This window comes from Acomys minous (genome assembly GCF_964271855.1).
Source record: "Acomys minous genome assembly, chromosome: 15".
Classification (NCBI taxonomy): domain Eukaryota; kingdom Metazoa; phylum Chordata; class Mammalia; order Rodentia; family Muridae; genus Acomys; species Acomys minous.
In genome coordinates this window covers 61561337-61633425 of record NC_140497.1, presented here as the reverse complement: position 1 = coordinate 61633425, position 72089 = coordinate 61561337, and the positions used below count along the sequence as shown (strand labels likewise).

At 45.8% G+C, this 72089-nt stretch overlaps 1 long non-coding RNA gene across 1 annotated transcript; it reads right to left on the bottom strand.

The window, feature by feature from the left end:
- Nucleotides 1-31374: 31374 nt before the first annotated feature.
- Nucleotides 31375-44911, bottom strand: LOC311584919. The gene is made up of 3 exons (XR_014775036.1): nucleotides 44896-44911; nucleotides 32313-32444; nucleotides 31375-31797 (listed from the first exon to the last, which is right to left on the bottom strand). It is a non-coding gene; the product is annotated as an uncharacterized lncRNA (long non-coding RNA).
- Between the last annotated feature and the right edge of the window lie 27178 nt (nucleotides 44912-72089).

The following is a 72089-nucleotide window of genomic DNA, read 5'->3' as shown; positions in this document are numbered from 1 at the left end:
ATTGTAGGGTTGTCGTCATGTATTCATTCATTTTATTGAGTGACAACCCGGTTTAACATCTTTCACTTCATATTTAATTTTAACAGAATGACAATATAGAGTTATTTCCTCTAAGCATGGTGGCTCATGCCTGTAATCCCCAACACTTGAGAGGCCAAGGCAGAACCACTGCTGAGTTCAAAGCCACCGTAGGCTATATAGTGAAATCCTGTCTCAAAAACAAATTTCTTATAAAAAATATTCAAAAGCCTCTTCTATTTTCTCTCAGTAGTAGCCTTCTTCTTGGAGGCGCCTTTCCCAGAAATAATAGCTACCAAACAAATTTCACCCAAGATCAGTGTCTTAAAGTTACAATTCCAGCTGGACATGGTGGAGGTGGGGGTGGGGGACGAGTACCTTTGATCTCAGCACCTGGAGACAGAGGTATATGACTCTCTGTGAATTTAAGGCTGGCCTGTTCTACACAGCACGTCCCAGGCCAGCCAACGCTAGCTACATAGTGAGACTTATTCTCAAAAAGAAAAAAGAAAAAAAAAAAATACAATACCTACCTTGCTAACAGGTAGGCAATCTGAGCAGGCACTTGACTGCCCCGCAGCAGCAGAGGGGATTCAATGTGAGAGCTGGGGTGATTGGCCAACTTGCCCACTTGTATGTCTGGGACAGAGGGATTCAGTAGTTTAGGGGATCAAAGCAAAAGCCCCCCAGGCTTCCTTTCCAGTCTTTCCCAGTCCAAGGAGAATAGGAGCTTCAGGTACCTGGACTTTCACATGGCTACTCAGGGCACCTTACAGAGAAGACAGGGACAAATGGCTTTTTATGGCCTAGTCAGTAAAGTCATACAGCTTCGCTTCTGTCACTCTCTCCCTCTTCGAAGGAAATCTATAAACCCAGTCTGTTTGCAACAGGAGAATTAGGCTTTACAGTCATGCACGTGGTATGCATAAATTCAGGCAGGCAAATAAGCACATAAATAAAATAAAAAAGAAACCATGGAAACTCATAATGACAAGGACCCAGGTAATGAAATCTTCGAAACAAGAGCTCCCAGAATATCTTTGAGCAATTCAAAATCTGTGATTCAGGTTTTCTAGCTATAGAAATACAACACCCCCAAGGTGCTGGTTTTAGAACTTATGGCTTCAGAGTGGGGTTACAGATCAAGATAGGGAGAGATACAGAAGTCACAATAGCAACCTTGACTATTTGCAGCAATAAGCACCTGTGTGTCTCAAATAACTGCTCTCTTTGGAATCATTTACTGTGTACCAGGCACTGAATTAAGCACTTTCCATGTCTTAACTCATGTAATTTCTGGACACTCCCCCCCTTGAGATGTGTGTTATTATTTCTATTCCTCAAATGCCAGAAATGAATTAGAGAACTCCCCCTAATGATATGATAGAAAGAGGCCAAACTTAAGGCTAAAAACACAGTCCTTGCACTTAAGGATCATGGTCTTTGTGCTCTGTGGTACTGAAAGGCTAAGTCAAGTCTGGCCTCTTAACTCATGGCATTAAGAAGAAGAAACACATGGGGAAAGTTCATCTCAGGCCTCAGCAAAGAACTTTTCATTGCAAGAAGTACAAAAGGACCAACTTAGAAGCCAGCCCCACATGCCTTATTCTGCAGATGTGGCCTTCCATCCTGTCTCCTCCTCCTGACCTAGCTTTCCGAATGACTCTGATTTAAACAGTTTCTAGCCAATTAATGACAATACATTTTTTCTTTAGTTGTTAAGGTTTTGTTTACTTCCATGTTATCCTAAGATTACACCCAAAAAATGAAGATTTGGATCCCCTTTCATAGTGTAGTGTGTTTAAAAGCGAATTGAGCTAGAATTGAAAACACCAAGAACCTTTGTGCCTAAAGCCGTTGTCTAAAGGCTCGAAATAGTTTATAGACATTATCTGACATACTGTCACATCAAAGCTGGCAGTATCTCTCCTGTTTTGCCCATGAAGAAACTGAAATAATAAAACTCTGGTGTGACTGTGACACTGTGAAGAGCGCTGTTAACTCTGCCACAGGAGCTGCCTGGGGAGGTCAGGTGAGGGAGATTGGCCATGCCTAGACCAGTTTTCAAACCAACTTCCTCAAATACGTTTTAATGCCTTGAAGATGAAAGAGTAGCTCAATGTGCCTGACCCTCCTCAACTGGAGGAGGTCAGCCCTGTATAGATTTTTCTCTGCTTTCTAGATATGAAGTTTTTGAAAGCAGTGTTTTTTACAAAAAAACAGCAACTTCTTAAAAACTAAGAGAGAGAGAGAGAGAGAGAGAGAGAGAGAGAGAGAGAGAGAGAGAGAGAGAGAGAGAATATCTCAGGGGCCTGGAGATAATAAAGACATGCTGCCTTTACTTTCAATTTTCATTGAAATACTCTAATACAATAACATGAATGGCAAGCCCTGGGTTTTGTGAGGGCCAGCACGTGATAGACATTAGCTTGACAATTGGTCATTTTACTAAGGAGGAAAATTGAGAGTTGGGGAGATTATTAGGTAGCATGCCGGGGACCAGAAAGCCAGCAAGTGATAGAACCAGATGACCCCAAGTTGCCTAAACTCAACTCCTGGTGTTAGAGGTTTTTCTAAAGAAATTAATGAACTCAGTCTTGGAGACACTGGGAGGTAAAGACAGGGAGAGTTAGCAGCTAAGTTGTATCTTTACAGTAGCTACTCAACAGACAACAGCAGTGAGCTATAGAATAAGGAATTAGCTGCCCTTTGGCTCTTGAAAAGAAGACTAAATTCTTAGAACTCCCAGTGATAGGACTCACAATGGTCCCAAAGAATTACACTAAAGAGATGACTAGTGGTGTCCCCTGAATGGGTTGGCCAATGAAAGGACCCGGGATGGGAGCCAGTTGTGCGAGAAAGACCCCTTGACTAAAAGGAAGGGGTTTAGAGTCTGTGGCTAAGAATTCAATTACTCATGCTAAATCATGGGGCCCCAGTAACACCTCGAGACACAGAAGCTCCTTTGGGCTCCCACAGTTGGCCGGACTCGGTTGTGCTTATTTCTACACAGCCATGTGTTGGGGGAGGGATAGATTCTGACCCCACAGGGGAAGGACACCACCAGAGGATTTTGTTTCAATGTCCTCTAACCTCAGTTCTGCCTCCTTTCTTTCGGCTGATTCTGACTTATATCCTTTTTGGTATCATAAAACTACATTCCCAAGCATAGCATTTTATTGAGTTCTGTGGGCCATTTCAGTGAATTATTGAACTTAGGGTAATAGCAGAAGCTTCCAAATTGAGCACAGAAAAGCACATAGCCTGATGTCTGAAGTGAGGACAGATTCATGAAGGACTGTGCCCTTAGCCTGTGAAGTGTGGCATTAGAAGTCATTGCATAAAAGCTATGTAGAAAACCATATGTGCATCTCTACATGGTTATAGGATTCAAAGATGGCCATCACGTGGCTTTCATGGCCCGGTCTTAGTTTGAGCTGCAATAACTGAACACTATAAGTGAGACCCGCCACAGCAGTATATTGCTCGTAGCACTGATTGCTGGGGTCCTGTGAGAGATTCTGTGCTGGTAAGCGCCCTTTCCTCTTACAGAGGTCTTTCTGCGTGTCTTAATGTCGTGGGAACGAAAAATAAAGGCCCTGAGGCCTCTTCCCTCGGAGCGCGGATCCCACGACTGTGCGGCTGTGTGTTGTGTCCTCGCTTCCTAACCACTCCCAGAAGCTGCAGCTCTCGGCGTGGCACACTGGCCGTTAGATTTCAGCCCACGTGTCCGAGATCATTGCTTTCCCATCTGTGTTTCACTGTACCCGTTAGCCGTCAGGCCCAGGACTCGGTTCAGATAATGATGAACCTCCCCAGCGTCAGTGAGACTGTTAGCATGCGGGAGACAGACGCGCAGGTCGTGGACACTTTTCGTCCCCCTAGCCTGTAAACGTAGTTCCTCCACAGTCCCGCTTCAGTTCCTGTTTCCCATTTCCCGCCTTGACTTCCCTCAGTGATGGACCACCGCCATCAGGGTGTGTGAGCCAAATACACCCTTTCTTCCCCGCGTTACATTTGGTCATGGTCTTCACAGCAGCAACCGAGAGGGAACTAAGACAATTAGATTTTCACCTAATAAGGAATTTTACTGCTTAAATTCTAATGTGAATCCTGTTGTAAAATCAAAAAGGAAATCCAAAAACTGGGTCAGAAGCGCATGCCTGTGATCCCAGCACTCACGAGGTTGAGCCCAGAGAATCAGAAGTTTAAGGTCATCTTTGGCTACACAATGATTTTGAGGGATGCTCGGTTAAAATAACCCTTTTTTTCCCTTGGTATTTTATTATAGTAACATAAAAGTAACTAATACAGCACTGCTAATATAAATGACATCTCCAATTTTTTTTCATTTTTATGCACAGATTTACTGTATATATATGTAGATGTGTGGACACTTATGTACACAGTGTAGGTGGATAGTGCATATTATGTGTGGGCACTTGTGTACACGGTGTGGGTGTACACATGTGTGTGTATGGTAGATGGCTTCGATGTTGGTCTTTGCCTTCTAACTTGAGACAGGGTCCCTCTTGTCTGCAGTTCCGGAGGCCAGGTTAGCTGGTCTGCAAGCTGCTGTCTCTACCTCCCACCTCACCATGGGAGTCTGGAATTACAGATAGATGCTACTAGGTCAGGCCTCACCTGGGTCCTGGGGATTCACACTCAAGTCTCCACTCTTGCACAGTAACTGCCTTACCCACTGAGCCATCCCTCCAGCTACCACATGTAGATTTTCCTGTGTAGACACTTCTTTTAAATGAGGCCCTTGTGTTATTTATATTCACTTATTTAGGAATGGCATGAGAAAAAAAGACAAACGCATGTGGCAAAGAGCTGCATACCCTGGGTGGGGGGGAGGAGAAAAAAAGAATTCCTTGATTTAGGTAAAAGTGTGAAAGCACAAACGCTATATTTCCTTTAGCGTGGGCATGCAAGGCTGCTTTCCGCGATCCAGTCACAGTGTACAGCAGCGAATAGCTGACAAATGTTTAATACATGACCAAGTGTGTCCCCCCCACCCCACCCCCCTTCCACCCAAACACCTAATGTATTATTCCAGGAAGCCCTGAGAGACAAGCATCAATCAACGTTCAAGCCACCTCACCCTTCCTCAAGGTGAAAAATCTAAAACAACTGCATTATCTGTGTGACAATCGCTCGGTTTTATTTGGAGCCGCATTCCACTCTGACCATCAGAGAAGCAATGACACAGTTTTTACTGCTGCTCTTATTAAATATTATTACTGTGGTGCAAGCTTGACGGTCGAGAGAGGAGAAAAAAGGAGGCAGCTTCATTGCCCAGAGGAGATCCAGCAATCAGATGGTCTGTAGCCTGAAGAGGGCATCAATCTTCCCGATGTAATTCTGACCACACACTTTAGCGGGCACTCTACAGTCTCTGTATAAAACACTAACCGTATTAAGGCGATTGCAAACGCTAAACAGTGTGTATGTGAGAGGGAACAAAAAGTAAGGGTTGAGAAGAGGGTGAAGAATACTAACCGGAGGTTAAAAAATAAGAAACCGAGCAGAGGGATGCACCGAACTCCCTCAGTGTTTGCTGTTGGTGTTAGTTTGGTTTGGTTTGTTTTTTTGTTTTTTTGTTTTTCTTTTTTCTTTCTTTTTTTTTTTTTTTAATGACAGTCTAGTATCCAATTTGACCTCTTCCTGGTTTAAGGAATCCACGTCTCTTTAAACGTAATCTCAAACTCTGGCCACAGACTAATTCTCACTCCTATCTTTCCTCGGGTCCTGGCGGGCAGCACGGGCACCTAGCTGATGGAAGTCAGATTGACAGGGCTGTCACACATCTGAATTTTGAGCAGGTGAAGGGAAGACGGAAAAGCTGGTTCAAGTGTGCTTGTCGGCAGCAGCATGACCACGCCGGAGGCATGGCTGGCTTCCCCTGCTGCTTGACTCTCTCTCTGTTCAAGTCCACTTGGCAGACGTAGGCTCTCAGCCCCCCATGCTTTCTAAATGGCCCCTTCTTTCTCTTAGAGTCGTTTTTTTCTCTAGTACCTGCAACCGAAGCCAACATGACTGCTGTCTGTCTTCAGGAGACTTCTACCAGTGTGAGGCTGAGGGGTGAAACATATTTCCGCAAAAGAGCATCCGTCTTCAAGGTTCTTATTTTATGTCTGACAAAAAACATGAGAACAAATACAGAAAACTAGCACTCCTCTTCTGTGTTAATTACTGCCACAGGGCAGCTGAGGTATGCGTCTCTGTTTACCCTGTTCTCCAGGTGAGTAAGAGTCCAAAGAGCCACTAGGGAAACAGAAGGATTGGTGGTGTAGCAGAGTACGTTCATTAGTCCCAGGTCTACAAATGAGCAGAGGAGAGTCTCTGACCCTGAAGGGCAGCAGTGAGGAATCGGGCAGGGATGTAAAGGTCGGCCACTAGAAAATAGGCTGCCTGCCATGGCAGAAAGTGGAACTGGCTGAGGAAGCTCTACTGTCTGCTGCTCCAAAGGAAGCAATCCCAAACTCTCCCCAGGCCAAGGAATGAGGATGCCACAGGCCACCGAAAGCTGCAGGTGGAGGGTGGATTAAACAGAAGGGCTCTGGTCAGAGCACCCGGCAGCCTCCATTCCTTTGAGGAACCAGGGAAGATGGGTCCCCAAGCAGAGTGGTGGTGCAGAGAAAGGAGAGTCTGACCAGGCAAAGAGGAATAGCCGTTGACTGGTACCCAGAATTGCAGCCTCAGAACCAGCAATGCTAGCGGGAACTGTTGAGTACCTGCCTTGAGATGATCAAACTGCTCCGAAAGCATCTCTGCCTACACTGAGCATCTCTGTGTGTGCAGGTGTCTGGAGACTGATGTGGTTCTGTTCCTTTGCTCCTTTATTGTCACCTAATATGTTCCACTTGTCTTTGCTGAGCTAAGCAGAGGAATCTCTGGGAGAAGTGCTAGACTCAACTTGACTTTGGTATAAAGAAGTCTAAGATATGTTCCTGACCATCAGTGATTGCCCACTTTCTAAATCACACACACACACACACACACACACACACACACACACCTTGGCAATACTCACTGAAAACAAAGTGGTAACATGAAAGTTGCTCTAAGAAAGCCTTGCACTTGCTATAATCCCTAAGAGCCAAACAAAAATTCTAAATACCCCAAACCCTTCAATGGCCCATCTTCAAGGTGGTCCATCCTTAAGAACCACTAAGTAGGCTTGGATCTGCAAAAGGAGAAACTATTACATAAAGTCCTCAGCAGGACAGTGTAGATTCTACAGCACCCTGATTAGAAGCAGAGACCCTCCAATCAGACAGACTTCTTGATTATGGCAGCTAGTTGAGTGACCCTGGCAAATCACAAGCCTGGTGCTATCATGCCGGGGTGGCAATGCCCACTGTTGGAGCATTATGAACAACTGGTATGGAAAATGCTCAAAAATAAGAAAAATATGTAAATAAATAAAACCCAATAAAGCCACTACTAAGTGAGTCTGGGTTTCAATGAGACTCAGGAAACACTACACCTACACTGTTCCTCTAAGCCCTGGGGAACACAGTGAGACCTAGGATGGACATGGGTTTTATATATGCTGATTTTCTGTTTTTATTATGGAGCATTGGAAGCTACCACTGCCACCACCTCCAGGACCAGCTAGGTGAGTGACAGGTATTGGCAAGGCCTGCCAGAGGTTTGCTCAGGGAATAAGGACTCTCCAGACAGCTTCACGTGGAAAATCAAGAACATAGAATTTTGTAGATTTTCTCAGACATTCCAGTTTCTGCTTGGCTAGAGTGAGTACATAAGCTGTTTGTCTCAAATGAACGCTCCAGTAGATAAAACACCAAAAGGGGTTTAGGAAACATAACAACGCCTGCCATCTGACAACAGTACTGAGAGAGATTTGCAGGAAAGAGTGGCAACCTCCTCCATCACTGTGGTCCCAAGATTCTGAAGCAACTCCTGCCTGTCCTCAGATGTCTATGAAGCCACTATTTACCACATCACCAAGAGGCCTTCCAGACCAGGTCTCTCTGCTAACATCATGTTTAGGGTAATGATTTTATTTATTTAGCTGCTTTTCAGTTCTATGGAGAATTCCTCTTGACTGCCACCTTAATTGTGTCTACAACCTGGACCAAGTCCCCATGACAGCTCTCTCTCAATATTCCTACCTACAAAATGGAAAAACGACAGCAAGCTCCTTAGTGGGTTCACAAATAAATGGGGGTGGGAGGGTAATTCTTGGAGTCAGCCCTGAGCATTGTCAAGGAAGAAAGAGGCTTGAGATGAAACATTTGTATGCCACCTTCTGTGTGCTGATCCATATAAATCCCAGAAGAGTCCCACGATGGGCCAACGGGAGCAGGAAGTAAGAGAACAGGAAAAGCTTTGTTGAACTTCAAACCACTAAGTGAGCAAAGCCATGTGCATCCATGCACAGTCAAAGGAGTTAGAACTCGGCTACTCACTTACCGCAAATACAGTTCAATCCACATGGCTCTCACCAGATGGTCACTTAGAAAGAAAAGCTCCCCAATATAACAATAAAAACAGCATTTTCCCCTTCTCAGCTACAAGGAACAAATGAGTAAGCCGTGTTCTATGATCAAAGTAGGGGGCAATCAATGAGCAGACTACGTACATAGCTAAAGCGCACAGATCAGGATGGAATTTGACAAGAAGTTCTTATTGTTAGGTATCAAATGGGTTCTAGAGAAGAGAGGCTCTTGTTACTGTGTAGTGTCAAAACGAATCAGTAATTACACAGATGATCTGGAGATGGGTTTACTTTTTCTATGAAGGAAGAGCTATGAGAAGCACAGTTGGGGACAGTCGCATATTAGGCAGGGCAGAATGAGAAACCGGGCAACACAAGAAACTGTTGATGTTGTCACTTCCAGAAAGCAAAATAGTTCTACCATAAAGCGTGTATATGACACTAAGTCACCTTAGTTTCTTTGGTATTAACTTTCAGAATTTATTGAGGAAATTATAATTAAAAGTAAATATCCTCTAAATAATTTATGACAATCTTTTGATGCTCACATTTGTTGAATGCATAAAGAGGCAAAATTTCATTGCTAGGAGAATATACATCACAGCTAAGGTAGTTTTCCTATTTGTTATAATGGTGAAAAATGTTTTTAATTAAGTGATATTAATACAAGTGCAAACAGAATTCTTTGGTGCCGTTTTCCTTATAAAGAGGTGTTAAATATTAAATGAAGGAAAATGCAAGCTGCTTTAGTTTGTCCATCTTAAAGATGAAAGTTGTATGACCTTGTATCCAGGGAATGCAATGTGGATTCATTAGCTAATTAGATCTTTGCTGTCGCTAGTATTATGAAAAACAAAGTATGCTTGCCACCCTCGCCCAAACCAACCTTTGTGCTCTCTCTCTCTCTCTCTCTCTCTCTCTCTCTCTCTCTCTCTCTCTCTCTCTCCCTGTCTCCATCTCTGTGTGTCTCTCTCTCCCCTCCTTTTTTCTCTCTCTGTCTCTGTCTCTCTTTTTTTAAGCTCCAACTTCAATAAGATATAATTGACAAATCAAAAGTGTGTGTGTTGACAACATATAACATGAGGTTTGTGTATTTATCCAGAGTGAAATGATTAAATCAATCTAATTAACAAATCTCCCCACCTCACATTTTTATCGTGTTTGTGGTGAGGACATTTAGAATCTGTTCTGCTAGCAATTAGCAACCTATTGGCAATTTTCAAGTGCACAGTATATTACCGCTAACTGTAGTCAGTACTGTGCACAGTAGGTCTCCATAGCTTAGTCACTCTGCGTGATGGAATCTGTGCTCTAACCAGACCTCCCCTATTCCAACCAAACCTACCCAACCCACCAGGCCCCTAGTAACCGCCATTCTACCCTCGATTGCATATACGAGGAAGATATAAGGCTTGCCTGGCTGAAATTTGACTTAGTATCTTGCAGGTTAAGTATGTCTTCTCCTTTGTACGGCTGAACTGTATTACATCACGTGTAAGCAGTTGTTTTCTATCTCCATCCGTCCCCAATGTACACCAGGGTTGATTCCACATCTGAGGTTTTTACAAATAATGCTTCAAGGAGTGTGGAAGTGTGGGCATCTCTTTAACACACTGTTTAAGGATGCATCAAGAAAAGGAATTGATGGTTCACATGATGGCTATGTGTTTAGTTTTGGAGGATCCTGAGTACTACTCTTCATAACCACTGTAGCCTTTTACACGGCGACCCATAGAGTCCAAGGCCCTTGCTTCTCCAGGCCCTTGACAGCACATGTTATCTCTCGCCTTTTCTCACCTCAAGCTCATAAAAACAGCTACTAGCAAAGCAGACAGACAGACGGGATTGGAGGTGCACGCCTGTGAGGAACTGTGAGTTCAAAGCCAGGGTGGGCAGCCTAATGAAAGCCTGCCTTGAAATTCACAAACAATAGCTGGAGGGTGTAGGAGAGTGATTGCCTGGAACACACAAAGCCCTGGGTTCAATCCCCAGCAGAAGGAAGGAATAAGTAAGGACAGTAAGAAATGGGAGGGGACAGGGATGAGAGAGAGGGGCTGTCTTCTTTCTGAAACAAAAGAGTGTTGCATATCAGGGTGAACAAATAAATTAGCTGACTATAGAGGATACAGGCATCACAATTCACACAAGGACAGGTGGGCCCACACAAGGAAGTGTGGATCCACACAAGGAAGGGTGGTCTCACATGAGGAGGGGTTGAAGAGAGAGCCAGTCTTCTAGTCCCCAAAACACACACACACACACACACACACACACACACACACACACACACACACACACACACACTTCTGAGCTGCCTCCCACTGCCCCCACTGGCAAGCCCAGGAAGCCCAAAGGAACCCTTCATCTGAAAATCTAGTGACAACCCTAACCCTCCGCAAGCATACACCACTTAATCCAGGTCTCCACTTCCTGAACCCAGTCAGCCTGGTCCTGCCAGCAGCCAAGCAGCTCCTCAGCGGCTCCTTCAGTTCAGAGGCTGGCAAGTGCCTGTCTCTCCTTCCTCCACCCAGATGACACGTTCATTGCTGTCGTTCATTCCCTCATTGTTTCAGCAGTCACTCGTAATCTAGAGCTTACTGCATACCTGTTACGTGCTTCTGTTTTTGCAGCCTTGACCAGTCCAGCTAAAATTCAATATATAGGGAAGTCACTGTGCCACTTGGTGGTGGCCAACGGTGGCTTTTTTTCTAGAGCTAGAGTTCTGCTTCTTGCTTTACTGTCTTGAGCAAGTGTTTTATTTTCTCCATGCCTCAGTTTTCACCATTTCAGTAGAAGATCAGCAAACAGCAGCCACCCCGTTATGTTTTGCAGGGCAATAAATAAATTATTGTTGCTTAGAAAGGTGCTTGATAAAATATAAGAAACTCCATTAGTTTTTATTGTTGTCCCCTAAATATCTTAGTCAGTCTAAGATCGGGCACTCCATTGCTGAGCTGGTGGTGACATTTTCCATAGCATCTTCCATTTAAAACATGATACTTCCCAGGTATGGAAATGTGTGCCTCCCTCACAGAGCCGGTCACTGGGAGTGGGTCTGAGGAGAATTTGTCACTGACAAGGATGAAGTGAAGCAAGCCGAGTTGGTACGTCAGGGAGCTTAGGGCCAGTGGCAGCTACTATGACTAGATCCGAGCAACAGCAAAGTAGATAGCAGCCAGAAGGAAAACATCAGCCTAGAAACTTCTGTGGGGCCAGCAGCAAGCCTGCTGTGTGCTCCAGCTACCCTGAAGGCACAGGGTCTACTACGTCACAACAGAAGGTCATCACGCGTGGACATTGGTACCAGGGCTATGACAAGTGGTGGCTCCTGCCATAGAAACAGTAGTGGTAACATTGCAGAAATGGCAGTGGTGTGGTTGTGGCAGCGGAGGAGTCATGGGCAATCGTAGTAAATTATCACAACCTGAGCAGCTGAAAACAACTCCAGGTTACTACTATGTTTATACTTCTGAAACTCAGGGCTGAAGTGGGCTGTCAGAAGGCTGGAGGTGAGGGAAAGCTGCTTCATGGGCCATTTTAGCTTCAAAAGGGAGCTGCCCTCAGTCTGCCCTTCTGCCATCTTGCCTGCTTCTGTGAGTTTTCTACTTCCTTTCTTCCCACACAGGGGTCTCAGATTACACTGGACCAACCCAGAGAATCCAGGATAATCTCAAAATCCTCACTCTCATCTTTTGCTTCCAGGTTCAAAGATAAGGCTGTGGGCTCCTTTGTGGGCCATCCCTCTGCTCACCAAGATGCCGTGAAGAACTGAGCACTGTAACTGTGATTGGTCTCCCCACAGAGTCCCAATTCCTAACTGTTGTCACCTCCATTTCTGACCTTTCACCCTCCCTGGCCGTCCGACTTCTCTAAGAGTCAGCTTTCACGAGGCAAACAAGAATCTCGTTTGGGTAATGACTAAGCCTCTTGGGGTGCGCGGCGCTTAGCAAACTTGAGGAGAAAATGCCAGGTAGAAATGAATAATGATTTCCCCACCTCACAAGTCAATTAATAAACTGACACTGCATTGAGATCTCAGGATGAAAGGCATCCTCTGGGGCCGAGCGCACATTGCTGTTTCCTCTTTGTCTTCACTTCTAGCCATACATCAAATGCACACTTGAGCTCGTTTTTCCTTTTTCAGATAAACTATCTAATTTTCCGCCCCTGTGGTTTCCTTGAATGGCTCCTCTTCCTCCCGCCCCAGCATTCCAGGGGGAATAAGGGTGGCTCATTCTCTTCAGTGGGTTTTCAGTGAGTGGGTAGAGATGGCCTCTCTGACTGGTCTCTCTCTCTCTCTCTCTCTCTCTCTCTCTCTCTCTCTCTCTCTCTCTTTGTTCATAGGCTCCAGCTTCTGCCTCTCTCTCTAGCCTTTGGTATGTGGTGGGGAGTTTCCTCCCTCTTTGGTGCCTCATCAAGGGCTGCTCTAACCTGATGTTAGTTCTTTCTAGTTCTGCAGTCTCCGGAGGGAAGGAAGTCATTCTGGCCGTTCACCTGCTGAGTCAGGAGTTTGCCCTTACACCCACTGTCATATTTCACTCTGGTTATAGGGAACACTCGGCTGATTGTACTTCCTTGGGCTCCCACATGAAAACAGAAAAGAAACCACTGCATGCTGTTCACAATCCCTTATGCTGCCTGCAGGTGGGCAAGAAATATGCCCAGCCATGCCCTAAGAGGAAGGCACAGGGAACTTCACCTTTTGACGTTGGCCTCTCTTCAGAAACCAAGACCTGTCATGGGGCAGGCCTTTATTCATGTTAATAAAGCTTTTATTCTCAAAGTTGCATCTCACTTTTTTCCATGTGAAATGAATAGCTATGGTGTGCTAGGATACTGTTGGAGGAGAGATAGTTTCTAGTGTTCTGTACTGCAGTCAGATAACTATGGTTAAAAATAATTAATTGTATATTCAAAAACAGACACTAGAGCTGGAGATGCCACTCAGAGGTAGAGCCGCTGCCTAGCCTGCGCAACATTCTTAGTTCAGTCCCCAGCACCACAAAACAAAAATATTTAAATAGACACCAAAAAGAATTTCCAATACCCTCAGCACAAAAATCAATCAATAAATAAATAAGTATTTGATGTGCTGGACATTTCAATTGCCTTGACCTAATCATTATGCACTGTATACATGTACTGAAATGTCACTCCGTAGCTTATAAATACAAGTGATAATTATGTATCAACTAAAAACAAAGAAATAGTCTGGCATGTATTCCTTAGAGGAATAATTTTTTAGTTCTGTTTTCTTAACATAGGTAGATGTATCAGAAACTTCAGAGAATTCAGACAGAGGGGGCTGTGACAGAGAAAAATGTTGATGAAGGGTTCAAAAATATGACTAGGGGGAAAATGACTGACCTGGAGATCAGCCGTGGCAGGAGGCAATGACAGTACCCTGAGCACAGGAGGAGTGAAGGCTACGGGAACTCCCACCCCAAGCCCGTGACTGCCACACATTCACTACTGCTGTTGGGACTGAGTTCTGCCATGTCCTCACTTCCAGCCACCTGCTGTTGTGTATGTAACACATCATCTCAAATCTCAATACCTTGTATTGCTCTGTAGATATGAAGTGCCCCCCCCCCAAAGGGCTCATGTTGAAGGCTTGGCCATCAGCTGGTGCCATTATTGAGAGGAGGTTGGACCTTTGGTGCTCTGGTGTAAATCAACAGATTAATACTTTGATGGGTTCATTGTGCTGCATTATTGGGAGTCCAGGGTCTTCCAAGCCGGAGGAGGTAGGGCAGTGGGAGGACTGGAAAGATCCATCTTATCCTCTGCTGCTTCTGCACTCTGATTGCTGCCTGCTGTAAAGTGAGCTGCCTCATCGTCGTCGTCGTTGTCCTCCTCCTCCCCCTCCTCGCCTTCTTCCTCCTCCTCCTCCCCCTCCTCCCCTTCCTCCTCCTCTTCCACACGCTCTCAAGCAGTGCATCCAGCTGACCATGGGCTGTGCATTGTTTCTTTTAGGTACTTACCAAGGCTACAAAAACAACACAATTTTAAAAGCTGATGAACCTCAGTCTGGCCCTCATTTATATGTAAAACCTCTCCATTTGTATGGATCGAGGATCTAGGAGTGGCTTTTCTGGGCCTGTGCTACAGGGTCTCTCACAGGCTGCAATCCAGAGGGCTTCACTCATGTGAAGGCTCAAGTGGGGGAAAGATAGACGCTCAGGACCGGGCTCCCTGTAGACTGTAGGACCTTGGTTCTTGACTGACCTTTGGGCAGATTCTATTTCAGCTTCTTCTTACGAACGTGGCCTCTTGCTTTAACAAAGCAAGGTAAATCAAACGGTAACAGAGCCTTCAGGCAAGTAAAAAGTTCAAATCCTTTATAACCTAACTACAGAAGAAGCATTGCTGAATATGCTATTGGTCAGAAAGTCAAGGAAAGAGAATTGCAAAAGCCTATGAACACCAACGGAGGCACTGAGCACAAGAGCTGAGCAGGCACCAGAAGCCCAGGCTCCCACTTGCCATGTGGGGCGCCAGCTGCCCACTACTGCCCCCTGCTGCCACAGTACCAGCCACGTGAAGGGCTTCTACTTCGCTTCCTACCGCTCCTAGTCTCTTCCCACAATGCCCGTAGCTGACACTAGTGAAAGCACAACTACCAAAGAGGCTCTCGTGCATGCCCCACAGTTTCAGCAGCCTGCAGTTCAGAGACTAGGAACTAGTAATGGGAAAGGACTGTTGTTTCCATACGTGCCCATGTGTCCTGCCCTTTCCCCTCTCGTTCTAAGCAGCTCATGTCCCGTATTCCCTGCGCTACGGCTCAGGGCCCCTGCTACCCCTTCACTAGAATGTCCCTTTGGACTTCCTTCCTCTGGTTGTAGCTCCATATTCCCACTCTTCCTGATCCCACCTTTTCAGTTGTTTGTTTGTTTGTTTTCCCAAGCATACCCAGCCTATGTTACCTGCCCTTGCCTCCTTGAGGCTCTTATCTTTGCCCAGTAGCACCGAATGAGAGCACAAAGCCTTTAAATTGATTCAGTTCGGCAGTCTATTACACAGACACTGTAGTTCAAACATTATGCTGGACGCCAGGGATGCAAAGATGGAAAAGGAACAGCTCCTGCCCTTGAAAGAGGATGCAGTTATGCCAGAGACATAGACACGCATTACACCAAGGGATAAGTGCTCCAATATACGTACATTCTGACAGTTTGATTGACAAGCCGTACGATCTGTCTTTATTGGCTGCAGGCTATCTCTACTCCTGATTCTTACTAGAATGAAAATACAACCATGAACTCTCAGCTATATAATCCTTATCAAACATTTATAATAAATAATTTATGAAGGTGTTAAAAGACAAACCATCCGTTCATCGCTTTAGATACCCTACAAATGTATGCCTTGTATACATAAGTGCACCATTCTGTGTTGCTGTTGTTGTTGTTGTTGTTGTTGTTGTCATTATTGTTGTTGATAATATAATGAGCTAAAATGAAGTGGTCCATTTTCTTGTTTCAGCATCTCCCTTAATCTGCTTTTAGGGAGCAGCACTTGGCTGTCTTGTTCTACTTCGTAATCCTAAGTAATGTTTAAAAAAACCTGTTAAAAGATATTTAGTATGTACCCAGTGGAAGGATGAGGAGCACGCCCTCCCCTGTACCACGTGTGCACAGATGCTAAGAAGGCCACTGAGAAGCTCCTCTCAGATCTTGGATTTAGCAAGAATTTACTAAAAAACAACCCCAATGTTTAAATTTTACGGTAGAACCCAACTCTTCTTATGCTCTGTGTTTCTATGTTGGGCTTAGGAATCAGAAAATGACCACAAAATTCTTACCCTCTTCTTGCAAGTGTATGAGAGCAAGCGGTAGATGCTTCTTCTACTGTTCTCACTTTCTGTTGACTCCAAGTCCTCTTTTATTCTTCTCCAGGCATGCTGGCAAAAAAAAAATCCCATGGCCTCTGTAGAATAATGACATGCATATTACTTATAAATAATTATACAGGTATGTTTTGTGGTGTTTCAATTTAGAGAAGAAAATCATGGAAGGAGGCTATCTGATCGGAGCTTTAGAAAATGACATTTATCCAGTCTGAGAAGGACTTTTTGATAATACCAGCAAAGACTTGAAGGCATAAAAGCTCACCTTTGGACAGAGCATGTGACTTCAGCACTTACTTTTTTGTCAGTGCATGTCACTCCACATTAGAAGAATTCGTCACCTCTTAAAATACATCCTTGTCCTGATAAGCACTTAGGGCACAACTCTGATGACAGACACTTCCACCAAGAGAAAATTATTCTGGACCACACCTCTTTCCAGATATTCATGCTGCAAAGACTTCCCAATCTGCCTTAGGCTAGCCAACTACATCAGTGCTTTTCCATCACTGTCACCATAATGCCTGAGAGAAACTAAAGACAGCAAAGATTTGCATTGTCTTATGGCTTCAGGGACTGTCAGTTCCTGCTGGTGGGGAAGGCCTGGTGTCTTGGTGGGAACAGGGAGTGTGTAGCAGATGCTGTCACCTCACAGTACACCAGGAAACAGAGAGGGAACAAGTTCACCTCTTCCCCTTTCTTCCTACTCCAGCCCAAGGGATGGTACCACACACTTTCCTCCTCAATTAATCCTCTGGAATCATTGTCACAGCCACACCTAGCCCTGTACTTTGGTCTCCTAGGTGACTTTGAATAAGGTCAGTTAGCAGCAATGATGATCTCATCAAGTTGGACAGATTAAGCTAGAATGGTAATTCTTCTCATAGGCCTCTCGTAGAGTAAGAATGTTCAGAGTAACGTCAGCGAGCCCCAGCTCATTTCCCTGTCCTCTGTCCTGGCAAAGTCATTTCCTTGGCCTGGCTATGGCTGCCGTGATGGAGACAGGAGCACAAGACTTCACACATGGGAGTGGGTACCAGCTCCACTCTTTGGTATGCACAAGATTTCTAAGCAGTTTACCTTCTCCTCTTTAATACTCATTTCCCTTGCAATCTGAATGTCTAAGAACTGCTGTTTTTAGCTGATTTTATTATTTTAAAGTCATACCTACATCTTTGACAATCTGTGATATTCATTGATTTCTTTGCAATCTACAAGCCATATATTTTTTTAATATAGACTCTATATAACTCAAGATGCCTTTAAAAATGAGTAATTTACCATGCGACAGGAAATTAAGACCTGTAATAGTACTGAGATATGAATGGTTTTTAGGTACCTTTTATTACTTTGATTTCTTTTTTTTTTTTTTCATTTCTAGTAAATACTGCAATTATTCAGACAGCTCAAAATGTCATAGGAAAATATTAGTGAAAACAGTAGCAAATCTCTCTCTTAAGTGAGTCCACACCAAAGCACACGGAAACAAATTTTCTGGAATTAATATGTGAAAAGTGTAGGATTTTTGAGGATTTTGGGGGTGATTTCCAGCCTGGAAAGTCACCTGTTTAAGAAGAGAGAATTATTGACAAGAAGGAATTAATACAGAAGTAGCTTTTGTTGTCAATAAAGTCAGTGTCAAGACTTTTTATTTAAGTAATTTATTCAGATTACACCTCAATTGTTATTGTTATCCCCTCACTTGTGTCTTCCCATTCCCCCCTCCCTCCCTCTTTCATTGTGTTCCCCTCCCCTAGGTCTATGACAAAAGAAGACCTCATCCCCCACTATAAGATCACAGCCTATAAGGTCTCTCTTGCTAGCCTGTTTACTCTTCCTCTGGGTGTCACCAGGTCTCCCCACCAAGAGGAAGTGGTCAAATAGGGGGCACCAGAGTTAATGTCCAAGTCAGTCTCTGCTCTCCACACAATTGTGGAGAATGTGGTGTCCATTTGGTTAGATCTGTATAGGGGTTCTAGGTTTACTGCATGCATTGTCCTTTGTTGATACAGTAGTTTGAGCAGACTCTGCCTGGGTCCAGATATGGCAGCCTTGATGGTCTTCTTGTAGGTTTCTAGGACCCTCTGGATCCTTCTATTTCCCCATTCTTCCTTACCTCTCTCCCCTAGAGTTCCAATAGAAAGTCCCAGTATCTATCCCAATCTCCAGGTAGATGAAGACTTTCAGGGGACATCTCTGTTGGGCTAGTGGCCAATTATAAGTGAGTATATGCCATGTGTATCTTCCTGGATCTGTGTTAACTCACTCAGGATGATCATCTCTAGTTCCATCCATTTGCCTGCAAATTTCAGGAATTCCTTGTTTTTAATAGCTGAGTAGTATTCCATAGTGTAAATGTACCACAGTTTCTTTATCCATTCTTTGACAGAGGGACATCTATGTTGTTTCCAGGTTTTGGCTATTACGAATAAGGCTGCTATGAACATGGTTGAGCACATGTCCTTGTTGTGTGGTGGAGCATCTTTTGGATATATTCCAAGGGGTGGAATAGCTGAGTCTTGAGGTAGCCCTATTCCCAGTTTTCTGAGAAAGCATCAAATTGATTTCCAAAGTTGTTGTACAAAGTGTACAGGTGGTTGTACACCAGTAATGGAGAAATGTTCCCCTTTCTCCACATCCTCACCAGCGTGTGCTGTCACTTGAGTTTTTGAGGCTGAGAAGCTTCTGTAAGGCAGAAGACACTGTCAACAGAACAAAGCAAAAGTCTACAGACTGGGAAAATATCTTCACCAAGACTACATCTGACAAAGGGCTAATATCCAAAATATATAAAGAGCTCAAAAAATTAAACACCACCAACCCAAATACCCCAATTAAGAAATGAGGCTCAGAACTAAACAAAGAATTCTCAACAGAGGAATATCAAATGACTGAGAAACACCTAAAGAAACACTCAACTTCCTTAGTCATCAGAGAAGTGCAAATCAAAACGACTCTGAGATTCCATCTTATGCCCATCAGAATAGCTAAGATCAGAAACTCAATGTCAAGATTTTAAGTGTTTCTTTCCCCCTGGTGGGGCTACCTCAGTTCTGATGTGACTTGATATGCTTCAGGGTGGGGCTTTCCTTCTCTGAGAAGTAGGGATAGGGGAAACAGGGAGGGGGGGTGGGACTGGGAGGAGAGGAGAGAGGGTGCTATGACCAGGATGTAAAGTGAATAATTTAATTTAAAAATAAGATTTTAAGTGAGTACTGAGGGGGAAAATGGGTTTCACTCCGATGGTGGTTTTGCCCTTAGGCTTAAAGGAGATCTGGCCAGCACAAAGGCCAGAGGAAGTGTGATATTGAAATCACAAAGAATACGGACAAGAAAATTTGCCCCTTTCCCACTATGAGAGTTGGGAGCTGACTATACTAAGCTTTATTCTGAGTGTGACCAAGGCATTGGCTGGGCAAGGCACAGGAGTAGATAGAAGCTGTGGTGTAAACGCTCAGTGTTCTTCAAGCACAATCAAGAAGCAGTGACCCACAGTAGCCCTGGAATAAGAATTAAATAAACCTTGTAATGAGAGCTGTGGCCTTGCGTGCTCAAAAGCTACATAGACCATCCTTACAGATTCCACTGGGTACCAGCTAGCTGGCTTCCCACCTCCCACACATTGCTCCAACAACTATCACCACTGTGTTCTCGCACTACACTAAGCACCAACGTATGTCTCATATGGTCCCAAGATGGCCTTTCTTTATGGGTTTGTACATGTAGGTTAAGGCTTTCCAGACTATTTTTGGTGCCTGAGACTCAGCAACTTTACCTAAATGTGGCCCCTGGCTAGGAGTTCCTCAGGGGGTATCAGGCTGAGATTCTAAATACTTGCATGATCTTGATCATTAATGTGTGTGTGTGTGTGTGTGTGTGTGTGTGTGTGTGTGTGTGTAAATATGGTGGCCAAAAAACATCACTGGGTAACATTCTTTGGGCATCATTCACTTTTTTTTTTCCAAGACAGGGTATCTCAGTGGCCTGGAACACCCCAGGTAGGTTAAACCAGCTGGCCAGGAGGCACCAGGGATTTACCTGTCTCTGCTCCCCAACACTGAAGTTACAAACTTGGTATCACACTTGGCTTTTTTTAATGTGAATTCTTAGAATGGGATTGTGGAGTGTGTTTGTGGCAGGATATTTATTTGATCACAATGTGTTGTTTACTGGAAAAACCTGTTTCTAGTTGTGGTATAACTCAGCTCTAGCACACACATTTAATACAAGAGTGTTCTGCTTGTAAACAGGATTAAATAGAGTTAACCATAGGTCTAGAGGCAGAGCAACCAGTTGACAGGGAGGAAACACAGGGAAAAGACAGAGAGTAAGAGGAAGTCAGGAGGATGGATAGGGAGTCACACGCAGAGTAGAAGGGAGGAAAACTCAGGAAATTTCCTGAGACAGCGTGGGGAAGGAGGTTTCCTTTTCCTTTTGGAACTTCTGCTGAGGAGGAAGATGGAGAGAGAAGGGGGGTCCTGAGAGATGCCAAGAAACTGGCTCCATACACAGATGGATGTCCCTCCACTCTTCTGATGTCACTGTGGCAGTCTTCCCATCTCTCCAGTCCAACTGGAATCCTAATTTTGATTAAGGTAAGGAGTCCCTGAAGGCCTATCACCAGAATCTATTGGGTGGTCTCTCAACTGCTACAAAGCCTCCCACAAAATTATCTAAGATTAGCCAAGTAACACAGGAACCTAAGGAGTCCTCCAACAGCCTTTCTGGAGAGATTGATGGATGTGTATCGCACTCACTTCCCCATCGATCCAGAGGCAGAAGAAAACAGGAAAGCCATTAATACTGCTTTTGTAACTCAGTCAGCTCCAAAATTAGAAAGAAACTCCAGAGAATGGAGGGTTTTGAAAGTGAGAATCTCTCTACGCTAGTTGAGATCACTACCAAAGTATTTAACAACAGGGAGGATCAGGAGGGCAGATGGGCTAGAAAGACTGCCAAAGTCATAATAGCAGCCCTTAATGAGGACCCCAGCCAGATATCTTGGCCAACGAAGGCCAAGAGAGTTGGTCTATGTGCCCCAAAGGGCAAAGAAGGAAAGGAGTACTTTTCCAATAAGACCAATGTACCCACTGCAAAGAATTGGGACATTGGCGTAAAGACTGCTCCAAATGGGGAGGGAAGAAACCTAAACCTAGGGTTCTCCACCTTGAGAGGGACTAAAGTGTTGGGACTTGGTTTCCCTCCCCAAGCCCAGGGTAACTTTAAGACTGGAGGGAAAGCCAGTTGACCTCTTGGTTGGTACTGGGGTTCAATTACCTGACTTCCAAAAGTCCAATGGGCCACTGACCTCCCAAAAGACTTTAATACAAAGGGCCACAGATACTAAATCCCACCCATAAACTACTGCCAGGAAGGTGGACCTGGGGAAAGGCACTGAGACTCACTCATTCATAGTGAGTCCTGAATGAGTCCTTACCCCCTTTTGGGTCAAGTCCTATTACATAAGCTAAGGTCCTAAGAAAATGAGACTGCTGTAGACTTTTCTTGTGAGGGGAACAGCAATCCAAGATGGCATTTATGTGACCTTACCTCTAGGGTAATAGTACCTCCTTAATCCTGAGCCCAGAACCAAAATAAACAACAAAGAAAGTTCACTGTTAGTAGATTTACGGTCTAAATTCCACAAGTCTGGGCTAAAACTCAACCCGCCAGATTTAGCACATCAAGCCTGGTTGTACAAATAAGACAAGGGCTGAACCCATTTGGGTCAGATAGTGTCCAATGTCTCCAGAAACTCAAGGAGGCATCGAAATTCACATCAGCTGCCTCACAGATGCAGGAATCTTAACCTCCTTGGAATACCCACCTTCTGCCAGTGTGAAAGCCTGGAACCAACAACTTTAGATCAGTCCAGGACCTAAAGGAAGTAAATAAATGGGTTGAAGATATTCTCATAACTGTGCCTAACCTTTACACGGTGCATAGCCTATTACCCTCTAAGAAACAGGTCTACACTGCCTTGGACCTAAAATATGCTTTCTTCAGCATCCCATTGGCAAAACAAAGCCAGCTCCTGTGTGCCTCTGAATAGACTGACCTGGACACTGGACTTAATGGTCAATTGACTTGGACATACCTACCCCAGGGGTTTAAGAATTTCACAAGCATCTTTGATGAGGCCTTGCCCATGGACCTGGGTGAGTACTGACTGGTTCAGTTCCTCCCCTTGTCCCCCATGACACTTCTACAATATGTAGACAACTCACCATAGCAGTAGAAGATGAGACCACCCGACGAGAAGCCACAGAAGGGCTGCTATGAGTTCTTCAGACTTCAGGGTACTGTGAGTCCTCAAAGAAACCCCAGTTATGCACCAGAACAGCCACATATCTGGGCTTCTGTCTCAACTAAGGTAAGATATCTTTCTCTCCTGCAAGCAATCTATCCTAGGGATCCCCACACCCCTCACCAAGAGGCAGATCTACGAATCCTTGGGAAGTGTGGGACACTCCAGTTGTGGATCCCTGGATGCGTAGAGATGACCAAGCCCCTCTATGAGGCAACCAAGGGGCCTAAAGGCACGCCCCATTGGGCTGAGACAGAGGAAAAAGGCTTTTTAAGACATTAAACTGGCCCTTCTCTCAGCATTGCCACTGCCAGATGTTTCTAAGCCCTTTCATTTGTTCATGGATGGAAAGAAGAGGCTTTAAAAGGGGTTGTTCACTCAGAGACTTGGGCCTTGGCATCATCCAGCGGCGTACTTGTCAAAGAAGTTGGCCTCTGTGGCTGCTGGATGGCCTGCATGCCTAAAGCATCATAGCCACCACAGCTCTTCTAACAAAGGACTGATAAATTGACTTTGGGACAAAAATCTAATTATTACCGCCCCTCATACGGTGGAGAGCCTATTAAAAAGCCCACCTGATACTTGGCTGACCAATACCCAGTTAACCCATTACCAGACTCTTCTATCAAATCAGCCTAAAATAACCTCTGCCCAGTCTGCAGCTTTCCCGCTGCCTGAAAAGACAGGGAAGCCCCTCCATGACTGCTTATAGGTGATACCCCATTTCCAAAGGTTATGACCAGATTTAACAGACAACTCACTGGTCTCCCTGGACTTAAACATGCACACTGATGGCAGAAGTTTCAATGAAAATGGGAAAATGTGGCCATAGTTACCCCGGAGGGGCACTTTGGGCCAAGCACCTTCCCCCTGGAACTTCTGCTCAGAGGGCTGAGCTGACCACTCTGACCCTGGCCCTCTAACTGGGTAGGGAAAACAGAGTAAACATCAACATTGAGAGCCACTATGCTTTTGCCACTCTTCAGGTACATGGGGCAATTTATCAGGAAAGAGGGCTCCTGACTGCAGACTATTAATAACAAACAGGAAATCCTCAACCTATTAAAAGCTCCCTGGGATCACAAACAAGTCTCTGTGATGCATTTCCCTGGACACCAAAAAGGGGACTCTGGAGAGGTCATAGGAAATCAAGGAGCAGACCAAGCTGCCAAGGAGGCAGCCCAAAAGTCATCCAATATCATGATGGCTCGATGCCAGCTCCCACCCTGTCAGAGGTCCCCACCTACTCACCTGAGGATGATGACCTCTTCCAAAAACTACCTCATACTTCCATCAAGAAAGGATGGTAGGGGCTAGAGAGCTGGCTCAGAGGTTAAAGGTATTGGCTGCTCTTCCAAAGGTCCTGAGTTCAATTCCCAGCAACCACATGGTGGATCACAATCACCCATAGTGAGATCCAGTGCCCTCTTCTAGCATTCAGGCAAAACACTGTATACATTGTAAATAAATAAACAAACAAACAAATAAATAAATGATGGTTGCTCACAGCTGACAACTGCATAATGTTGCCCCAAGCCTTGGAGAGGACTTTGGTCAAACAACTACATCAAGCCCATCCCCACTCTGATCCCCATGCTCCTGAATCTCTGGATTGCTGGCAGTGCTAAAATTGGGACAGCCTCCCTCATGACAAGTGACCAACATTACTGGACTCTTGGGAATCAGATCAACAGGGACTTAGCTGAGTTGGAAAAATTCCTCAACTACCTGACTACCACCCTAAACTCACTGGAAGAAATGGTCTTACAAAACAGGAGGAGCCTCAACCTACTCTTTATGGGAAAAGGAGGCCTTTGTGTAGCCCTGGGAACAATGGGAGAACTGTGCCAATCATACTGAAATAGTTAAGGAGAGCCCAAGCTTGGTGAGACAGAGGCTGAAAGTGAGGGAATGGGCCAGATCGGTAAAACAAGCTTGGTTTGAGTCCCTCTTTGTCTGGTCACCTTGGGTCACAACTTTAGTAAGCTGACTGATAGGCCCTCTGATAGTTACTCTGTTGATAATTCTGTGTGCCCTTTGGTTATTAAATTTCACTCCCTACTTTGTGCAAGATAGGATAAATGCTGCTAAGCTCATGGTCCTGGGGACCCAAACGACTTCTTATCCACTGACCAAAATCTGTGACATCAGAAGTTTAATGAGTTACAAGAAAGAGGGGAGACGGTTGGGAGCCTCCTTAACTTCAGAGATCCCACCTTGTGGGTAGTCTCCCTTCTGTACTAAGCTAAAATTGCCAGAAACAGCTTCCGGCCCAAACATTCCAGATGACTCTGAGCCACAATATCCCACTACATGCCTCATTGGGTGACTCCCAGAAAGGCCAAGACCACAGCTGCCAAGGAAGCTATGATAAGCTGGCCTCTGTCCAGTCCAAACTATCACCAAGGAAACCACCTGAAATAATTGATATGTAGGAACCCAGGTGTGAAATGCCCAATGTGTGCATGAATCTGATTGGATGCCCCCTACCCCACCTAATCTGTGTTGTTGTTGTTGTTGTTGTTTTGTTGTTGGGGTTTTTTTTTTTCTTAAAAAGTTGTTCTGTTCTGCCCTTCGATGACACAGTTTGGATCTCAAGGCCAGCTGCCTCCCTCATACATCAGCATTTGAACTAAAGAAATATTTTGCCTGTTTGAACTTGGTTTTCATAGTGAAGTATTCCCAAGTTCTCAGACCCTAACATAATGACCAATGACTCTACAATAAACTTAGCAAGTGAAACAGTTTAAGAATAACCTGCCTCTCCCCTCACGAAACTTTATCTTCTCTTGTTACTTAATACAACCTTATTTTCTCACCTTGCTTTAAGAAAATGCTTTAACTTTCCCTGACTGAAATTCAGGGATCAAATAGCTCATCCACAGTTCCCTGCATGCTAGCTTGGGGCAGCAGCCATCAGAGTTCATTGATTTGTTGCTAGCAAACAGGAGGATTTAATGGTGTGATTTCCGTGTGTCACTAGTTGATCGGGTCTCACTGGGTCTCTCCAAACGGAGAAAGACTCCCTGCTTCTGTCTGCATCCGATGCCATACCCCACTGATCTTCCAGAGAGAGAAGATAGAGAGCAATTATGGTTCATGTTGCCACTGAGTCTGCATAAGCCTCGATTGCCATCCCTTTCTGATCAGCAAGATGTTACCTTGGCAACTACACTGCACAGCTTTTATCCATCCCTCCTTTGAAGCTCATCATTTGTGTAAAACTTATTTTGCCTCCTAATGAGGAAGAGGAGATGTTAGCCGCCTGACTGAACCCCTGGTACTAACAAACAACAGCGATGAAGCCGACCACCCAGGGATTGACTTCAACTCTCAGGCCTGTTTGACCCACACAAAAAGTCTAGTGTTGTTGATTTTTTTTTTTAATGTAAGACAACACTTATAAACCAGAAGATTTTCCGTAAGAATTCTGTTTTTAGGTCTCTTTTTAAAATGTTAAGATCAGAAATTATCAGACCAGCGTTCATGACAATCCAGTACAGCTTAGTGTTGCCACTGTCCTGTCAGCCGCTCCAATTGGTTAGTTTATCTGGTGGAACTTATTATTGATTTGGGGTGGTGAGCAAAGGGTTGGGATATGTGACCTTTAAAGATTATTTACAACTGAATGAAAGTTGTTTTTTAGGCTGTTTTAAGTTCTTAGGGCATTTCTTTTCAAACTTCAAAATTTCAAATCCACCAAATATTTTCTCAAGAGGCTTTCCAACATTTATTTCTAAACTTCAGCCAGCCATTCCTAAGGTGCTTTGGAAACTTAATCAAAACAGGCAAGATGATCTGGGATCCTAGCACTCTGGCAAGAGGCTGGCGGCAGAGGCAAAAGGATAGCCTGAGCTACATAGCAAGACTCTCTCTCTCTCTTGAGAACCCAGGGGGAAAGGAAAGGCCAAGTTTGAGGAGGGTTGTGGTGGCAGCTGACGGAAAGAGGGTAAGGAAGACAAGACTCCTTCCTTTCTGATCAAACCTGAATCTGTTGGAATTGCCTAGACAGGTTTTAGAAGCGCACACATCGCTGGGCTACACTTTTTAATTCAGTACTTCTGTGGATGCAGGTGGGGCCTGAGAATTTGTATGACTATCAGTCTACCCAGCCTACTGTAGGGTGATGCTCCTGGCCTAGAAATCACTCTATGGGAATCATCAAGTTCACCCTGTATCAGATATACCTGCCAATGGCAGTGGCCAAGCATGACAGAAGTATATTTTCTCTCACAAAAGAGCATAGCAAATGTTCTTTCGTTCATGAATCAAAGCTCCCAGCTTCTTTGAGCTTTGAAAGGAAGGGGCATGCAGCTGGAAGAGGAGAAAGGCAGCAAGAAAGAGAACTGGACTGAAGAGATGGTTCAGTGCTTAAGAGTACCGGCTGTTCCTCCAGAGGACCAAGGTTTGATTCCCGGCACACACAGGTCCCACCACAGTCTGTCACTCCAGCGCCAGGGCATCCAGTGCCTCTTCTTACCTCAGCATGTATTAGGCACCAATGTGGTACACAGTCATCCATGCAGACGAAGATTTTTAAGTGTTTGCCTCAAGATTGCTGACCAGTCACAGGACAACATCTAGATGCAAACGGTGCTGGGAAATGTAGTCCCTACTAGTAGCCAGTTCCCAATAGTAATTCTGTCAAATGGAAGGGAGAAAACACTTTTTTTTTTTTTGTGGACAGCAAGCCACCCCTGTTCAGAAGCCATGATGCCTCTCATTCTCACCCACCACTGAGTCTCCCCCACATTGATGGAAGGCCCTTCTTGCTCTGTGCTGTCCATCTAACCCTTAGCAGTCTTCTGGTTATAACTTCACCCCCACGGAAATTGTCCACAAAATATCTTTAGCCGTTTATCTTGGTGTGCAACTAAGTAACTTTCTCTAAAGAGTTGGCTGTTTTCCTGAGCATATTTTTGACGGCTGCTGTCATGTTAAAGAACAAGTCTGACTCTTTCCCTGATGGTCAGATGGAGAAAAAATGAACGGATCACATTTTGAAAGGTTTTGATTAAACGCTAACCTGGGTTAAGTAGCACATCACACTTGGCTTCCAAAACATAACAAACAAGTATACAAAGGAAATAAGCAAGGAGAGGTGCCCACAGTAATTAATCTCTTGATGTCATAATCTAGCTGCCCTCCTTGTGATGAATTAATATTTTCTAAAGTCATCTCTAGCTCTTGGGATCTAAAGTAAACTATTGAGGTGACTTGGGAGCTCTTAAATTAATTAAAGCTAACAATGTAAAAATAATATGAAGAGTGGTTCATTTAACATTGCAAGTAGCAGGGAGAAAAATTACCTAAATTTGCTTAGGCAAAAAGGAAATTAATTGGTTCACCTGAGCTGAAAAGTCTAAAGGAAGTGTTAGCTCCAGTTACACCTGATTTCTGCCTTCATCCAGTGGCACCAGGAGACCAGGGACATTTCTATATATTTTTTTATTGGTTGGTTGGTTTGGGTATCCCTTTTCTTTTTGTGTTCTTTTGTTTTGAGACAGAGTCTAACTCTTTAGCTGGCCTGGAACTCATTACATAGTGCAGCCTAGTCTCAAACTCATAGTGATCCTCCTGCGTGCAAGCAAAGGTCCTCCTGCGTGCAAGCACAGGCCCTCCTGCGTGCAAGCAAAGGTCCTCCTGCATGCAAGCACAGGTCCTCCTGCATGCAAGCACAGGCCCTCCTGCATGCAAGCACAGGCCTCCTGCATGCAAGCACAGGTCCTCCTGCATGCAAGCACAGGCCCTCCTGCATGCAAGCACAGGCCTCCTGCATGCAAGCAAAGGTCCTCCTGCGTGCAAGCACAGGCCCTCCTGCATGCAAGCACAGGCCTTCCTTCGTGCAAGCACAGGTCCTCCTGCATGCAAGCACAATCATTTGCAGTTTGACTTTACATTATGGCAGAACATCAATGTTTGTGAACTCAAAATGTTTTCTGCATCTGGTCAATAAGATCAAGAGCTCTTCCTTGATAAGAGCCCCACTGTGAGCTGGGAGATGATGACACATCCCTTTGATCCCAGCACTAGGGAGGCAGAGGCAGGCCAGTCTATGAGTGTGAGACCAGCCTGGTCTACAGAGCAAGTTCCAGGACACCAGGGTTACACAGAGAAACTCTGTCTCAAAAAAAAAAAACAAACCACCAACAACAGAGGAACCTCATGTGGCTCATTGGATCCAGTCATGTCTTGTTTCTCCTTCAGTTAATCATCATATTCAAGAAGAAGTCATTGTAGGTCTCAAATGACACAATACCAGCTGACTGTGAGCTTGGAAAAGTAGCCCTAAGAGAAAATGTGGGGTAGTTACTACTATGGTTTGGGTAAAGGTCCACGTGCTCAAGACTTGGTCACTGGGATGGCACTATTGGGAGATAGTGGAAACCCTAACAGGCGGGAGCTATTGGGACATCTTAGATCACTGGATGTGTGTCCCCAAAGGAGACAAGGCTCTTCCACTTTGCTTTCTGGATCACTAGGTGAGGAGTGTGTTCCATCACTTACTACTACCTCCCCGAGAGGCCCAAGGCCACACAGCCACTCAGCTCTGAGCTAGCACCTCCAGAACCATGCGCCAAGATGTTCTGTCTGTGTACGTAAATTCCTCCAGCTATCGATTATAGTGATGAAAGCTGACTAACACCATTACTGTTGGGGTTTACAGAGGATCGGTGGCCCTCTCTAGTTAGGAAGCAGTTGAGCCAAAGATGGAGGAGCCCAGGAGAGCAATAAAAATGCCAGCTTGGTTATATGACTTTAGGTGTGTTGACACAGCAAGTCAGTTCCTAAATTAGATGATCTTGCCCCATTGCAGACACACACTCATCTAGTCAGATTTATGGTAGAGGAGTAGAAAATGCTTTCTGAAGACCGGGAAGTCCTAAAGAGAAAATAAAATGGCTGAATTTCCTACCCTCAACCACTGTGCCCCCAATTTACCCACAGGTAATCAGGTTTCTTTTCTTGTGGAGATGAGGAAAGAACATTACAAGAAGTAGAAGAGCTCTCCATGATGATCAAATGAAGCCAAGCCCTATACAGAGACATAGTGGAGTAGGAACGACTCCTCCCAATAGTGAACAGCAGAGTAAAGAAACAGTACAAAAATAATACATGTGCACCTCCACAGGAAGTGAGACTCACTTTCACACGCATAGAAAATATATGCATCTGACTGATTAAATTCCTCAACGTGTATGGGACTGGAGAGATGACTCAGTGGTTAAGAGCAGTAGATGCTCCTCCAGGGAACCCAAGTTCAATTCTCAGCACCCAAATGCTGCCTCATACACATCTGTAATTCCAAGCCCAGGGGATTCAACACACTATGCTGGCCTCGGTGGGCACCAGGTACTCATGTGATATACTACAAGCAAAACACATACATAGAATAAAAATCGATAAATCAATTCCTAAATAGTTAGTTAAAAGAATATAAACCCCACCAACAGTTGTGACACTGCATAACCATTTTGTTGCTATACCTCAAGTGGGTACCTTTTCTCATTTAATTTTTTCCCCTAGAGCTGAAAGACAGCTAACTCTTAGTTTGTGTGGTTATAATTAAGTACCATAAACGTTGTAGGTTATAAGCAACAGAACTCATTTCTCATGGTCTGGAAGCTGAAAGCCCAAAATCAGATGCCAGCGTGGTAAGAATCTGGGGACGTCCCCTGCCTGTTTAAAGGCTGCAGGCTTCTTGTGTCCTCACATGAAGAAAAGTGGCTAGCTCTCTGGCCTTTTTATAAGGACACTAATTAATCCCGGGGGACCATTTTACCTCCTCAGAACCTTATCGATATATACTATTGCATTGGGGGAATTCAGGTTCCAACATATGAATTTGAGGAGCAAAGACAAGCATTCAGGTTAGCAATAAAAGTGGACTTTATTTATGTTAATGCCACACTATAAGTTGGAATTAGTAGCCCAAGCAATTTGGCTGAAAGTTTAGGAAAAAGTCCAGGCAAGGTAGAGATTCGCGTTTATCTGGACCTGATGCTAGACTACACATGTTCCTGTGAGGACTTCTGTCATCCCTGCTCAAAACCATATCTTTCTCTGATATATGCAATTGGGCCTCTGGCATCATTTTGTAGGATGAAGTAGGTAATGAGGACTTTTGGAATCAAAAGAAGCAAATCTTGCATGCAGAAAGACTAGCCACAAAAATACAGTAGCTCTGGTATCTAAGGTTACTGCTTTAGTCTTAACAGAACAATCCTGCTTCCCGCTGGCTGAGGATTCACAGCTGACTGGGGGGAGGTCAAGAATTAGGGAACAAAAACGCCATCACAAATGACAGACAACTTAATCATTTAATCTAAGAAACCCAGTCACTGCCCATTTCAAACACCCTGCAAAGATTCTGGCCCGCAGTTCCATAGCTTACAATAACAATACAGTAGTCAGTTTTGTGCTGTTACAACAAAGCAGCCAACATGATACATAGAAAAGGTTTTATTTAGCTCACAGTTTGAAAGACTCCATTTCTTTTTATTTCTTTGAATAGTTTTATTTTATCTTTTGATTAAGTTATTTATTTATTTATTTATTTATTTATTTATTTATTTATTCGCTTTACATCCCAATCGTAGCCCCCTCCCTCCTCTCCTCCTGGTCCCACCCTCCCTCCCTCTTCCCCATATCCGCCTTCCCCTACCCCTCAGAAAAGAGGAACCAGCCCCCCACCCCCACCATCTACCCATCCCAACACATCAAGTCACATCAGGACTGAGAGTATCCTCTACTACCTCGGATACCTGGCAAGACAGCCCTACCAGGGGGATGTGATTGAAAAGCATGCAAGAAAGTCCTTGGCAGAGACAGCCCCCATCCCCTTACTAGGGGAACCAGATGAAGGCCAAGCTGCACATCAGGTACATATATGTAAGGTCCTAGGTCCACTCCATTCATGGTCCTTGGTTGGTGTTTCGGTCTCTGCGAGCTCCCCTGGGCCCAGGTTAGTTAGCTCTGTTGGTCTTCTAGTGGAGCTCCTGTTTCCATCAGGTCCTTATGTCCTTCCTCCCACTCTTCCACAAGGCTCCCTGCGCTCCACCCAATGTTTGACTGTGAGTCTCAGCATCTGTTTTAGTCCATTACAAGATGGGACCTCTCAGAGGACAGCTACGCTCAGCTTCCAGCTTCTGGCTGCAAGCATAGCGGAGTGCTGTTAATAGTGTCAAGGGCTGCTCTCTCGCACGGTGTGTCCAGGCATTAGTTGGATATCTCCTTAATCTCTGCGAAAGACTCAATTTTTAAAGTATAAACCACAGGCTTGGAAAAGGCCACACCTCGCCAGCATCGTCTGATGATAAAGAGTGGTAATGAGAGAAACATCCACTCAGGAAGAAGGAAAACGGAAAGGAGAGAGGGCAGAGGGGAGGAGAGTGGAGAGGCAGAGGGGAGGGGAGGGGAGAGGCAGAGGGGGGGAGAAAGGAGAGAGGGCAGCTGCTTAAATAGAATCTTACAACAGCAAATCCCCCAAGGACCCTCAAGAACCCCCCAAGGACTCCCCCAAGGACCTAAGACCATCGCGTTAGGCCCTGCCTCTTAAATGTTCACAGACCCCCTCACCCAGTACCACCACCTTGGGAACTGATATATGGGCCTTTCTAAGACACTTATTCAAAGCCCAACAACAGAGAAGAGTGCAGTTTAATCACCTTGTGTCTCCAAGGTGCCTGGGGAATCGAATCAAATGAAGAAAGAGAACACGTTCGCAAGAGGTTATCTGTGGGGGGTGGGGGGAACATTTCCTGGTGGTTTGGCCAGACCCCCAAGATGGCATGGAACACCTGGAAAAGCAAGAAGAGGCAATAAATGACAACTCACACTTGATGTATCCAGCCTGCTTTATCAACATCATTTTAAGATGGCATGTGCTGGCAACCTCAAATCAAACTATTCTTGAATGTATTTTTGCAAATTATGGCCCAGCCAGGACAGTGAAGCTTTCATCTTGAAAATAGGCCCGATATTCCTTCCCAATGGTGTCTCTGTTGGAGCAGGCACGCCCTGCAGGCTTCTACCAAGCCACATTTGTCTGGTTCCTGGTTCCTGGTTCCTGGTTCCTGAAAGGAGCAATGCAAGTCTCAACAACCCACCACCCCACACCAAGGTCCATCTCCCACTCACCCCCGTTGTCTAGGCTCTTTAGCTGCCTGCAGTAATGCGTCTTTAGGAACGTCCCCTGAGCAGGCGATGGCAGGACGTAATAGGCACAACAACCGTTGTGAAAGGTTCTGAAGCGGCTCCATGCTTGCATTTCCTTTTCCACAGTTCCAGCTCCTTGCTCCTAATGACCTCCCTCCTTGGTGCCCCTCAAACCCTATCACAGCCTCACCCGCCTCAGCACCTCTCCACTCCCAGGATGCATTCCAAACAACCCTTCAACCACAGCCCAGGATGCAAAGCGTGTGTCAAATGGCTGGGCTCAGACTCCTAACAAGGCCTAAAAGCTGGCTCACTGACCAATGGTCCTGGCTCAGGTCTCCTACTAGCCACACTAGTGAACTAGAGCGGGTCACCACACACCACCAGCACCTTCCTTTTCCTGCCTGCCTGGATTCTGGAATGTGGTCCGCTCTCTTATAGCGTTTGGAGACCCTGCTAATAAAAGGGAGCTCCGTGGGGGGGGGGGGGACCCGGCCAAGGCCCCTCAGCTTCCATTCTCCCCTTGCACAGTGAAAGCTGAGGGCTGCACCCTGCAAAGCGCTCCCTTGGAATTGGAGTCTAGTCAGCCCTGGGTCTCCAGGCTGAAAACCAGGGGGAGTCCTCATTCAATTCCCTCTCTCCTCCTGTGCCTCTTAACTAACTTTGAAATCCCTCCGGCTGCTGCTGGGGCCCGCGTGCTGTTTCCAAGGGCTGGAGCACCACGAGCATTTATTTGATAACCATTACAGGGATTTCAGAAAATGAGAACCAGAGGAGGAGGCCAGGCCGGGAGTAATTAAGATGATTTGTTACACATGATTCAGACGTTGGGCACCTGAGCCCAGAATACAAACTCAAAGAAAGGCAATCCCGGAAGTGGGAGCATTCAAAAGGAGTTCAGGCTGTCTGAAAGTGCCCAGATAACGGCCAAATTCAAACACTTCTTCCTATTTTTATCTCCCCCCCCCCGCCCCCCGAGGTAAAACAGAGGGAGATGAGGACTTTTTTTTTTAACTTTTCCTTTCAGCAGTTAGCTTCCAGAATAAAAAATTCAAAAGTGCCTGCCATATTTACCAGTGCACAAGTTCTCATTCACCTGAAATCTCTAGAAAGACCAGTGCTATTTAAGCCCAAGGAAGCCAATTGCAAGAGTGCCCAAGCTCATTAGTGACTCTTGAAAACCCTGTCTGTGATGCAAGACAGCTCCCACTCGCACCCTACTGAGGGCAGAAGGTGAGGTAAGGTAGAGGCGGGTCAGGGCCAGGCCTGTGGGTCTGAGTGGAAATGCATAGCTGACCACATTTCTAAACACTACAGGATACTTTGCCATGAAATTTTCCTTCCCAACACTGCTGACAGCCCCTAACCAACCATAACTATTTTTTCAACACAATCAATGCCTCGAATCTCCTAATATTTTGCTACAATAGATTCATTTGTCTGTTTTCTCTGCAACCTAGCTCTGTGGTCTCCTGCAGAAGCCAGAACCCCCCCTCCCCCCCCCCCACACACACATACCCCAAAAGTCATCTAGCGTTCCTCAGTGGCTGGCTGTACCATTTTGGACCCTGATGATGCAAGGACAGAGCTAGAATTAGAATCTATTGTCCTGGCAAAATGGAAAGAGGCCCCTTTTCATCTCCTTGCTCGTCCGGTTTCATTTCCTCTCCTCAAGAGTCTGAGGGATACAGTGTCACAGAATGGATGCTAAGCTTGTCATTTGCAGCACATGCAGAAATCCATTAATCAGTTACAAAATGGCAGGGAGGGGGCAGCAGCCAAGAGCTGAGGAGCACTGAGTAACTAAAAAGGAGGGAACGAAGAGTTGTCTCCTGCTTCTATGAGTGAATAAGTAATCTCTCTCCCAAGTCTATGTGGCCAAAGGCTTTAGTATTGTGGAGACTAAATCGCCTAAGCAAGCACGCACAGAGTGCCTGGAGCTGGGATGGGATGGTTTGTGTTCTGCAAAGGGGCCAGCAGTAAGATTCTGCCTCTCTGATGTGCTCTAGTGATGCCCACCCTGCTGCTCCTATGACATTTTGCATTCCTTGACAAGGAAAATGCACAGAAACTAGGGACTCTGGCCTTGACCCACTGTTGTGCCTAGGAGACAGGTTTTGCTCTGAGGTGAAGAACAGGTATCCCCAAATTCACTCACTGAGAAAAGACCAACACACCATCCAGAGGTAGAAACCAAACTGGCTCTTCCATGGGTGAGGTGTAAGGTATCTCTCCAGCATTAGGGACTTGCTACCCAGACACACTCTATGAAGAAGTAAATCAGGCCAACACATGCAGCCGTCAGCTGAAGAAAACTAAATGTCCCATAGCACTTCTGGGAAGCATTACTCAGTTAGGAATCCATTCAATCAAAAGAAGAGGTATGGCTGGGTGCCGTGGTCCCAACTGCAATCCCAGCACTCAGGGAGGCAAAGATAGGTGGAGCTTTGTGAGTTGGAGGCCAGCCTGATCTACAAAGCAAGTCCAGGGTAGCCAAGGCTACAGAGAGAAATCCTGTCTCAGAAAACAGAAAAGAAGAAGAAGGAGGAGGAGGAGGAGGAGGAGAAGGAGAAGGAGAAGGAGAAGAAGAAGAAGAAGAAGAAGAAGAAGAAGAAGAAGAAGAAGAAGAAGAAGAAAATAAGGACAATGATGACGACAATATGAATCGCCTGCTGAACTAACAATCGGGCCAGAAGTCTCTGTACCTTGGTGGCTCTTACAGAAATCTACTAGAGATCTTTAAGGACAATACAAATCTTGAGGAATGTCCAAAGTCCACCTGCCCTTCTTACATGGAGATTTTTTCCTCACTGATGGTAAATAGAATCTAGATTTAGAATTAAGGGAGAAAAGTGTTTAATATGTGGCACGAGATGAGAGAGAGCCTCGGAAACTTGCTTTCCTACCACCAGCGGACATGAGTTCTCCGGCGCTGTGGCTAGCCACTGACAACTCCATCAAGAAAGGATGAATATACATACAGCCAAGCAGCCTGGCTTTCACCGCTCCTGAAGGGAAGGGCAATGTCCATAGCCCCTGCCTCAGATTAGCTAAGAGTCTACATTTGGGGTTCTTCCAAAGGTCGTTTGTCTAAATAGGAATTCATGCTCTGGTCTGCCCTAATCACGTAACTATTTAGTGTACATTTAGTCAACTATTAATTAATGTTGCTTCTTTAGAGAAGGAGGCCATGGACAGACCGGCCTTTAATGAGCATCCTAGGGCCTGGCCAGACTTTGAGGAAATGCACATCTTGAGATATTAGTTGAAGCTCAAAAACAATGGGTGCCTGTGCCCTCTAAGTAGCTCATATGTTGCAGATCTGACAAGTCTCATTGATTTAAATGGCTAGAACACTGCTTGGATTTTAATCTCCTTCACCTTTATACCAAGGAGGTCACTGTTTAAATGCTTTTACTTAATAATGTAAACACCTGTCACACGACAGGGGCAAAGCCATTAAGGAGAAGGATTATTTTAAAGCAAAGCTCCTGAATACAGCATCACTATTATTGGCTTGTCCTCAGTTGCCAGGGATTAAGCAGAGCTAGAAATCTTAGGACCAGGGGCGGCGGCCAAAGACATCTAGTGCTCTGGTCTCCACCAGAGAGATCTGCAGAGCCTCCTCTCAAGTGCACACAGAATGGCCATCTGCTCACAGGCTGTCATCTCAATGCCCCTAAATATCTGACCCACACCACGACTGTCGTAGTCAGAGCATGTGTTTACCGAAGTCCCCTATTAAGGTGGAAAGGCTATGGCCATGAGGCCTTAGTCCATCAGCCCATTTTCCTGGTTGCTACAAGACACACGACGCACTCTCTAACAATCCTTACCTTGTTCATACTCTCAACAACTCCACAGTGTAGCTCTGTTATTGACCTCTTGCTATGAAACACAGACTGTGTAAGGAAATACTCTCAAGGATACAGAGTATTTCAATGGGAAAACAATTCAAATCTATAAATGACTTCAGATACCCACTTTGGAGCAGTATGCCGTTGTTGCTATGTTGCTTCTTACTGTGTATCATAAGTACCCATTAGTAGGTCATAAACCTTGCCCCCTAGCAAGGTAAAAAGCCTGGCACAATGGTGAAGAGAGTAGATAAGGGGACAAAAAAAAACACTCTAGAGAACTTGCAGGCATGAAGAGATAGTCCAAATACTGGCTTGGGGCCATAGTCTTTGGGACAGAATATGGTCACTGGGAAGCCAGGGACTTAATCCCTGAAGGTCACACAAGAAGATGCGAATCAGAGATACGAAGCACATGTAGAACCTAGTTTGGTGCGTGTGCAGGTGGAAGTACAGCCAAGAGCTTTAAGGAAGATCCTCTCCTCCCATTCTGCTCCTTTATCAGCCATGGGAAAGAGGCCTCAGAAGCCCATCCTGCACTCACTGCCATGTATCTCCTGACTATATTATATACATTACAGCTGCTGGTCATCGCTATTGGTATTGGGGAAATGCAGGTGAGCTGGGGCTCTGCCAACAGCACTCAAAGCCCTGATATTATCTGGCCAACAACCAGCTAATAACAATATTGTCTCAGTGGAGGAAGACACTTCATGGAACACTGAGGACCTCAGCATTCACTGGTCCTTATCTAACCCACCGGTGTGGCTTATGAAGATGACTTTGTTTTCAGTAACTTCCTCTTCCATTTTAGTGAGCAGAGGCAATCTCATTGGCTTAGTCTCAGCACCTTGATTCAGTGCACCCTCAATTGTGTGGGAATGCATCACTGGTTATGTTTAGAGAAAACGCTCTTGGACTCTATGGGTGAGGTGGAAATTAGTGCACAATTATGGAGAATAACATGGAAGTTCTTCCAAAGCCTAAAAAACATAAAACCACCAGATGATTCAGCTCTCTCAGTACTGGGTACATATGCAAAAGAAATTAAACAAATAGATCAAGAGGCACCTGTGCATCCCTGTTTATTGTGGCACTATTCCCAATAACAAAGGCACAAAACAACCGTGGTGTCCATCAGTGGGTGAAGGGGTGAAGAAAACGTGATAGGTATTCACGATGGACTCTAATTCAGGCATTTTCAGCATTTCCCATCATTTTCAGCAACACAGGAGGATGTGGAAGGACATTATGTCAAGCAAAATAAGCCAGGCACAGAAATGGAAATATCAGCCATCCTCACTGAGATGGGGAAGCTTGAAGGTCAACTCCACAGAAGAGGAGAGCAGAGTAATGTTCACTAGAGGTCAGGGAGGGAAGGGAGGCTACACGCAGGTAGAGCAATGGGTACCAACCTACAGTTAGACAGCAGAAACAAGTCCCTGTGTTCTCCAACAGCATATAGTAGCTATAATTTGTTACATAGTTTATTTGAGAGAGAGAGAGAGAGAGAGAGAGAGAGAGAGAGAGAGAGAGAGAAAGAGATTCAAAGTTTCCCAACACAAAGAAATGGTGTTAGAAGAGACAGAAAAGCTAATGACTCTCATTTGATTGTTATGCATTGCATCTGTGCATGGAATCATCACACTGTATTCCACAAGTGTATGCAACTACATGACAATCTAGACATAATAGACTGGCACTGGTAGCAGGTATAGCTTAGTGCTAGGACGTGCTTGACATTTAACATGCTAGTCCAGAGGTGGTGGAGCACACTTTTAATCCCAGCACTCAGGAGGAACAGACAGGCTGATCTCTGAGTTCAAGACTATCCTGGTCTACAGAGCAAGTACCAGGGCAGCCAACACAGAGAAACTCCGTCTCAAGGAAGAAAACAAAACAAACAAACAAAAACAAAAAAAAAATTGACATGCTTAAAACCTTCCAGTTAAATCTCCAGGACTCAGAAATAAAAATTTAAAAGAAAAAAGGTCAAAATGAAGAAGGAAGCAACTTTGCATGATAAGTCAGGAGAGTTCCTTCTGACATTCAAATTGAGGAGTGGGGGGGATGAAAAGACACCTGCTGGGCAAAAGCCAGAAGAAAAGCATTCCAGGTAAGGTACATCAAACAGCAGGCACAGAGTCCCTAAGTTAGGACTTGGTATGGCCCAGAAACAGAAAGGAGAAATGCATAGAGCATCCTCACTGAGGGAGAAGTTGACAGAAGCAGGACCGGGTTACACAAGGACTTAGAGACTTCCATATGCAGCATGGATTTAAACTACTGTAAATGCTCTAATAAATAAAACATGGTCCTATGAGAATTTATGACAGTGACTTTGACCTAGACTAGAGGTCAGAAAAAGGCTCCCAGGGAAGGAATTATGAGATGTAATCAATATAAGATCACTGAAGGGTATGAGAACCAGTGTGTCCAAAGGCCCTGAGATAGGGAATCTCAACACTGGCAAGAACATTGTAAAGAGCTTTGAAACAGGCCGAATGATTCCTGAATATCCTGACACACTTTTTCCAGTTTTTTTGTACCCTTCGTTGTCTTTGACCTAATTTAGCACTCCTGCAAGCTGCAGAAAACCAAAAGTAATGTAAATTTTCTATGGTTCTTATCCATAGAAAATACAAGCTAATTTTGCCCAGGTGGTGCAATTAATTATTGCCCTGTGCAAGTATCTAGCTTTATATCTATTAACAAATACAGCTCATCATTTCTTAATTATCTCTATACAGATATCTGTATATTTGAAATAGTTAAGATTTCCCTCATTCTCTCATTAATTAGTAAGTAAAAATAATCATTTAATTAAGACATGTTTTCTATTTATGTGATAGTTATGGTCTTTTAATTTTTTTTTTCTTGGCTGGGCAGTAGTGATGCACGCCTTTAATCCCAACACTCAGGAGGCAGAGGCAGGCGGATCCCTGTAAATTCTAAGCCAGCCTGGTCTACAGAACAAGTTCCTGGTCAGCCAGGGCTATGCAGTGAAATCCTGTCTCAAAAAGGAAAAAAAAAAAAAAAAAAAAAAAAAAAAAAAAAAACTTTTTTTCTTTAACCACATATACTGTCAATGGGAACCCACCCAAGATGACCATTTAGACATGTCATATAGCCAATTGAAAGCCTTTATTCCATCCAACTAGGACTATGCTCAGGTATTCAAGTCCCACGTGTAACACTGAGTAGGATAAGGGGTTGATAAGGGCAAAATCCACATCCCGGTGCCTCACTCTGCAGCTGCCAGGGAAGGTCTGTGCAAGCAAGCAATTTAGCAGAAGCTAAGATAAGCTATCTGGGGCATCTTGACCTTGAGTTTCTAGAACAGAGTTGGATAGCCTTCCATGGAATTCTCATGGAAGATCAAATTCTAGTTAAACCTAAAATGGCCTTAGCAAGAATACAAAATGAAGGAACTTCCTTGCTGTCTTGCCCTGTCTAAATATGAGCAATTATAAAAAGCAGAATAACACCAGACAAATAATATTGCCTCCAAAATTTGTAATTCAGATAATAATAATAATAATAATAATAATAATAATAAATAATTTAGTTTGTATAAATGTCCCAAATATTACAATGGAAATATTCTTGCTGCAAAAAGTTGTCCTTAGTATTGAAAATTCAAGTTTATCTGAGTGAAAAGTGTTTTTATCAGTTAAATCTGACAATACCTTTTGCTCCCAGGCTGGACAAGAGAGAAGTGCCTTCCGTTTAATCTTTGGCTTCTTCCTAAAGGTTTCATTACTTTTTTACTCTTAATTAGTTGAAATTACCACACACCCAAACTTGAGAAGTTTCTGCCAACCCCACCCCAGAAATTGCTAAAGGGAGGTGCCTGCTGGACTGAGCAGCTGAAGCAGAGGCCAGGAAACACCACAGCCAGCAGGCCACTTGCTCTCTCCCAATCTAGCTGGTAAAAATACTGTCTTGTTCCCCGCCTGCCTATAAGAAGTGTCCTTCTGCCCTACCGTGTCAGGGGCTGTGTAGACCAAGGCTTGACGACAAACAAGAGTAACGAAGGAAGTGATGGCCCAGGAATACATGAAGTAGGACATATCTCATCAACATTCTCCTCCATCTCAGCCCCTTTCTTCTCCCCCTGGCCCTGAAAAGGCTCTGTGGCTTCCTGTTCTTTCCATCCCCCATTTTGGGAGGTCATGAACTCAATGGTGACATCTTTTGTCTGTAGGTCTTTGCCATAGTCAGCACAACTGCAGCCAGACACCCCCTCCAGGGTCTTCTCTCTCAGCAGGTCTACAGAGACACGTTCTACACACTAATTCTTGGTTGTCATCCACCTTCATTGGGTTGTGTTGGTGTTCGGAACAACGGGCCTTCAGCTGCTTATGTGTCGGAGACTTCATCACAATTGAAAATAAGCACACAAAGCTAAAGCTGGGGTGATGCAGATTTGCAAAATCGCCCTCCCCCCCCCAAAAAAAGTATCCTAGAGTCAGCTAACTTCTTTACCAAGAACCGCCTGCCAGAATATGATCTATAAATGAAAGATCTCAAAGGGAGCCAAGAAGAACATTAGTCAGTGATGCTGGGGACTGGCATGGAACACCCAATCTCGCAGGCAGCCTCTATAAGATAAACTCTATGGAAAGACATTTTAAACTTCAGGCTGAAGGCTCTTATTTATTCCTCTGTGATACCCCCCAGAAGAATGTCTCTCCGGTAAGGCAATGGTGACCTAGTGTGGCATGAGAGAGATGCCTGCAAAATGGAAGGCAGCCCCTCCCAGGGAATTCTGATCATCACCAGACTTTTCATCAGCTCTCCGAGCCCTGCTGGCTCTCAGAAGAGTGAATATCTCTTTGCAAATGTGGAGCAGGATGAATGGCCTGGCACCGCCTGCGGTAGAAGCAGCAGGCTGGCAGGCAGCTCCTCTCCAGATTGAATCAATGCTAGGGGGCCTAGTAGGGGAGAGCACTGTCCCCAGGAAGATCCGTCCCTCCTTAAGCACTGCCTGTGCACACCAACTTTAGCTCTCAACTTCTGTAATATTTCTCTGTTATAAATTGGCAGGCACAGCATGTGGTCAAGGAGCCATTACAAACCCTCTCAAACAGGATTTTTTTTTCCCCTTCCCAGAGACTTAATTTCTTAAAATGCTAGAGTGATTGTTCCTGTGGAAAGTAGGACAGTCTCTTTTTGAGCCTGCCAGACAAAAACAAAACTAAACAAACCAAAAAATGTGCAGCCTATGAAAGGCTAGCAGGCGCCTAGAGGCCCTCCTCCCCACACTGCAGTGCCCTGAGCTCTAATGAAAGCAGATCTGTGTCCTCCTGAAACCAGGCTGCAGCCAATCTGTGTTTTCCACTGTGAGCTGAAGCTGGTTGTTTAAGGGACGACCTAGATGTGTGCCAGGAATAGGATTTGAATCCACAGGAATGCAATCACTGCTGCCTTTGAGGGAGCTCAAAGCACTCTGTAACATGGCAAATGAAGTCTGTGTACCACCTCCCTTTGGGGAAAGGGAAAGGGTTGTCATGAGCACCCATAGAAGGGGACCCACCTAGTCATTGGTAAAGAAGACATCCCTAAAACCACAGGTGGGCTATTCTGGAGCTGTGCACAAGAGAGCAGAAATGGCACCTGAATTTTGACGAGGTCCCCAACCCCCAGAGTCTTTCAATGAGGTGGGTTGCCTTTAGGCAAAAGCTTCATACTGTTAGAGCTTGGCAGCTAGGTCCAGGGCACTCTGATCCACCTCAGAGGGGCAGCCACAGCAAAGAAAGGGAGAGAGAGAGGAGAGAGTTTGGCACGGTGAGGAATGAAAGATGGCTCCTTGCGGGTGGGGGGAATGCTCTGGAATCCACAGGGAGTCGTCTGGACAACCCAAGGAGAAGCTGTGCTAGGGACCGCAGAAACAGGAAAAACAGAAAGGAACAGAATTTGGACAACCAAGGTCCCAGCAGAGGTAAGGTAAGGCCCTGATGCTGAAGGGAATCTCTGGGAAGCAGTCAGGCGTGGGATCACCTGTAAGCTAACCTTACCAAGTAGTCAGACCAGACAGTCAACCGTCAATCTTGAATTCCCCAGCCTCTAGAACTTCAAGAAATAAGTTATTCTTGTTTAAGTCACCAAGTCCAAGAGTAGTTTTTCACAGCAGCTTAACTAACACCATCACACACCTACTGAGTAATGAATCGATGACTCGCTGCAGTCTGTACTCTTAATACACCCCTATAGCAATTCCATCAGCTTCTTATGCAGGGCAGTGGCAGCACCATTCTTCCGTCAGGTCCCTGTAGTGACCATGCGCTTTCACACCCATCTTTTAATTTAGGCTATTTGCAGATCCATAGCTAGACTTCCCCTTTCTATGCAGTCCAAGACCACAGCCCATACCTTAAGAGTGGGTCTTTTCATCTCAGGTAACTGAATCTACACCATCCTCACAGATGTGTCCCACCCCCCTCCCCAGTCTTGTCTCTTCAGTGATTTTTCTTTTCAAGACAGGGTTTCTCTGTGTAGCCTTGGCTGTCCTGGACTCGATTTGCAGACCAGGCTGGCCGGTTCTTCACTGATTCTTAACCCTGTTAAGGTGACAGTAGTAACCATCTCAGTCATCCACACTGAATCTTCCTTGACCATACAATGAAACTTTCAGTTTGAATATTTGTACAGAAAAGTCTCTTCATTTCTTCCCCAATTCTTTGCAAAGAGCCACGCATTCCCATTCACAGGCACTCCCCAGCCTCAGATTCAGGCTGGAGCTCAGGCCCTGCTGCGTTATTGTGACCACTGTTTCAATTGTTCTTGAAAAATTAAATCTCTTCAAGGGCCTTTAGGTTTTGTTTGAGGGTTTTCAGAAGTAGGAATTACGCCTTGGCCTTTTCTGTGTCCTGCTACAAAGTAGGTGCTTCTATGAATGCTAATTAGCAGGCGTTAAATGGCCAACCTTACTCTCGACTATCACTGTTAGCCAGGAGCCCCTCCTGTCAACAGGCCACCTGAAACCTCACAGCCTCAACAGGGAGCAAAGCTTCTCATTATTCCCTGTTTTTTTTTTTTTTTTTTTTTTTTTGGTTTTTTTGTTTGTTTGTTTTGTTTTGTTTTTTGAAGGATCCACTTGATCCTTAGGTCCTAAGAGTCATCACAGACACACCTGCACTTCAGCCATCAGGGAGGGACAAGAAAGAAAGCCCCGTGGCACAGGGAGCCCTTCATGCACCTGGCACATTCAAAGGTGAAACCACATGTCTCTCCTCCTGACCATCTGTGCTCTCTCATCCCCACGGTTACAATGAGCAGATGGGGACCAGTCAAGAGTGTTGGCCCAAGCCCTGGCCTGCACACTGTGCTTTTATACAAAGTAGCAATTCAAGCTCCCAACCAGACTCCTAGGGAAGCCATCCAGGCTCTGAGTGATCACAAAGGGCCAGACCCAAGGAAGACAAAGAAGAATGCTTCCTGCCACACACCTTTGCCAGCTACTGCCATATGGATGCAGATGATGGCAGGGTGCCGGGCAGCTGCTGCTCGCTGAGTCATACAGCAGACCCAGGGGAATGTGGCTGGGCAGAGCCCACCCACCTGGAAATCTCCAGACCTTCAAATCCACTTCTGCTGTTACACACACACACACACACACACACACACACACACACACACACACACGAGAGAGAGAGAGAGAGAGAGAGAGAGAGAGAGAGAGAGAGATACATTCCCTAGAAACACTGTCGTGTGCACACAGAAATAAATGTAAGTGTATGTTGATGACAATGTTTAAGGTTTTTAAATATCACATCAGCTTAAGTACTTAAGTAGTAAGTAAAAGGAGCCTAATCCTATGATAAAATAACATCCAAGCATAAAAAGAACAGCCAAGTAGCAGGCAGTACTGTGGCGCACAGACCACTAGCTGTAATCTAAGTGTACAACAGACAGTGTTAGCTCATGGACTCCACCAGCACCCAGTCAGGTCACCAGTATTAGACCCATTCTATCGATGAAGAGACTGAACAGTTGCGTCAGCTTCCCTGGATCTCTCAGCTAAAACACAATGGAGTCAAGATTCAGAACAGGGTCGTGTGGCACCAAACTCAACAGCATTCACACACACACCACACAGTCCCAAAATGTGAGCAGGACCCAAAGTCAGGCACGTGGCCTGTACTTGCAAAACACGTGATTTTAATTAATATGCCAATATAGAAAACTAAGTACACAGTGTATCATTAAATGACCAAAAACATCAACAACCTACACATTGCCTTTTCTCTCTCTCTCTCTCTAAGGATCTGGACAGAAATAAATGCGTAGCTGGGCATCTGCTGTCGCCAGGCTGACATGGCTACCATTGGGAAAGGATCCAGAATGTGAGCTGGAGGGCTCGGGGAGACAGGCACAGTTCATCTCAGATTGCTCGGCACTGTTTGACTTTTATAAGCATGGGTCCCTTTAGTGATTCTGAAAGGAAATGAATAAGAGAAAATAACTAGCCTGTTTAGAAACAAAGTGTGTGGGCAGGGCTCCAAGCTCAGGCGTCTGCCCGCTCCCCACCCCCCCCCCAACCCTAGTACCTTTCACCCCCAGTTTCTTTCACAGAAAAGAAAGAAAGCCACAGAGGGCACAGCCTAGGTCAAAAGGAAGCAGCGCCTCCAAGTGGAAGCACTACTCCATAGCCACTCACTGCATCTCCCGTGCGCTTTGGCTCCACCCACAAGGAAGGTGATTGGCAGATAGGTCACAGAGCTTTCATAGCCAGAGCTCTGGGCTGGGGTCGAGGCCACCCATCTCACGAGCTGGCTATTGTAGCGCAGACCTGTGAGCCCCACATCCAGGAAATAGAAGCAGGAGAAGGAAGGGTGCAAGGCCAGACTCAGAGACAAGACACTGACTTGGGATCAACAGGGGACTACATGGGACCCTGTCAAAAACAGCAAAAAGCTTCTGTGTGTGTTGGGACTGGACAGGGTGTAATATAGCTCACAATGTTGCTCTGAAAATAAATGAGATGGACCAGTACCAAGCTACCCGGAGTGGGATCTATGCTAACGATGAGTCCCGATCACAGGACTCGTCAAGGAGTTGTCTCTGACCCAGTGTTCTCGCCCTTGGGCCACACTGTCCTCCTTGCTCCGTCCACGCTTAGACTCCAAGAGGAAATATAAGATTTGATCAAACAGACTATTCTCACGTGGAGTCGGGTTTAAGATTTAGCCTCAAACTTGCGCCCCTCTGGCCTCTATCCCAAGCTTTTCCTTTAAAGAAACCACAACCCATGGGAAGAGTGGCACCACGTGTCTTAGGAACCTTAGTCCTCCCGCCGGGATGCCCCCTGACCATGCCTGCCACAGCTGCCCTACAAAACAATGTGATGTGTGCAGCTTTCAATCGCAGATAGACAAGTTTCACGCTTTTCCCCTTCCGTCTTCCTGGAAGGTGGACATGATGATGGCAGGTGGTATTTGACCCCAGAGCATGATTTATAAATAAAATATAGGGTATCTAAGTCTCACACAGCCTCAGGAAATAGGGGCCTACCACCCCTGGGCCACTCCCTAGCTCAGACTTCCATGAAACAAACAGTACTCTTATTTTATTAAGTTCACTGATCCTGTGTTCTTTGAACACCAGAACAAGTGTCTTCACTGCTGCAATTCCTTTGAATGTGTACACGACCACGACCCTGGATCTTGTTGTTAATTGCACCTGCTACCTTGACTTGACAGACTGCCTTGCCACATACCAGTGGCCCTCAACTTCATAGGCCTACAACTTGTGCGTCCGAGGTGACACCACCACTCAGTCACACGAGTCAAGCTGTGAGAATTGCTCCAAGCAACCCTCTGGCAGAGTTCCTTCTGTTGTTTTGTTTTGTTTTGTTTTGTTTTGTTTTTCCAGCAAGAGTCCCTGATAGCTCGCTTTCTTCAAAAACCAAAACGTCAGTTAGGCATTGGAGAGCCTGGCAAATGCCAGGTCACCGGCCCTGTGATAGGAGCCTTACACATGCCATTTCCCAGTCCTGATTCAGAGCGAACAAAGGAAGCCATCCCTTTCTCTTCAAAACAGCCTTCAATGGAACAAGCTGACACACAGAATTGAAACTACCACTGGAGGTTTATGGGGGTTTACTTTTTAAGTGTAGTGGGGTCTGGATCTGTGTATATGTCTGTGTCGAGGGGGGGGCTTCCATTCTTCCATACCTGCTTTAGGTAAGTGAGAGACAATTAAGCAGTAGGAGGAATTAAAAACAAAGAAACAAGCCTTCCATCTCATTTCTCACCAGCCCATCTCATAGTCTATGAACAGCAGCTATCTTAGTATTTGGGAAGTTTCCAAGTTGCCATGCTACCCAACCCCAACATAAATAGGTATATACAATTTTAAAGAAACTTGACCTTTAAAATGTACCTGTTTACTCCTAGGCAGCCATGGCACAGTTTGAGACCTGCTCTGAGATGTTAAAGGTCTCCAGAGTTACAACTTGGGGAAAGTGGGAAAGAGTGCTTGCTGTGAGAATAGGAGGGCTTCACTTTGAAAGACCAACACTCACATAAAAGCGAGGAATGGCCACACTTGCCTGTAAACCCAGCATTGAGGGGTAAATACAGGTGGGTCCCAGGAACTCACTGGCCAGTCTGCCAAACTAGATCCAAGTGAGAGAGCCCATCTCAAAAAAACAAAAAAAACAAACAAACAAACAAAAAACAAGATGAAGTGACTGAGGAAGGCACCCAGTGGCAGCCTCTGGCCTCTGCGTGTACGTACAGAGGCACGCATACCCACATACACGAGACAAAATTAAATAAATGAAATTTCAAAAAAAAATCCCCGGAGTCAGTCCTGGTGACTGCCCTGAGAGCAAGATGGCTAGACATTTTTAACGAGCACCATTCCAGTGGGTGGTGGCTTTGCAGATGTGTTGTTTTAATGGCTACTCATGTTGGCCCTGTGATTTAAAAAAAAAAAAAAAGAAGAAGAAAAGGAAGGGAGAGGGGCTGGCCTACATCTGAATGTAGTTTACTTGGTGCTCTGTGGTAGAATGAGTAAGAAGCCCCTTAGCTGCCTACGGCTTGTTCTTCTTCCAACACACCACCCGCCAGCACACGGCCCTTGGCTTCCGGGTCAGCAGAGAAAGTTCCCAGGGAAGAAGGCTTCAGCCCCGTGGGCTGACATGTAAGATTGTTGGTTGCTACAGTTGTGAGACTGTGCATGGGCCTGGAGCCCTCCCACTGGTGGCTGGTGGGGGAGGGGGGGACGTGGTGAGGGGAGGGGGGACAGCAGACTCCCAAAAACCAAATGTGAATACCAAGTCATTCATTCATTCTGCATGGTTTTGCCTTTTAAAATCCTGGGGAGTGATTTTTTTTTTCCCACATCTATGAAAGCACCTGTGGTGCCCGCGCCACCGCGGTACGGAGTCTAGGGTGAGGGACTGCGGATTTAACTCATGCGCACACACACACACACACACATACACACACACACACACACACAATAACACAGCGGGTCCTTCGTGCTAAGAGAGCAGCAGCCTCAGCAGCAGCCGCGACAGCCCTTTATTATTCCTCTTCCAGAGTTCCAAAGAGCCTTCTTATAGGCAGCCAAACAGGAATCCTTCCCCCAGGTGAAATCCCTCCAGAGGTGATTGCACACAGGAGGACAAGTCTCGAGGAAGGGAAGGGCGCATTCTCAGAGCAGTAAACATGACTAGCAAGATAAACACAGACATGGAAGCTGCTAGAAACAGGACATGAAACAGCAAGACAGGCAGGCAGCCCAGTCGGGCCTGGTTCCTACAAGCACCGAAGTAGATCAAAACCATCTCTCACTGTTATTTTCATGACAGAGAGAGTAGAGAGAAGTTGGCAGCCTGTAACACACAGAGTGGAGTGGAGCAGCAAGGATTCCTGCCCCTGCGCGTGTGAGCCTGACACAGCACCTGGCACACAGCAAATGGGGCCTGAAAGCCCTGAATAAATGAATGACTGAATGAATCAAGCGTAGCTAAACCGACGTCGCCTGAACCGGAATAACACAGGGTTTCTTCTGAAAAAAACAGTTCCAGCCCCAGACGTGGTCTACAAACTCCAATTTAAATCAATGGGGGTCAGAGAAAAGTAAACTTTTGTTCTTTGGAAATGCCTGTCAGTAATAAAGTATCATGGCAGAACATAACATCCACATTTATAGCTGATGATAATGTTTCACCATCACGGAAAGAGGAGCACAGTTTTTAAAGGGTCCCCATAGATGCTACACGCCTCTGGTATCCCCAAGCACCCAACTTCACAAGACCAAAGCGGTAAGCTCTTGACAAGGGTAGGTGTGAGTACTGTACTTTCTCCTCAACTTGGGGATCTGGTGGCCTCTTTTCCAACTACTTTAGGGTAAAATGGTGGCATAAGTGTGGGCAATACCCCACTCTAGTCAGAAAAAGCTAGCTGGGCTGGGAGCCAGGAAGAGGCATGCCTCAGAGGCTCTCTAGAGCATAGTTCTCAACCTGTGGGTCGCAGGCCTTTTGGGGGTCAAACAACCTTTTCACGGGGTTCTCACATGAAACATCCTGCATAGCAGATATTTACATGATGGTTTCTAGCTGTAGCAAAATTACAGTTATGAAGCAGCAACAAAAATAATTTTATGGTTGGGGGTCACCACAACGTTAGGAATCGTATTAAAAGTCACAGCGTTAGGAAGTTGAGAAGCCCTGCTATAGAGACTTCAGGTCAACTCTCTGTAATTAGACAGAGCCAGAGCCCAACTGAGGGGTCAGAGGTGGCTCCACCAAGGAGGTGGAAGGTGAACTGGGTCCCAGGCCTGAAAAGGACTCAAGGGACACAGGAAAATGAGGGGGTTCCCGCCATGAAGGAAGCCTTTTACTTTGCTAGAGAGCCAATGCTTCTTCTCAGATCAAATTTACCAACAAATCAAGCTTTGAGCATGTGCATTGCATGTGGCCAAACTTTGAAGATGGAATGGATTTGAGCACCTCTGGCCACGAAGGACTCACAGCAGAGCATTTAAAAGCTAAAGGCACCCAGAGTCCTTGGGGACAGAAGCATTGCAAGAAGTTGGATGAAAACGACTTCGTACCTCCTTTGTCTGTGTCTTCCCCACCTCCGAGAAGCAATACAACTTCAGTCCGCCCAGGTCCTGGCATCTCAAAGGCTGCAGTTTGCCTAAGGCTCTGTGATGCCCTTCTTGTGTGTTCTCAAGACTTAACCCACAGTAGCTGACCCTGCTCAGCTCCATTTGAGGAAACCGGTTCAGCCCAGAGCACTCTACTGAGGGCTGTGTGAGCGTGACTGACATTCGGAGTCTTTTGAAGGAAGATGCCCAGAAAAGTAGGGGCTGGAAACCAAGTCACAGGAAAGCAATGGCAACACCTAGCTTGAAAAAGAGAAATCTCAAATCACCTACCCCAGTGTCAGTACACTTGGGGCAGTGAGTCAACGCTCATTAGAAATAAAATCTTGGAGGAAGGTGGGTTTGTTCAACATATAATATATAGTTCTATCAAAATTTAAATATCAAATAATTGGGTTTTTTTTTAATATTTACGGACTGAAAAGATACACAGCATGCTCCTGTTGTCCTGTTTCTTCTCCCACATAGAAAAAAATTTCCTCTCAGAAGGCAGTCAGTAATTCAGAGTTAGCTAATATCATTCTGTTTGTTTCTCTACCTACCCAGTGGCACTTCAGATCCCACGCAAGGAGGCTTTGGGATATATTCACAAACAGGACTGGGAGACAGTTCAGAGCTGCAGGAGACACGGTCTTCATTTCTAAGCTCACAGATTTATCTTTTTAAGCTGACTCTGTGGCCAGTGCTTATCGAAAAGATGAAGTGAGATTTTTGGCATATTTGGGGAAGGGCAGTGAAGTTGGTGCTGTGGGTAAGAGACTTGAGCTGCAAAGAGCAGCGTCTACGGAAGGAAAACCTATAATCTACAGCCGAGGAACATTTATTAAGATGAGATTTAACCAAAGACCATAAAGTCTTAAACGGTAGATAATAAGGTCAAGCCAAGTTACTATTTTCAGCTCAGAAGAGATGACGAGACGGGAGGACGTAAATGAGAATTAAAAGAAAAGAGATTTAGACTAGATCAGAAGGTTACCAAAAATAATCAATGGCTGAAATGACTTTCTGGACTCGTTCACTTGGGCTGAAAATATTGAGTCATTGAAAAAGTAATGAGATGATATTCTTGGGAAATGGAATAGTTAAAATGAATGGGTTCAGATGGAGCCAAAGACTTTAATCATTCTAAAGAGAAACACTGGCTGGGGGCAGGCTGAGATTTCGTTCTAGGGGGATGACAAGGTGGAGGGTAAGGGGCCTTCGCTTTCCAGGTGCATTCGCAGCTCCTTCAAAGGTGCGATGGTACGGACTACCAAGGACCGCTGTGAATGGTGCCTCCTACCGGGTCTTAGCGAGAAAGACGGGCCAGGCACACGCTAGAGGGAAGAGGCACAGAGTTCGCTGTCAGCCAGGCTCCCGTGCACCCCCGAGAACTCACAAGTCTCACATCTTCTCACACACATAGCCCCGGGGACCGAGCAGTCTAGAAGCAGCTGAATTCTGCCGCTGTATACCTGTAACTCTTAGAGAGTTCCGATCGTTTCTGCGGGCTCCAGCCTCCTTCCCCACTGGACTTCCTCACGTCCTCAGCAGCTGTACCATTCGCATCCGCCTCTGCATCTACATGGCAACCCAGCAAGCGCAGGCAGCCCCAGGAGGGCTTTCTCTCCTCCATCCTAAATACTGGCATATCCTTCATATGATCCGATTTCTAGGCTCTTTGCCTTCCTGGCCATCTTCCTTTAGAAGACTCTAAACATCAACAATCACACACACACACACACACACACACACACACACACACACACACATAGAGTGACCCAAATTCTGAGTACCTTAAAATGGAGCTGGGTAGGGTCAATTCTTATAGCACGGATAAAAACAGTATCCATGAATGCAACAGCCTTGCTAGGTTCTGAGAGTCCCTCTAGGGAATCGTCAGACGTGAGGGCAGCACTGGGAACTGCCGTGCAGCTCCCAGGGCAGCCTTTAGCAGGGATGGGCTGGGACCAGCATCTTTGTTGAAAGACAGGGAGGGAGCAGAGCCCAGAGGAAAGGTTAGTCCCACGCCTTCCTCCGTGTGCCATACGGAACGCTTCTCTGGCAGACAGACCTGCAGGCCTCTCCTTTGGAACAACTAGGATGGGACCTAGACAGTGGCAAAAATTCACACAGACCTACCCAGCTGGTACTCATTTAAATGAGGGTGGTTTTGTAAACAAACGTGTCTTTCGTGGTTCTTATTGTGGCAGTAACAATTGTTCCAAATGTCAGAAATCTGGAACACAAAACAAAATGTATAAGAAACAGTTCACTGCAATCCCAGCACCCGAGGTAAGCGTGGCTAATATTGTGCTAGAGAGCTCTCGCCCAGTCCATTTCTTTTTCTCATGAATATGTAGCTGTGTCCTGATGAGACAAAACTTTATCATATTTTGTTAGCAAGAAAATCTCCAAGTGAAAAGTTGCCTGCCACTTTCATGTTTAACAAGCCATCTTGGGACACTTTTTTTTTCCCCTCCTTCCTGGAAGCAATCATCCTGGTAGGTCCTTTTGGGTTTGGGGATTTCAGATGAGTGTCCAGGGATGGTAATGGCAGCCAGGGGGCAGTGCTTCTCTTGACAAATGCTGCCCACATCTGCCTTCCAAACAGAAGCCAACATCTATAGGATGATGTGAAAGAGGGTTAGGAGCTCCTTCCATTCATTAAGAATAGGTTCAGCTGCTCTAACGCAGGGGCCTGGGGCTGAGACTGTTGCTGTTTGGAGGAGGCCCGGGCTCAGCCCTTTGCCGAGACTGGAACCTTCCATCATAGTGCCGTTACAGCAGCATGGGCTTGATTTACATATCAGCTGCATCAAGGACCCAGAGAAATCCAAATGGGAAGATAAAAGTGGATGGGAAATTCTTTCCTGCGAAGTTAGAAACGTTATCAACAGCCTTAACTGTAAACCCTGTGAGCTACAAGATCTGCACAAGACTCAGCCCGTCAACATTTTTGTCAAGGAGTAGAGAGGAGCTCTTGCAGCGTCATCCCCTTCACCCAGGATGATTGGCAGTGCGTAATGCTTAGAGGAGGCCGTGTTGTTTCCTTCAGTGGAGTAACCACTCATAAATCACCCATGGTCCAAATGACCTCTCACTCATCCAAGGATTGTTAATGAAACTCAGTAAGTCACACACACACACACACACACACACACACACACACACACACACACACACACGAGGGGGGTGGGGGGGAGAGAAAGGCATCAGAATTAGAAGAGGGCTTGTTGGGGAACAGCATTTCAACAGGAAAAGGAGGAGGATGAGACAGGGAAGAGGGGGGTAAAAGAACTACAGTTTGTAATAAAGATAAATTAAATAAATAAAGGTAAATAATATTAAGACATTATGCTTAATTATGTATGTATGTGGGGGGTATGTGTCCCTCACTGCTGGTACCTGTGGAAGCCAGATGAAGGAATTGGATCCCCTCAGGATGGCATTGCAGGCAGTTGTGAGCCTCCTGGTACTGGTGCTGAGAATCAGACTCTAAACCACTCTTAACCACTGAGTCACCTCATTGCCACCTCTTTAGCCCAGTAAGGTAAACAAAACTAATTTAAAATAGCCAAGGCAAGGTTCAGCCATAAAAGCCTAATGGCCTGAGCTCAGTGGCCAGAACCTACACACACACACACACACACACACACACACACACACACACATGCAGTGGCACACATCTGTAATCCCAGCACGCCCACGGCAAGACAACAGGTGGAGGAGACATGAGAATCAGTCAGAAGCTCACTTGGTCAGGCAGCCTGGACTACACAGGGCTGTGGCAGAACAAGACAGACTCTTCCTCAACAAAGTGGAAGGCAGGACCTCGCTCCCTAAACTCTCTTGATTCCAACACATGCATGGAGCGTGAGTGCACACACATGTAAATTGAGAAAACACAGAATCTAGATACAAATAGGCTTATATATATTCATGTACATGGAGAGAAAAGGGAAGGTCTAAGGAAAAGGGAGGGGATAGAAGGGGTCACGGGCAAGAGGAATCATCGGGTTCTCTCATGCGCAGAACAAGTGGGTGTGTGTGTGTGTGTGTGTGTGTGTGTGTGTGTGTGTAAGGAGTGAGAGGGCACGGGGAGGACATAAAAGCAGGAAAGTATTTGGGGTAAAGGGGAACAGAAACCAACAGAGAAAGGGATATAAAGAGTGGGTGAAATATGATGACCAAAGTACAACTATGTATGTATGTAGGGAGGGAGGTATGCAGGTATGTCTGTATGTAGGGAGGGAGGTATGTAGGTATGTGTGTATGTAGGGAGGGAGGTATGCAGGTATGTGTGTATATAGGGAGGGAGGGAGGCAGGTATGTGTGTATGTAGGGAGGGAGGTATGCAGGTATGTGTGTATGTAGGGAGGGAGGTATGTAGGTATGTGTGTATGTAGGGAGGGAGGTATGTATGTATGTGTGTATGTAGGAGGGGGGTATGCAGGTATGTGTGTATGTAGGGAGGGAGGTATGTAGGTATGTGTGTATGTAGGGAGGGAGGTATGCAGGTATGTGTGTATGTAGGGAGGAAGGTATGTAGGTATGTGTGTATGTAGGGAGGGAGGTATGCAGGTATGTGTGTATGTAGGGAGGGAGGTATGTAGGTATGTGTGTATGTAGGGAGGGAGGTATGTATGTATGTGTGTATGTAGGAGGGGGGTATGCAGGTATGTGTGTATGTAGGGAGGGAGGTATGTAGGTATGTGTGTATGTAGGGAGGGAGGTATGCAGGTATGTGTGTATGTAGGGAGGAAGGTATGTAGGTATGTGTGTATGTAGGGAGGGAGGTATGCAGGTATGTGTGTATGTAGGGAGGGAGGTATGTAGGTATGTGTGTATGTAGGGAGGGAGTTATGTAGGTATGTGTGTATATAGGAAGGGAGGTATGTATGTATGTGTGTATGTAGGGAGGGAGGTATGCAGGTATGTGTGTATGTAGGGAGGGAGGTATGTATGTATGTGTGTATGTAGGGAGGGAGGTATTTAGGTATGTGTGTATGTAGGGAGGGAGGTATGCAGGTATGTGTGTATGTAGGGAAAGAGGTATGTATGTATGTGTGTATGTAGGGAGGGAGGTATTTAGGTATGTGTGTATGTAGGGAGGGAGGTATGCAGGTATGTGTGTATGTAGGGAGGGAGGTATCCAGGTATGTGTGTATGTAGGGAGGGAGGTATGTATGTATGTGTGTATGTAGGGAGGGAGGTATTTAGGTATGTGTGTATGTAGGGAGGGAGGTATGCAGGTATGTGTGTATGTAGGGAGGGAGGTATGTAGGTATGTGTGTATGTAGGGAGGGAGGTATGTAGGTATGTGTGTATGTAGGGAGGGAGGTATCCAGGTATGTGTGTATGTAGGGAGGGAGGTATGTATGTATGTGTGTATGTAGGGAGGGAGGTATTTAGGTATGTGTGTATGTAGGGAGGGAGGTATGCAGGTATGTGTGTATGTAGGGAGGGAGGTATGTAGGTATGTGTGTATGTAGGGAGGGAGGTATTTAGGTATGTGTGTATGTAGGGAGGGAGGTATGTAGGTATGTGTGTATGTAGGGAGGGAGGTATGCAGGTATGTGTGTATGTAGGGAGGGAGGTATGCAGGTATGTGTGTATGTAGGGAGGGAGGTATGTAGGTATGTGTGTATGTAGGGAGGGAGGTATGTATGTATGTGTGTATGTAGGGAGGGAGGTATGCAGGTATGTGTGTATGTAGGGAGGGAGGTATGTAGGTATGTGTGTATGTAGGGAGGGAGGTATGTAGGTATGTGTGTATATAGGAAGGGAGGTATGTATGTATGTGTGTATGTAGGGAGGTATGTATGTATGTATGTGTGTATGTAGGGAGGGAGGTATGTAGGTATGTGTGTATGTAGGGAGGTATGTATGTATGTACGTGTGTATGTAGGGAGGGAGGTATCCAGGTATGTGTGTATGTAGGGAGGGAGGTATGTATGTATGTGTGTATGTAGGGAGGGAGGTATGCAGGTATGTGTGTATGTAGGGAGGGAGGTATGCAGGTATGTGTGTATGTAGGGAGGGAGGTATGTATGTATGTGTGTATGGAGGGAGGGAGGTATCCAGGTATGTGTGTATGTAGGGAGGGAGGTATGCAGGTATGTGTGTATGTAGGGAGGGAGGTATGTATGTATGTGTGTATGTAGGGAGGGAGGTATGCAGGTATGTGTGTATGTAGGGAGGGAGGTATGCAGGTATGTGTGTATGTAGGGAGGGAGGTATGTAGGTATGTGTGTATGTAGGGAGGGAGGTATGCAGGTATGTGTGTATGTAGGGAGGGAGGTATGTATGTATGTGTGTATGGAGGGAGGGAGGTATCCAGGTATGTGTGTATGTAGGGAGGGAGGTATGCAGGTATGTGTGTATGTAGGGAGGGAGGTATGTATGTATGTGTGTATGTAGGGAGGGAGGTATGCAGGTATGTGTGTATGTAGGGAGGGAGGTATGCAGGTATGTGTGTATGTAGGGAGGGAGGTATGTATGTATGTGTGTATGTAGGGAGGGAGGTATGTAGGTATGTGTGTATGTAGGGAGGGAGGTATGCAGGTATGTGTGTATGTAGGGAGGGAGGTATGCAGGTATGTGTGTATGTAGGGAGGGAGGTATGTAGGTATGTGTGTATGTAGGGAGGGAGGTATGTATGTATGTGTGTATGTAGGGAGGGAGGTATGCAGGTATGTGTGTATGTAGGGAGGGAGGTATGTAGGTATGTGTGTATGTAGGGAGGGAGGTATGTAGGTATGTGTGTATATAGGAAGGGAGGTATGTATGTATGTGTGTATGTAGGGAGGTATGTATGTATGTATGTGTGTATGTAGGGAGGGAGGTATGTAGGTATGTGTGTATGTAGGGAGGTATGTATGTATGTACGTGTGTATGTAGGGAGGGAGGTATCCAGGTATGTGTGTATGTAGGGAGGGAGGTATGTATGTATGTGTGTATGTAGGGAGGGAGGTATGCAGGTATGTGTGTATGTAGGGAGGGAGGTATGCAGGTATGTGTGTATGTAGGGAGGGAGGTATGTATGTATGTGTGTATGGAGGGAGGGAGGTATCCAGGTATGTGTGTATGTAGGGAGGGAGGTATGCAGGTATGTGTGTATGTAGGGAGGGAGGTATGTATGTATGTGTGTATGTAGGGAGGGAGGTATGCAGGTATGTGTGTATGTAGGGAGGGAGGTATGTAGGTATGTGTGTATGTAGGGAGGGAGGTATGCAGGTATGTGTGTATGTAGGGAGGGAGGTATGTAGGTATGTGTGTATGTAGGGAGGGAGGTATGTAGGTATGTGTGTATGTAGGGAGGTATGTATGTATGTATGTGTGTATGTAGGGAGGGAGGTATGTAGGTATGTGTGTATGTACGGAGGGAGGTATGTAGGTATGTGTGTATGTAGGGAGGGAGGTATGTAGGTATGTGTGTATGTAGGGAGGTATGTATGTATGTATGTGTGTATGTAGGGAGGGAGGTATGTAGGTATGTGTGTATGTAGGGAGGTATGTATGTATGTATGTGTGTATATAGGGAGGGAGGTATGTATGTTTGTGTGTATGTAGGGAGGTATGTATGTATGTATGTGTGTATGTAGGGAGGGAGGTATGTAGGTATGTGTGTATGTAGGGAGGGAGGTATGTAGGTATGTGTGTATGTAGGGAGGGAGGTATTTAGGTATGTGTGTATGTAGGGAGGGAGGTATGTAGGTATGTGTGTATGTAGGGAGGTATGTATGTATGTATGTGTGTATGTAGGGAGGGAGGTATCCAGGTATGTGTGTATGTAGGGAGGGAGGTATGTATGTATGTGTGTATGTAGGGAGGGAGGTATGCAGGTATGTGTGTATGTAGGGAGGGAGGTATGCAGGTATGTGTGTATGTAGGGAGGGAGGTATGTATGTATGTGTGTATGGAGGGAGGGAGGTATCCAGGTATGTGTGTATGTAGGGAGGGAGGTATGCAGGTATGTGTGTATGTAGGGAGGGAGGTATGCAGGTATGTGTGTATACAGGTATGGAGGTATATAGGTATGTGTGTATATAGGGAGGGAGGTATGTATGTATGTGTGTATGTAGGGAGGTATGTATGTATGTATGTGTGTATGTAGGGAGGGAGGTATTTAGGTATGTGTGTATGTAGGGAGGGAGGTATGTAGGTATGTGTGTATGTAGGGAGGTATGTATGTATGTATGTGTGTATGTAGGGAGGGAGGTATCCAGGTATGTGTGTATGTAGGGAGGGAGGTATGTATGTATGTGTGTATGTAGGGAGGGAGGTATGCAGGTATGTGTGTATGTAGGGAGGGAGGTATGCAGGTATGTGTGTATGTAGGGAGGGAGGTATGTATGTATGTGTGTATGGAGGGAGGGAGGTATCCAGGTATGTGTGTATGTAGGGAGGGAGGTATGCAGGTATGTGTGTATGTAGGGAGGGAGGTATGCAGGTATGTGTGTATACAGGTATGGAGGTATATAGGTATGTGTGTATATAGGGAGGGAGGTATGTATGTATGTGTGTATGTAGGGAGGTATGTATGTATGTATGTGTGTATGTAGGGAGGGAGGTATGTAGGTATGTGTGTATGTAGGGAGGGAGGTATTTAGGTATGTGTGTATGTAGGGAGGGAGGTATGTAGGTATGTGTGTATGTAGGAGGGAGGTATCCAGGTATGTGTGTATGTAGGGAGGGAGGTATGCAGGTATGTGTGTATGTAGGGAGGGAGGTATGTAGGTATGTGTGTATGTAGGAGGGAGGTATGTAGGTATGTGTGTATGTAGGGAGGGAGGTATCCAGGTATGTGTGTATGTAGGGAGGGAGGTATGCAGGTATGTGTGTATGTAGGGAGGGAGGTATGTAGGTATGTGTGTATGTAGGAGGGAGGTATGTAGGTATGTGTGTATGTAGGGAGGGAGGTATGTAGGTATGTGTGTATGTAGGGAGGGAGGTATCCAGGTATGTGTGTATGTAGGGAGGGAGGTATGCAGGTATGTGTGTATGTAGGGAGGGAGGTATGTAGGTATGTGTGTATGTAGGAGGGAGGTATGTAGGTATGTGTGTATGTAGGGAGGGAGGTATGTAGGTATGTGTGTATATAGGGAGGGAGGTATGTATGTATGTGTGTATGTAGGGAGGTATGTATGTATGTATGTGTGTATGTAGGGAGGGAGGTATTTAGGTATGTGTGTATGTAGGGAGGGAGGTATGTAGGTATGTGTGTATGTAGGGAGGTATGTATGTATGTATGTGTGTATGTAGGGAGGGAGGTATCCAGGTATGTGTGTATGTAGGGAGGGAGGTATGTATGTATGTGTGTATGTAGGGAGGGAGGTATGCAGGTATGTGTGTATGTAGGGAGGGAGGTATGCAGGTATGTGTGTATGTAGGGAGGGAGGTATGTATGTATGTGTGTATGGAGGGAGGGAGGTATCCAGGTATGTGTGTATGTAGGGAGGGAGGTATGCAGGTATGTGTGTATGTAGGGAGGGAGGTATGCAGGTATGTGTGTATACAGGTATGGAGGTATATAGGTATGTGTGTATATAGGGAGGGAGGTATGTATGTATGTGTGTATGTAGGGAGGTATGTATGTATGTATGTGTGTATGTAGGGAGGGAGGTATGTAGGTATGTGTGTATGTAGGGAGGGAGGTATTTAGGTATGTGTGTATGTAGGGAGGGAGGTATGTAGGTATGTGTGTATGTAGGAGGGAGGTATCCAGGTATGTGTGTATGTAGGGAGGGAGGTATGCAGGTATGTGTGTATGTAGGGAGGGAGGTATGTAGGTATGTGTGTATGTAGGAGGGAGGTATGTAGGTATGTGTGTATGTAGGGAGGGAGGTATCCAGGTATGTGTGTATGTAGGGAGGGAGGTATGCAGGTATGTGTGTATGTAGGGAGGGAGGTATGTAGGTATGTGTGTATGTAGGAGGGAGGTATGTAGGTATGTGTGTATGTAGGGAGGGAGGTATGTAGGTATGTGTGTATGTAGGGAGGGAGGTATCCAGGTATGTGTGTATGTAGGGAGGGAGGTATGCAGGTATGTGTGTATGTAGGGAGGGAGGTATGTAGGTATGTGTGTATGTAGGAGGGAGGTATGTAGGTATGTGTGTATGTAGGGAGGGAGGTATGTAGGTATGTGTGTATGTAGGGAGGGAGGTATGCAGGTATGTGTGTATGTAGGGAGGGAGGTATTTAGGTATGTGTGTATGTAGGGAGGGAGGTATGTAGGTATGTGTGTATGTAGGGAGGGAGGTATGTAGGTATGTGTGTATGTAGGGAGGGAGGTATGCAGGTATGTGTGTATGTAGGGAAAGAGGTATGTATGTATGTGTGTATGTAGGGAGGGAGGTATGCAGGTATGTGTGTATGTAGGGAGGGAGGTATGCAGGTATGTGTGTGTGTAGGGAGGGAGGTATTTAGGTATGTGTGTATGTAGGGAGGGAGGTATGTAGGTATGTGTGTATGTAGGGAGGGAGGTATGCAGGTATGTGTGTATGTAGGGAAAGAGGTATGTATGTATGTGTGTATGTAGGGAGGGAGGTATGCAGGTATGTGTGTATGTAGGGAGGGAGGTATGCAGGTATGTGTGTGTGTAGGGAGGGAGGTATTTAGGTATGTGTGTATGTAGGGAGGGAGGTATGCAGGTATGTGTGTATGTAGGGAGGGAGGTATCCAGGTATGTGTGTATGTAGGGAGGGAGGTATTTAGGTCTGTGTGTATGTAGGGAGGGAGGTATGTAGGTATGTGTGTATGTAGGGAGGGAGGTATGCAAGTATGTGTGTATGTAGGGAGGGAGGTATGCAGGTATGTGTGTATGTAGGGAGGGAGGTATGCAGGTATGTGTGTGTGTAGGGAGGGAGGTATTTAGGTATGTGTGTATGTAGGGAGGGAGGTATGCAGGTATGTGTGTATGTAGGGAGGGAGGTATGTAGGTATGTGTGTATGTAGGGAGGGAGGTATGCAGGTATGTGTGTATGTAGGGAGGGAGGGAGGTATGTATGTGTGTATGTAGGGAGGGAGGTATTTAGGTATGTGTGTATGTAGGGAGGGAGGTATGCAGGTATGTGTGTATGTAGGGAGGGAGGTATGTAGGTATGTGTGTATGTAGGGAGGGAGGTATGCAGGTATGTGTGTATGTAGGGAGGGAGGTATGTATGTATGTGTGTATGTAGGGAGGGAGGTATGTAGGTATGTGTGTATGTAGGGAGGGAGGTATGTAGGTATGTGTGTATGTAGGGAGGGAGGTATGCAGGTATGTGTGTATGTAGGGAGGGAGGTATGTATGTATGTGTGTATGTAGGGAGGGAGGTATTTAGGTATGTGTGTATGTAGGGAGGGAGGTATGTATGTATGTGTGTATGTAGGGAGGGAGGTATTTAGGTATGTGTGTATGTAGGGAGGGAGGTATGCAGGTATGTGTGTATGTAGGGAGGGAGGTATGCAAGTATGTGTGTATGTAGGGAGGGAGGTATGCAGGTATGTGTGTATGTAGGGAGGGAGGTATCCAGGTATGTGTGTATGTAGGGAGGGAGGTATTTAGGTCTGTGTGTATGTAGGGAGGGAGGTATGTATGTATGTGTGTATGTAGGGAGGGAGGTATGTAGGTATGTGTGTATGTAGGGAGGGAGGTATGCAGGTATGTGTGTATGTAGGGAGGGAGGTATGTATGTATGTGTGTATGTAGGGAGGGAGGTATTTAGGTATGTGTGTATGTAAGGAGGGAGGTATGTAGGTATGTGTGTATGTAGGGAGGGAGGTATGCAGGTATGTGTGTATGTAGGGAGGGAGGTATGCAGGTATGTGTGTATGTAGGGAGGGAGGTATGCAGGTATGTGTGTATGTAGGGAGGGAGGTATGCAGGTATGTGTGTATGTAGGGAGGGAGGTATGTATGTATGTGTGTATGTAGGGAGGGAGGTATTTAGGTATGTGTGTGTGTAGGGAGGGAGGTATGCAGGTATGTGTGTATGTAGGGAGGGAGGTATGCAGGTATGTGTGTATGTAGGGAGGGAGGTATGCAGGTATGTGTGTATGTAGGGAGGGAGGTATGCAAGTATGTGTGTATGTAGGGAGGGAGGTATTTAGGTATGTGTGTGTGTAGGGAGGGAGGTATGCAGGTATGTGTGTATGTAGGGAGGGAGGTATGCAGGTATGTGTGTATGTAGGGAGGGAGGTATGCAGGTATGTGTGTATGTAGGGAGGGAGGTATGCAGGTATGTGTGTATGTAGGGAGGGAGGTATGCAGGTATGTGTGTATGTAGGGAGGGAGGTATGCAGGTATGTGTGTATGTAGGAAGGGAGGTATGCAGGTATGTGTGTATGTAGGGAGGGAGGTATGCAGGTATGTGTGTATGTAGGAAGGGAGGTATGTATGTATGTGTGTATGTAGGGAGGGAGGTATGCAGGTATGTGTGTATGTAGGGAGGGAGGTATGCAGGTATGTGTGTATGTAGGGAGGGAGGTATGCAGGTATGTGTGTATGTAGGGAGGGAGGTATGCAGGTATGTGTGTATGTAGGGAGGGAGGTATGCAAGTATGTGTGTATGTAGGGAGGGAGGTATGCAGGTATGTGTGTATGTAGGGAGGGAGGTATCCAGGTATGTGTGTATGTAGGGAGGGAGGTATTTAGGTCTGTGTGTATGTAGGGAGGGAGGTATGTATGTATGTGTGTATGTAGGGAGGGAGGTATGTAGGTATGTGTGTATGTAGGGAGGGAGGTATGCAGGTATGTGTGTATGTAGGGAGGGAGGTATTTAGGTATGTGTGTGTGTAGGGAGGGAGGTATGCAGGTATGTGTGTATGTAGGGAGGGAGGTATGCAGGTATGTGTGTATGTAGGGAGGGAGGTATGCAGGTATGTGTGTATGTAGGGAGGGAGGTATGCAGGTATGTGTGTATGTAGGGAGGGAGGTATGCAGGTATGTGTGTATGTAGGGAGGGAGGTATGCAGGTATGTGTGTATGTAGGGAGGGAGGTATGCAGGTATGTGTGTATGTAGGGAGGGAGGTATGCAGGTATGTGTGTATGTAGGGAGGGAGGTATCCAAGTATGTGTGTATGTAGGGAGGGAGGTATGCAGGTATGTGTGTATGTAGGGAGGGAGGTATCCAGGTATGTGTGTATGTAGGGAGGGAGGTATTTAGGTCTGTGTGTATGTAGGGAGGGAGGTATGTATGTATGTGTGTATGTAGGGAGGGAGGTATGTAGGTATGTGTGTATGTAGGGAGGGAGGTATGCAGGTATGTGTGTATGTAGGGAGGGAGGTATGTATGTATGTGTGTATGTAGGGAGGGAGGTATTTAGGTATGTGTGTATGTAAGGAGGGAGGTATGTAGGTATGTGTGTATGTAGGGAGGGAGGTATGCAGGTATGTGTGTATGTAGGGAGGGAGGTATGCAGGTATGTGTGTATGTAGGGAGGGAGGTATGCAGGTATGTGTGTATGTAGGGAGGGAGGTATGCAGGTATGTGTGTATGTAGGGAGGGAGGTATGCAGGTATGTGTGTATGTAGGGAGGGAGGTATGCAGGTATGTGTGTATGTAGGGAGGGAGGTATGCAGGTATGTGTGTATGTAGGGAGGGAGGTATGCAGGTATGTGTGTATGTAGGGAGGGAGGTATGCAGGTATGTGTGTATGTAGGGAGGGAGGTATTTAGGTCTGTGTGTATGTAGGGAGGGAGGTATGTAGGTATGTGTGTATGTAGGGAGGGAGGTATGTAGGTATGTGTGTATGTAGGGAGGGAGGTATGCAGGTATGTGTTTATGTAAGGAGGGAGGTATGCAGGTATGTGTGTATGTAGGGAGGGAGGTATGCAGGTATGTGTGTATGTAGGGAGGGAGGTATGTAGGTATGTGTGTATGTAGGGAGGGAGGTATGCAGGTATGTGTTTATGTAAGGAGGGAGGTATGCAGGTATGTGTGTATGTAGGGAGGGAGGTATGCAGGTATGTGTGTATGTAGGGAGGGAGGTATGCAGGTATGTGTGTATGTAGGGAGGGAGGTATGCAGGTATGTGTGTATGTAGGGAGGGAGGTATGCAGGTATGTGTGTATGTAGGGAGGGAGTTATGCAGGTATGTGTGTATGTAGGGAGGGAGGTATGCAGGTATGTGTGTATGTAGGGAGGGAGGTATGCAGGTATGTGTGTATGTAGGGAGGGAGGTATGCAGGTATGTGTGTATGTAGGGAGGGAGGTATGCAGGTATGTGTGTATGTAGGGAGGGAGGTATGCAGGTATGTGTGTATTTAGGGAGGGAGGTATGCAGGTATGTGTGTATGTAGGGAGGGAGGTATGCAGGTATGTGTGTATGTAGGGAGGGAGGTATGCAGGTATGTGTGTATGTAGGGAGGGAGGTATGCAGGTATGTGTGTATGTAGGGAGGGAGGTATGCAGGTATGTGTGTATGTAGGGAGGGAGGTATGCAGGTATGTGTGTATGTAGGGAGGGAGGTATGCAGGTATGTGTGTATGTAGGGAGGGAGGTATGTATGTATGTGTGTATGTAGGGAGGGAGGTATGTATGTATGTGTGTATGTAGGGAGGGAGGTATTTAGGTATGTGTGTATGTAGGGAGGGAGGTATGCAGGTATGTGTGTATGTAGGGAGGGAGGTATGCAGGTATGTGTGTATGTAGGGAGGGAGGTATGCAGGTATGTGTGTATGTAGGGAGGGAGGTATGCAGGTATGTGTGTATGTAGGGAGGGAGGTATGCAGGTATGTGTGTATGTAGGGAGGGAGGTATCCAGGTATGTGTGTATGTAGGGAGGGAGGTATTTAGATCTGTGTGTATGTAGGGAGGGAGGTATGTATGTATGTGTGTATGTAGGGAGGGAGGTATGTATGTATGTGTGTATGTAGGGAGGGAGGTATTTAGGTATGTGTGTATGTAAGGAGGGAGGTATGTAGGTATGTGTGTATGTAGGGAGGGAGGTATGCAGGTATGTGTTTATGTAAGGAGGGAGGTATGCAGGTATGTGTGTATGTAGGGAGGGAGGTATGTAGGTATGTGTGTATGTAGGGAGGGAGGTATGCAGGTATGTGTGTATGTAGGGAGGGAGGTATGCAGGTATGTGTTTATGTAAGGAGGGAGGTATGCAGGTATGTGTGTATGTAGGGAGGGAGGTATGCAGGTATGTGTGTATGTAGGGAGGGAGGTATGCAGGTATGTGTGTATGTAGGGAGGGAGGTATGCAGGTATGTGTGTATGTAGGGAGGGAGGTATGCAGGTATGTGTGTATGTAGGGAGGGAGGTATGCAGGTATGTGTGTATGTAGGGAGGGAGGTATGCAGGTATGTGTGTATGTAGGGAGGGAGGTATGTATGTATGTGTGTATGTAGGGAGGGAGGTATTTAGGTATGCGTGTATGTAGGGAGGGAGGTATGCAGGTATGTGTGTATGTAGGGAGGGAGATATGCAGGTATGTGTGTATGTAGGGAGGGAGGTATGTAGGTATGTGTGTATGTAGGGAGGGAGGTATGCAGGTATGTGTGTATGTAGGGAGGGAGGTATGTAGGTATGTGTGTATGTAGGGAGGTATGTATGTATGTATGTGTGTATGTAGGGAGGGAGGTATCCAGGTATGTGTGTATGTAGGGAGGGAGGTATGTATGTATGTGTGTATGTAGGGAGGGAGGTATGCAGGTATGTGTGTATGTAGGGAGGGAGGTATGCAGGTATGTGTGTATGTAGGGAGGGAGGTATGTATGTATGTGTGTATGGAGGGAGGGAGGTATCCAGGTATGTGTGTATGTAGGGAGGGAGGTATGCAGGTATGTGTGTATGTAGGGAGGGAGGTATGCAGGTATGTGTGTATACAGGTATGGAGGTATATAGGTATGTGTGTATATAGGGAGGGAGGTATGTATGTATGTGTGTATGTAGGGAGGTATGTATGTATGTATGTGTGTATGTAGGGAGGGAGGTATGTAGGTATGTGTGTATGTAGGGAGGGAGGTATTTAGGTATGTGTGTATGTAGGGAGGGAGGTATGTAGGTATGTGTGTATGTAGGAGGGAGGTATCCAGGTATGTGTGTATGTAGGGAGGGAGGTATGCAGGTATGTGTGTATGTAGGGAGGGAGGTATGTAGGTATGTGTGTATGTAGGAGGGAGGTATGTAGGTATGTGTGTATGTAGGGAGGGAGGTATCCAGGTATGTGTGTATGTAGGGAGGGAGGTATGCAGGTATGTGTGTATGTAGGGAGGGAGGTATGTAGGTATGTGTGTATGTAGGAGGGAGGTATGTAGGTATGTGTGTATGTAGGGAGGGAGGTATGTAGGTATGTGTGTATGTAGGGAGGGAGGTATCCAGGTATGTGTGTATGTAGGGAGGGAGGTATGCAGGTATGTGTGTATGTAGGGAGGGAGGTATGCAGGTATGTGTGTATGTAGGGAGGGAGGTATGTATGTATGTGTGTATGGAGGGAGGGAGGTATCCAGGTATGTGTGTATGTAGGGAGGGAGGTATGCAGGTATGTGTGTATGTAGGGAGGGAGGTATGCAGGTATGTGTGTATACAGGTATGGAGGTATATAGGTATGTGTGTATATAGGGAGGGAGGTATGTATGTATGTGTGTATGTAGGGAGGTATGTATGTATGTATGTGTGTATGTAGGGAGGGAGGTATGTAGGTATGTGTGTATGTAGGGAGGGAGGTATTTAGGTATGTGTGTATGTAGGGAGGGAGGTATGTAGGTATGTGTGTATGTAGGAGGGAGGTATCCAGGTATGTGTGTATGTAGGGAGGGAGGTATGCAGGTATGTGTGTATGTAGGGAGGGAGGTATGTAGGTATGTGTGTATGTAGGAGGGAGGTATGTAGGTATGTGTGTATGTAGGGAGGGAGGTATCCAGGTATGTGTGTATGTAGGGAGGGAGGTATGCAGGTATGTGTGTATGTAGGGAGGGAGGTATGTAGGCATGTGTGTATGTAGGAGGGAGGTATGTAGGTATGTGTGTATGTAGGGAGGGAGGTATGTAGGTATGTGTGTATGTAGGGAGGGAGGTATCCAGGTATGTGTGTATGTAGGGAGGGAGGTATGCAGGTATGTGTGTATGTAGGGAGGGAGGTATGTAGGTATGTGTGTATGTAGGAGGGAGGTATGTAGGTATGTGTGTATGTAGGGAGGGAGGTATGTAGGTATGTGTGTATGTAGGGAGGGAGGTATGCAGGTATGTGTGTATGTAGGGAGGGAGGTATTTAGGTATGTGTGTATGTAGGGAGGGAGGTATGTAGGTATGTGTGTATGTAGGGAGGGAGGTATGTAGGTATGTGTGTATGTAGGGAGGGAGGTATGCAGGTATGTGTGTATGTAGGGAAAGAGGTATGTATGTATGTGTGTATGTAGGGAGGGAGGTATGCAGGTATGTGTGTATGTAGGGAGGGAGGTATGCAGGTATGTGTGTGTGTAGGGAGGGAGGTATTTAGGTATGTGTGTATGTAGGGAGGGAGGTATGTAGGTATGTGTGTATGTAGGGAGGGAGGTATGCAGGTATGTGTGTATGTAGGGAAAGAGGTATGTATGTATGTGTGTATGTAGGGAGGGAGGTATGCAGGTATGTGTGTATGTAGGGAGGGAGGTATGCAGGTATGTGTGTGTGTAGGGAGGGAGGTATTTAGGTATGTGTGTATGTAGGGAGGGAGGTATGCAGGTATGTGTGTATGTAGGGAGGGAGGTATCCAGGTATGTGTGTATGTAGGGAGGGAGGTATTTAGGTCTGTGTGTATGTAGGGAGGGAGGTATGTAGGTATGTGTGTATGTAGGGAGCGAGGTATGCAAGTATGTGTGTATGTAGGGAGGGAGGTATGCAGGTATGTGTGTATGTAGGGAGGGAGGTATGCAGGTATGTGTGTGTGTAGGGAGGGAGGTATTTAGGTATGTGTGTATGTAGGGAGGGAGGTATGCAGGTATGTGTGTATGTAGGGAGGGAGGTATGTAGGTATGTGTGTATGTAGGGAGGGAGGTATGCAGGTATGTGTGTATGTAGGGAGGGAGGGAGGTATGTATGTGTGTATGTAGGGAGGGAGGTATTTAGGTATGTGTGTATGTAGGGAGGGAGGTATGCAGGTATGTGTGTATGTAGGGAGGGAGGTATGTAGGTATGTGTGTATGTAGGGAGGGAGGTATGCAGGTATGTGTGTATGTAGGGAGGGAGGTATGTATGTATGTGTGTATGTAGGGAGGGAGGTATGTAGGTATGTGTGTATGTAGGGAGGGAGGTATGTAGGTATGTGTGTATGTAGGGAGGGAGGTATGCAGGTATGTGTGTATGTAGGGAGGGAGGTATGTATGTATGTGTGTATGTAGGGAGGGAGGTATTTAGGTATGTGTGTATGTAGGGAGGGAGGTATGTATGTATGTGTGTATGTAGGGAGGGAGGTATTTAGGTATGTGTGTATGTAGGGAGGGAGGTATGCAGGTATGTGTGTATGTAGGGAGGGAGGTATGCAAGTATGTGTGTATGTAGGGAGGGAGGTATGCAGGTATGTGTGTATGTAGGGAGGGAGGTATCCAGGTATGTGTGTATGTAGGGAGGGAGGTATTTAGGTCTGTGTGTATGTAGGGAGGGAGGTATGTATGTATGTGTGTATGTAGGGAGGGAGGTATGTAGGTATGTGTGTATGTAGGGAGGGAGGTATGCAGGTATGTGTGTATGTAGGGAGGGAGGTATGCAGGTATGTGTGTATGTAGGGAGGGAGGTATTTAGGTATGTGTGTATGTAAGGAGGGAGGTATGTAGGTATGTGTGTATGTAGGGAGGGAGGTATGCAGGTATGTGTGTATGTAGGGAGGGAGGTATGCAGGTATGTGTGTATGTAGGGAGGGAGGTATGCAGGTATGTGTGTATGTAGGGAGGGAGGTATGCAGGTATGTGTGTATGTAGGGAGGGAGGTATGTATGTATGTGTGTATGTAGGGAGGGAGGTATTTAGGTATGTGTGTGTGTAGGGAGGGAGGTATGCAGGTATGTGTGTATGTAGGGAGGGAGGTATGCAGGTATGTGTGTATGTAGGGAGGGAGGTATGCAGGTATGTGTGTATGTAGGGAGGGAGGTATGCAAGTATGTGTGTATGTAGGGAGGGAGGTATTTAGGTATGTGTGTGTGTAGGGAGGGAGGTATGCAGGTATGTGTGTATGTAGGGAGGGAGGTATGCAGGTATGTGTGTATGTAGGGAGGGAGGTATGCAGGTATGTGTGTATGTAGGGAGGGAGGTATGCAGGTATGTGTGTATGTAGGGAGGGAGGTATGCAGGTATGTGTGTATGTAGGGAGGGAGGTATGCAGGTATGTGTGTATGTAGGAAGGGAGGTATGCAGGTATGTGTGTATGTAGGGAGGGAGGTATGCAGGTATGTGTGTATGTAGGAAGGGAGGTATGTATGTATGTGTGTATGTAGGGAGGGAGGTATGCAGGTATGTGTGTATGTAGGGAGGGAGGTATGCAGGTATGTGTGTATGTAGGGAGGGAGGTATGCAGGTATGTGTGTATGTAGGGAGGGAGGTATGCAGGTATGTGTGTATGTAGGGAGGGAGGTATGCAGGTATGTGTGTATGTAGGAAGGGAGGTATGTATGTATGTGTGTATGTAGGGAGGGAGGTATGCAGGTATGTGTGTATGTAGGGAGGGAGGTATGCAGGTATGTGTGTATGTAGGGAGGGAGGTATGCAGGTATGTGTGTATGTAGGGAGGGAGGTATGCAGGTATGTGTGTATGTAGGGAGGGAGGTATGCAAGTATGTGTGTATGTAGGGAGGGAGGTATGCAGGTATGTGTGTATGTAGGGAGGGAGGTATGCAGGTATGTGTGTATGTAGGGAGGGAGGTATCCAGGTATGTGTGTATGTAGGGAGGGAGGTATTTAGATCTGTGTGTATGTAGGGAGGGAGGTATGTATGTATGTGTGTATGTAGGGAGGGAGGTATGTATGTATGTGTGTATGTAGGGAGGGAGGTATTTAGGTATGTGTGTATGTAAGGAGGGAGGTATGTAGGTATGTGTGTATGTAGGGAGGGAGGTATGCAGGTATGTGTTTATGTAAGGAGGGAGGTATGCAGGTATGTGTGTATGTAGGGAGGGAGGTATGTAGGTATGTGTGTATGTAGGGAGGGAGGTATGCAGGTATGTGTGTATGTAGGGAGGGAGGTATGCAGGTATGTGTTTATGTAAGGAGGGAGGTATGCAGGTATGTGTGTATGTAGGGAGGGAGGTATGCAGGTATGTGTGTATGTAGGGAGGGAGGTATGCAGGTATGTGTGTATGTAGGGAGGGAGGTATGCAGGTATGTGTGTATGTAGGGAGGGAGGTATGCAGGTATGTGTGTATGTAGGGAGGGAGGTATGCAGGTATGTGTGTATGTAGGGAGGGAGGTATGCAGGTATGTGTGTATGTAGGGAGGGAGGTATGTATGTATGTGTGTATGTAGGGAGGGAGGTATTTAGGTATGTGTGTATGTAGGGAGGGAGGTATGCAGGTATGTGTGTATGTAGGGAGGGAGATATGCAGGTATGTGTGTATGTAGGGAGGGAGGTATGCAGGTATGTGTGTATGTAGGGAGGGAGGTATGTAGGTATGTGTGTATGTAGGGAGGGAGGTATGTAGGTATGTGTGTATGTAGGGAGGGAGGTATGCAGGTATGTGTGTATGTAGGGAGGGAGGTATGTAGGTATGTGTGTATGTAGGGAGGGAGGGAGGTATGTATGTGTGTATGTAGGGAGGGAGGTATGCAGGTATGTGTGTATGTAGGGAGGGAGGTATTTAGGTATGTGTGTGTGTAGGGAGGGAGGTATGCAGGTATGTGTGTATGTAGGGAGGGAGGTATGTATGTATGTGTGTATGTAGGGAGGGAGGTATTTAGGTATGTGTGTATGTAGGGAGGGAGGTATGCAGGTATGTGTGTATGTAGGGAGGGAGATATGCAGGTATGTGTGTATGTAGGGAGGGAGGTATGCAGGTATGTGTGTATGTAGGGAGGGAGGTATGTAGGTATGTGTGTATGTAGGGAGGGAGGTATGCAGGTATGTGTGTATGTAGGGAGGGAGGTATGCAGGTATGTGTGTATGTAGGGAGGGAGGTATGTATATATGTGTTTATATAGGGAGGGAGGTATGTATGTATGTGTGTACATAGGGAGGGAGGTATGTAGGTATGTGTGTATATAGGGAGGGAGGTATGCAGGTATGTGTGTATGTAGGGAGGGAGGTATGTAGGTATGTGTGTATGTAGGGAGGGAGGTATTTAGGTATGTGTGTATGTAGGGAGGGAGGTATGCAGGTATGTGTGTATGTAGGGAGGGAGGTATGTATATATGTGTTTATATAGGGAGGGAGGTATGTATGTATGTGTGTACATAGGGAGGGAGGTATGTAGGTATGTGTGTATATAGGGAGGGAGGTATGCAGGTATGTGCGTATGTAGGGAGGGAGGTATGTATATATGTGTTTATATGGGGAGGGAGGTATGTATGTATGTGTGTATGTAGGGAGGGAGATATGTATGTATGTGTGTATATAGGGAGGGAGGTATGCAGGTATGTGTGTATGTAGGAGGGAGGTATGCATGTACGTGTGTATGTATGAAAATGTCATCATGGTAACCCTTACTTTGAATCCCAACTAAAAATATTAATCCATAGCTTTAAAAATACTCCAAGAAGCTGACATCTTGGGAGCCCAGGACACTGTTGGCCTGGAATATGATCGATATAATTAAATAATGCTCTTCCCAGGCCCTCTGCGCCAGCTCTGGGTATCTATCCAAGAACACCTGGCCACAGGGCTCCTCAATAAAGGCTCTGGTTCCACAGTGGCGTCAGGATAAAGGCCATGCTCCACAGGATCGAGATGTGCCGTGTTCTAGCCCTCGCCTGCCTTCTGCAAGTCCTCTGCTGCCACCCATGCCCTTGGCCGTGCACGCATACACAGCATTTTTAATCCCTTGCAGCCCTCACAGTCTCTTCATACACCGTGGACTCACATACCTACGGGCCTTGCTCTCTCGTTCTAAATATGCAAGTTGCTGCTCTGAGCTCCTAGGCAACCCTTGAAGTCTAGTGCGAAGAGCACTAAAGAGGGGGAGTCCTTCTCCCCTTAGACGACGGCCTCCTCTCACGCAGTCCTATTAGCCTGAAAATAAATAAAAAATAAAATAAAATAAATAAGAAATAAATTGGTAACCCCAAAGAGAAATGAGAAATGGACAGTCACCAGATCCAAGAGCAGTGGAGAGTGGGCGTGTCTCCTCTGACACAAATAGATTGAAAAGATGCTTAAAAAACCGAAGGGAGTGGATCTCTTCAGAGTGATGTGCAAGCAGGGAGAAAATGCAG